Source organism: Neoarius graeffei, chromosome 20, assembly GCF_027579695.1.
Source record: "Neoarius graeffei isolate fNeoGra1 chromosome 20, fNeoGra1.pri, whole genome shotgun sequence".
Lineage (NCBI taxonomy): Eukaryota > Metazoa > Chordata > Actinopteri > Siluriformes > Ariidae > Neoarius > Neoarius graeffei.
Genome location: NC_083588.1, coordinates 61,857,000 through 61,929,088, shown reverse-complemented (window position 1 = coordinate 61,929,088; position 72,089 = coordinate 61,857,000). Strand labels below are relative to the sequence as shown.

The following is a 72,089-nucleotide window of genomic DNA, read 5'->3' as shown; positions in this document are numbered from 1 at the left end:
GGCTCCTTATCCACCTGAGCCACGACGCCATACCCATGACATGGGTTTTAAAAATTTTTGTAATTGTGTAGAACAATGAAAAAAGGCATGTATAGTTTAATGATAAATTGTGAAAACCTCGGGGGCGTCGTGGCTCAGGTGGATAAGGCGCCATACCATAAATCCGGGGACCCGGGTTCGGTTCCGACCCGAGGTCATTTCCCTCCCGCTCATTTCCTGTCTCTACGCTGTCCTATCCAAATAGAGGTGAAAAAAGCCCCAAAAAAATCTAAAAAAAAAAAATTGTGATAACCTCAATTGCCTTTTTGCACTACTGTGAATGCCACTGTTCAGCAAAAAGAGAAATCTATGTTGGCAGAATGAGGAATTGAAAATTGACTTAATTAAGAATTCTTAATAAAGATAACAGTTTTATCATAGTTTGGATTATCATGGGCACATCGTTGGCAAAACATAAAATTCTTAATGCAGACTGTTGCCTTGAAATTTCAAGTATTCTCAACTATTTTTTTTTACAGTGTACTTGGCTGGTCGGCCAAAATAATATTTTAAAAAATCAACAGACCCCGCGGCTGCACCAGTAATAGCCTTCCTGACTCGCACCGAGTCAACGCTAACCACTTAATCCGCGATCCCAGTTAGGTGTGTAGGGGACAAAATAAACACTCTGAAGTGATGAATTTTCACCCCTGCTGCATGGGGGGTGACGTCAACGACACATATTCTTACACTATTTGCGCACAAAGCGGACCATATATGAACACATACACCAACATAAACGGAAATAAACTTAGCCTACAAAGAAAGAAAATGGATTCACAATATTGTGATTGAATTCGTTTAATTCGGAAGGGGAAAGACTACTCCCGTAAACTGACTGCATATTACAGGATATTGCAGAGACAGTGCACTTGTAAGTGTGCATGTAAAACCCCCGCCCGCCCGCACGACCCCGCCCCTTGTCCTTATCACAGGTCTGTGTGTGCGCGGCTGTGTCAGCATTTCACACATACACCCACAATAACTAGTCCCCAGTAGTTAGGATTGATACATATGTCTAAACAGGGTTAATATTAAATTCAGGCTTTTTGAAATAATCCTACCTTAATACAGTTGAATTCTACGATTGCAACGTAAGAATCATAACAACCAATCAGATTTGTTCTACCGTGCCAGTTTTAGTAGTGATTTATGTGAAATGTATTTTTGTGCAATGCTCAACCACTTAATATTTCGTATTTGAAAATGCAAATTATTAATACGTCTATAATACATTATATTTTCATAAGAAAACAAGTGATCTGAGTCTCCGTTGAGGGGGCGGGGCTGTAGCCACGAGGGGGCGATGCCCCCTTTCGCCCCCCCATGGTGCCGGGCCTGGAGGGGCAAGGAGGGGCTGAGGAGGGGAGTGGGGCGGGGAGTGTGTGGGGGCGTGGATGTGTGAGGGAGGAGTTGCTCAGAGAGTCGTGATCAGGATATATTTGAAAATAAGCGCAGTTTTACAGATTTCCACTCAAGGGCGTTGGCTTGGGAAAGTGGGACGGCCAACCACCTCTGATTAGACGGTGTGAACATTGTTTATTTATATATATATATATATATATATATATATATATATATATATATATATATATATATTTCATGAAGTCGATATGTCCCAAATGGTTGACTTTACGTCAGCATGGGCCTTACAAGTTTGAGAATGACTTAAAACCAGTAGATGGCGCTTTGAGCCAATTTCAATCCATAAAATCCAGGTCATTTTGTCAGTATTAACCCAGTACAATCAGATCATTCAGTTTAAAGCTTTAATAAAAACCACATGTAATTATGCAGTACCTCATTAAGCTTTATCGTCTGTTAAAAAAGTTGGACCGGTGTTGAACTTTTCACAGACTGTACGCTGACACACTATTTATGCATCAACGACTATTAAATAACTTTAATGAGAATTTTGTCATTTCCACTGGTTTTGAGGAAGATGAAGCAGAATCTATTTTTCTTTTCTTTGCTTCATTCAAAGCAGTACGTAATCCAGTGCTAAAAATCTCAAAGTGCCTCAGCGCTGCATTATCAGTGTGTACTGACTGGATTATGGCACATAATATGAGGAGAGCAGGGAGACTTGGGACAGGAAGACTTGGGACCGTTTGTATTCCCAGAAATGAATTTCAACCACTCAGGTTTTGATTCCATCAGAAGTTAGATGTTGGCTCTGAGAGTAACCGACTTGCTTCGGAGCCATGAAGCTGGACGCTGCAGTAAGGTTTGTGCAGTTCGATATTTTAGTCAGCCAAAAACTTGTATTTTCTACGTCGCCTCCTCCTCCTCCTCCTCTATTCTATGGTGTAATGTACGCTGGTGAATTGAGGATTTGTGAGGAATTAAAGGATGGAAATCTAGAGCTACCAGATAGAGTATTATTTATTAAAGCGAGGGGGCCTTTCGATTTCATAAAATCTGTGAAATTGAGTTCCCTTTGAAATGTGGTTATTGCGATATATGTTTATTTCTGTAATATCTCACAAAATATCAGGCCATTCTGTGGCTGGGAAGTTATTTAATTTGAGGGGATTAAAGCAAATAATGTGCATGAAATGAAATCGCTCGCTTCGTGCAGTCAAGCAGACAGAGGAAGTCCATGTGTGTGCGCATGCGCAGGTTTACCTTTGAGCGTGCACTGACAGTTCCATCATTCTGTCGCTAAACGAACAGCTGATCACAACGAGGTGCTCGCTGAGCGCCCATATTTATTAGTTTGGTCCTGCGTTTCCTTTCCTTCGTATATAACATAACGTCTTTTATTCTCACTTTCTTTCCGTTACTGTAGTCGGTCTTTCACGTTTCATTCGCACACTCACGCCCTCCATTTTTCTCTCCTTTTTCAAATTTGTATCCCACAATGCCTTGCGTGAACGGGGAAAGCCCACCACGTGATGCATGACTTAGGGCGTATTCACACCTACGTTGTTTGGTCCGGACCAAACGACTAAATGAACCAAATTTCCCTTGGTCCGGACCTTTTGGGTTGGTCTGAATACAAACCACTGAACTCTGGTCCGGACCAAACAAGCGGACCGAGACCGAGCTGCAAGGTCGGACTCGGTCCGGACCAAAGGAACTCTGGTGCGGATATTTTGGAGGTGTGAAAGCAGACCGGACCTAATCTGACAGTTTTGCTTTTTTGTACCTCGGGAGCTTCCGTCGTTTGTCGAGCATTATGGGAAACAGAGTCTTGACACTCCACCGCAAAGTGCAAACACTGTTTCGGTTGTCAAGGGAACCTTACAACAGTCGTTCAGTCATTCAGACCAGTGGTAGGCTAGACTACAGAGTACAAAAAATGAGTAGGGGCAAACGTGGGCCGAGGAAGAAACGCGTACCCTTGTGGATATATGGGCAGATGTCCACATATCTGAGCTTTTGGAGAGAACACACAAAAATGGCGACGTGTTTGCTGTATTCAGTGAGAAAATGAAGGAGAAGGGGTTCACGCGCTCCCCAGAACAATGTCGGCTAAAAGTGAAGAAACTCCGTCAGACCTACATTAAAATCAGGGACGTTCTTTCAAAAAGTGGCGGTACTAGCGACGCAAAAAAGAAATTCATCTATTACGATGGATAAGGCGAATATCCCTCCGTCTTGCATGAAGAGCCAGAACTGTCACAACATGATGTGCGCTCATCAGCGCGATCCTCCGTAGCTGCCTTGCCCTTTGTCGTCGTCGTTGATAAATTACTTGTACAACAGCATAGTAATCGCACAATTGTGAAAACAGTAAAAACTGGAAAAAACATATAGCTTTGATGACATTAAAAAGAATAACAGCACGGAAAGCCTCCATGACTACTTTTGAACTTAACGCTTTGTGCGCGTGTCGTCTCTGACCAATAGCTGAACGACCTCAGGGCGCGTGGCTTTGTTGACAGATTTTGATCCGCTTACTAAAACGTACAGTGTGAAAGCGAACCGCACCAAAATGAAAAAATAAAAAAAACATTTGGTTCGGACCAAAGCAAGTGAACTATCGAACTATCCTGGTCTGAATACACCCTTAGTATCTTGAATTGGGTCATGGTGAAGCAGGAAAAAATAGCGGAGAATTTAGGGCCATGTGGAGATAAATTCATTCATTGTTTTATTTAAAAAATAATAAAATAAAATTGGAAGTCTGTGATTCAAATTAGCGAAGTAGCTTTCGGTCCACTAAACAAAAATAATTGGGTGTCGGGAAAATTCTTTTTATGACCAAGACTTGAAAAATCTGAAAGGCAGCCTAGCTTTAAATTTAAATTCTGGGGGAAAAAAACATTTAAGGATTTTTTCTTTTTTCAAAATGTTCAGATAGGGAGAGTTGGGACAGTTCATCACGTTCCGGGTTTTTTCTTGTGGTTTACAAATATAAAATTGTTTAAATTTTTTTAAAATGTGGGCGTGTCCCTGCATGAGGATTACTCTTATGTCATTCTTTCTTGAGAATGGAACTGTTTTGTCGAGTCAGGTTTTGGGTAAACTGATATTTTTCTATCGCTGTACCAGCACTGTGTGTTCATACAGTTCATATGGTACAAGTTTACAAGCTCATCTCATTCTCATTATCTCTAGCCGCTTTATCCTTCTACAGGGTCGCAGGCAAGCTGGAGCCTATCCCAGCTGACTACGGGCAAAAGGCGGGGTACACCCTGGACAAGTCGCCAGGTCATCGCAGGGCTGACACATAGACACAGACAACCATTCACACTCACATTCACACCTACGCTCAATTTAGAGTCACCAGTTAACCTAACCTGCATGTCTTTGGACTGTGGGGGAAACCGGAGCACCCGGAGGAAACCCACGCGGACACGGGGAGAACATGCAAACTCCACACAGAAAGGCCCTCGCCGGCCACGGGGCTCAAACCCGGACCTTCTTGCTGTGAGGCGACAGCGCTAACCACTACACCACCGTGCCGCCAAGTTTACAAGCTAATGAATAAAAATTCAACATGTAGGATTAAGCTAGGTATTTTATTTTTGGTCCATGTCTCCTCATTATGTCCCAAGTCTCCCAACATAATGTCCCATGTCTCCCCCAAATGTCCCATGTCTCCCTGCAAAAAAAAGACAGAAAAAATGAATCCTGAAAGCCATTATATGTGACAAGCTGAGAAACCCATGTTGTGCTAAGAGGGTATAAGAGGTAAATCCTCTCTAATGCAATATGAAGTGACGCTCAGGGCTCGACATTAACGGTTGTCCGCTTGTCCGGGACAAGTGATACTTAATCTCGGACAAGTTCATCGTCTCAGTTACTTGTCCGATCGGACAAGTGCCAAAATACGCTGATATTCGGGTTACATATCAAATTTATCAGTTTATTAACATGATTTCCGAAGCATCTCACTCGCCATATTGTTTTGATGAATCGCCGGATGTTTCTATTCAGAAAGAGCGATGTGCGCATGCGCAATATTCCACTTGCGAAACCGGCCAATTGAGGTATTTCACCTGACGTCACAGGGTCACGTGACGCCCCGGTGTCCGCCATTTTGAACGTCAAGCTACATACTAACGCTGCAGACAGAGAGGGAGAACCAGCTTGAAAAAAAACGTGTTAGACACCTAGAATAGATTAATTTGTCAGTAAGCACTCTATAAATAACCATGGTGTTTGCTTGTTGTGCTGTGGGCTGCCACAACAGACAGGGACAGCGTGCAGGACGCTCCTTTTACCCGTTTCTAGTGATGGGAATTTCGGCTCTTTTTCGGGAGCCGGCTCTTTTGGCTCTTCTTACTATAAGGAGCCGGCTCTTTTGGCTCCCAAACGGCTCCCGAGATTTTATTTTTGATTTAATTTCTGCAATTAACTAGTTAATTAATTACATTATTATTTCTATTTTATCAATAGGATGTTTTCCATTTTATTTTTTAGTTTTTGTAGCCATTGTAAAGCTTTGTAAAGTATAGCAGTGTAACAATGTTCTAGCTATAGAAATAAAACTTACTTACCAATTAATAAATTATTTTCTCACAAACATAATGCAAAACTGTGTTATATTACCAATATAAAATACACAGCTGATTTTCCGGGCGGCACAGTGGTGTAGTGGTTAGCGCTGTCGCCTCACAGCAAGAAGGTCCTGGGTTCGAGCCCCGGGGCTGGCGAGGGCCTTTCTGCGTGGAGTTTGCATGTTCTCCCCGTGTCCGCGTGGGTTTCCTCCGGGTGCTCCGGTTTCCCCCACAGTCCAAAGACATGCAGGTTAGGTTAACTGGTGACTCTAAATTGAGCGTAGGTGTGAGTGTGAATGGTTGTCTGTGTCTATGTGTCAGCCCTGTGATGACCTGGCGACTTGTCCAGGGTGTACCCCGCCTTTCGCCCGTAGTCAGCTGGGATAGGCTCCAGCTTGCCTGCGACCCTGTAGAAGGATAAAGCGGCTAGAGATAATGAGATGAGATGAGCTGATTTTCCCCCCCTCAGGTGCCTCACAGACTCCTCTCCCCTGCGCTCCACAGCTTTAAGCATTACACCAATTTTCGTATTTTCGCAGCTGTGAATGACATCAACCCGCCCAACCAAAAAAAGTAGGCGTACACCATGCTACTTTTTTCCTTTGAATGGTAATAGACAACACAAAGACGCAATCGGACAGCAACTTTTTTTGTGAAAGTCTCTCTCTCTGAGGCACCTAAGGACAAAAAACTAATTCGGCTCCGCAACTCGGCTCCCACCGAAGAGCCGGCTCCCGTCGTTCACTTCAAAGAGCCGGCTCTTTGAACCGGATCGTTCGCGACCGACACATCACTACCGGTTTCCTACTGACCCAGACAAGAGGGCCAAATGGATTGCAGCTGTGAAGAGACAGGATTGGGAGCCAACAGAGTACTCCAGACTTTGCAGCGATCATTTCATTTCAGGTTAGTTTATCAGTTAACGCAATTTTGATAAAATATCTAGCAAAAAGTAAATGGGTCAGTGTTTGTTAACCCATCTGAGCAGTGAAACAAGGCAGTGTTAATTTGTCTAGGGTTGCATGTAGCAGACAGACATAAAACGCAATAACAGAGGCTAGAAAGAAACGGGACACAGAAATAAATAAACAGGGCTCCATACCAAGGCTGGGTACAGTGTTTGTGATAAAAGACAGATCCAATTTAACACGAATCACAGCTTACTTTCTTGTTAAAATGTGCAAAGGTCTCCACCATCTCATACCGCCTTGCACTGAAGGACTTAAGCGTGCCGTCCAAAATGGCTGCGTCACGTGACTTGGTCACGTTGGTGAAATACCTCAATACCGCTTCGTGTATTTGAGCTGAAAAGTAAACGGTCGTTTATGATTGGTTTTAATCGTGTCATACACGTGGATTTGTTGACATTTCTGTTGGCGGGATCATTATTCAACTGTATATTTACGCTGAGTGTGTGGTAATTTCCAAATCTTTGAATTGTTGTTGATGGTGTTCATTATATAGCCGAGCGCGTGCTGGCGGGGAATGTGCGCCTGCATGCGTGTGGATTGACAGGGAGTGAGGCAGGAGTGGGGAAAGTTATCTATGAAATACCAAGCTGTCAAATGCCTGCTAATTAGGTTACCGGCTGTATTAATGAACTAATTAGTAATGGGAGTTTAGGAATTTGAAACAGGGCTCTATAATTTAGATATAATTATGGATTATTTGAAATTATCTTTTTTTTTGACCATTAAATACCATACAGGAGCCACACCGAATAATTAGACAACAATTAATCAGTGGAGGATATATATTCAAAATTAATCATTTAAAAATGAAAATATATCTCATCTCATTATCTCTAGCCGCTTTATCCTTCTACAGGGTCGCAGGCAAGCTGGAGCCTATCCTGGCTGACTACGGGCGAAAGGCGGGGTACACCCTGGACAAGTCGCCAGGTCATCACAGGGCTGACACATAGACACAGACAACCATTCACACTCACATTCACACCTACGCTCAATTTAGAGTCACCAGTTAACCTAACCTGCATGTCTTTGGACTGTGGGGGAAACCGGAGCACCCGGAGGAAACCCACGCGGACACGGGGAGAACATGCAAACTCCACACAGAAAGGCCCTCGCCGGCCCCGGGGCTCGAACCCAGGACCTTCTTGCTGTGAGGCGACAGCGCTAACCACTACACCACCGTGCCGCCCCATGAAAATATATATCATTTTAATTTTCTGGTTTTCAATTTCTCATAAATAAATGAATGATTGATGGAGTCCAATTGATGGAGCAGAACTCAAGGGCTGATAGATGAAGATGAATAGAAACTTTATTTATATCCATTCATCTGTGAGTCAATAGAGGTGTGGAGGTTTTCATAACAAGATATATTATCTTGTCATTTGATACACTGAAATCTAGTTATAATAATCAGTGATTTACAGTATTAATCAGTCAATTTTGTTATCAGTTGTTTTTATTTGTAGCATTGTTGTTATTTGTTTCTCTTGTCCAAACTAGTGATATCTCATCAAGTCATAAATTTTATGATAATGTTAGTTTTTGTGATATTTGTTACTGAACTGCAGAGTACTGATCTGTGTGTATATAATGATTAGTGTTTCTGGATCTCATAGTATAGTTATTTTGTTCTTAACATTTTATGTTCATAATTTCTACTCTGGGCGGCACGGTGGTGTAGTGGTTAGCGCTGTCGCCTCACAGCAAGAAGGTCCGGGTTCGAGCCCCGTGGCCGGCGAGGGCCTTTCTGTGCGGAGTTTGCATGTTCTCCCCGTGTCCGTGTGGGTTTCCTCCGGGTGCTCCGGTTTCCCCCACAGTCCAAAGACATGCAGGTTAGGTTAACTGGTGACTCTAAATTGACCGTAAGTGTGAATGGTTGTCTGTGTCTATGTGTCGGCCCTGTGATGACCTGGCGACTTGTCCAGGGTGTACCCCGCCTTTCGCCCGTAGTCAGCTGGGATAGGCTCCAGCTTGCCTGCGACTCTGTAGAACAGGATAAAGCGGCTAGAGATAATGAGATGAGATGAGATTTCTACTCTATTGGAATATATTGCTTCTGAACTTCAGCATAATAATTGGTGAATTATTGTATCAATCAGTCTCTTTTACTATATTTTTGAACTTTTGCCTCAGTATATCAAGTATTGATTACTTTTGATTCATAGATATTATGCATATGTTGTGAATTCGGAAACAAATGCCATAAAGATTGTTGGGTTACAAATACTTTATTTCTGTTTTTTTTTCTCTTCGGACAAGTCAACTTCACATTCGGACAAGTAAATTTCTTTTCAACTTGCCCGACAGGACAAGTGGTTTCAAAAGTTAATGTAGAGCCCTGACGCTACCTGCAAAGCATTTCACGCAATCTACAAAAGCTGAAAACTTGTCCCAAGTCTCCCCGCTCTCCCCTACTGTACATATTCTACATAATATCAATCAATACGCTGATGAAAAACCAGAATTAGAGTACTTGAATTCATTTTCTGAGTGATTTTTCTTTCATTATTTCATCCTTTTAAAGTCTTTATCCTTCTTGTTGTACTGGAACTTTATGGTTTCTTGGTTTTATTCGCTCAGTTCCTGAACTTCGTGTTGATGCCGCTGTACTTGCGCACCGTCTTCATGGGCTGCTCGGCGTTCCTGTGGGCCGCGTTCTTGTGTTTTTCACAGCAGAGTGGTGACGGCACCGCGGCCACGGCTCTCCACTGGATAACCACCTCCGAGAAACGGATCATGCGCCGCAGCACTAACGAGGAGAAGTGATGAACGTGAAGGCACACAGGAACAGCGACCCTGGTGCCTTCACTCACGCTACAGACGTGGACTGACACGTTGGACAAACCCTTATTTATTTATATATTTATATATGTGCGTAAAGGAATTGTCATGTGACTTGAAATATTTTTCCACTGAATGGGGATACCTCATATGTCCAGGCGTGTGCTGATAATCGGTTCAATGACACACATTCGCAATATTGTGAGATCAGCACTACATCTTCGTGCCTTTCACAAGGCTAACACTTTAAGTACAGCTCTAACTGGTATTCATAATGTTGTTTTTAGATCTCTAGCTATTCTTCTGATGTTGTTTAGCTCGCTAAGATAACACCAACTCACATGCAGCACAATCAGCTCTTTGCTAAACAAACTGTCTGTGTTTCTAAGATTGTATTATAATTATTTTATTTTATTTTATTTTATACCACAGCACTGTTAAATTCTCAAACCTGATTGGTTGGAAGGTGTTGATGAGTTTTCTGTAATAGCATCTCTGACAGTAGTGCAGCTCCAAATCACAGGTTTACGTATATTAATGCATCCGCTTTGATATTTCATCGTTTCTTTAGTAACATCATACCCAGTGATTTGTACATCAGATGCTCGACATATTTTAAATCGACAGTATTTGAAGAGTTTGGTTCCAAAACGTGATATATCCAATTCCATTGTTTCGAGTAAAATCACTTTTTCTGATTACAAGAAGGGCAGCACGGTGGTGTAGTGGTTAGCGCTGTCGCCTCACAGCAAGAAGGTCCGGGTTCAAGCCCCGTGGCCGGCGAGGGCCTTTCTGTGTGGAGTTTGCATGTTCTCCCCGTGTCCGCGTGGGTTTCCTCCGGGTGCTCCGGTTTCCCCCACAGTCCAAAGACATGCAGGTTAGGTTAACTGGTGACTCTAAATTGAGCGTAGGTGTGAATGTGAGTGTGAATGGTTGTCTGTGTCTATGTGTCAGCCCTGTGATGACCTGGCGACTTGTCCAGGGTGTACCCCGCCTTTCGCCCGTAGTCAGCTGGGATAGGATCCTGCGACCCTGTAGAAGGATAAAGTGACTAGAGATAATGAGATGAGATGAGATGAACTCCTTAATGATAATAAACTTCAAAATGACATCCCGAACTAATTAACAGCTTTTAACTGAACCAAGTAATTATTTTTTGTCAAGTCGCTACATATCCACGCCACGGCATTTCCCCCCAAAATGCTACATATCCCTTTCTATTTAAAGTGCATTTAACCGTGTTCTTTCATGACAGATTATTTTATTTTACAGATTATTTTATTTTTTTAGATTATTTTATTAAAATCATTCATAATTCAGCGTTAAATTGTCCAATAAATGCGAGAAGTGCCAAAGCGATTTCCTACTTCATGGGCACAGCCATCTTAGAAGACTTCACGCCAATGGCGGCCTCTGATTGGCCAAATGGTTATGTCTGGTTTTGAGAAAAATCGGTGATGGTGCTTGTTGCATTTTGGAATGAAAGGCCGTAATGCAGTGTGTAAATCAATGGCAGACATCGTGTTTTGGCGAAAACTGAATACGGTACGAGTAAGATATGATAATTGCTGATGGTTTGGTGGCGGGAGTTTAAATTTTTCAAATTTGGCGTTTATTGTGTTTTGGAACCAAACTCTTCATTTGTAAAAATGTGTGTAGTTGTTGATATGATGTGAAATCTTCTGTAAGGAGATGTTTATTTCACATTTATGGAAGGAGTCTCCAGTGTCAATGCTTTGTAGCAGTCAGAGGTAAAGCTGTAACTTTATGTTTTGGTTGTTTTTTAATTGAATTAAACAAGTTCATGTATTTTGTGGATGTTTCACAACAACAATAACACTCAAAACAGACAAAAAATATGACAACAACACTCCATCCATCCATCCATCCATCCGTAACCGCTTATCCTGTACAAGGTCGTAGCTGACTACGGGCGAAAGGCGGGGTTCACCCTGGACAAGACACCAGATCATCACAGGGCTGACACATAGACACAGACAACCATTCACACTCACACCTACGGTCAATTTAGAGTCACCAGTTAACCTAACCTGCATGTCTTTGGACTGTGGGGGAAACCAGAGCACCCGGAGGAAACCCACGCGGACACGGGGAGAACATGCAAACTCCACACAGAAAGGCCCTCGCCGGCCACGGGGCTCAAACCCGGACCTTCTTGCTGTGAGGCGACAGCGCTAACCACTACACCACCGTGCTGCCTTGTTCACGTTCTACAGCCAATACAAATGTTATCCAAAAAACAATACAACTAATCCAAAACACTCCATTCTCATACATGAAGGTGCCGGAACCTTCAAGAGTCCATCTTTTAATTTAGTTTGTATATCTTACTTAAAAAATGTGAACGTGCTTCAGGGACACAGTTATAACGTAAACCTACACCACATGCACTTTGTTTGGGAGAAGATTCACACTAAAGGTCTAGAGCATGTCCCTGCTTTGGTACCACCCCAGCAACAAGAAAAAGTTCTGTTTAGTAGCCCGTTGTAGGCGACACTTATAATCAGTGTTAATTATAGCCTATAAAATTAAAACTAGACGGCCTTTCAGATTTTTCAAGCGTAGGTCATAAAAAGAATTTTCCCCGACACCTAATTATTTTTGTTTAGTGACCGAAAGCTACTGAATTCAAATCGCAGACTTCCAATTTTATTTGTTCTTTAAAAAATAGAACAATTAATGAATTTATCTCCACGCGGCCCTAAATTCTCCACTATTTTTTCCTGCTTCACCATGACCCAATTCAAGATACTATATCAGGCATCACATGGTGGGCTTTCCCCGTTCACGCAAGACATTGTGGGATACAAATTTAAAACAGGAGAGAAAAATGGAGGACGTGAGTGTGCGAATGAAACGTAAAAGACTGACTACAGTAACGGAAAGAAAGTGAAAATACATACATGTTATTTACCAGCTGGGAGGTCCGTATGGTGAAATACCGTGACCGAGGTCTTGAAAGTACTGAGCGAGGCCCTCTGGGCCGAGGTCAGTATTCAAGGCTGAGGTCACGGTATTTCGCCATACGGACCGACCTTAAGCTGGTAAATAATATATTAATTTTTTTCTTTACCAAATTCTAACAGAACTCAAGAGCACCCGAAAGGGAAAACTGAGCCGAGCCGCCATTTTGAATCCTCATTCACGGCTGTAATGCAAATGGCTTCCTCCTCGGTATACAAGTGCACTTCCATGGCAGGAAAAAAAAACTACATTTTGCCGCCTATGTAGTCCCCTATTTATACAAATAGGAGTCATTCAGGATTCAGGCATGTTTTTGCTCGGCATTAGCAAGTTAGAGGTTTTTAGCTTTCTCCTGAAATGTTTTCTTTAATTTCTTCTTCCTCAGGGTAGTAAAACTCGCTTTCGCTGTGAACACTGTCGTTATCGCTATCCATGATGTCAAATTAATGCTATTCTCCTGAGAAATGCTGGCAAACATTTACAAGATTGTTGATAATCTTATAAATAAATCTTATTAAAAAAAAGATAAATGTTGACAAAAAATGTTACTATGTTTGTTGTTGTTGTGAACGAGCGAGTCGCTAGAGGTCTGTAACCGGGGTCCGTACCATAGGATATGGACCCGCTCGCCAACCAATCAGAACGCAGGATTTGGACCGCAAAAAAAATAAAAGACGTTATGTTATATATGAAGGAAAGGAAATGCAGGAAATATCAAACTAATAAATATAATAAATGTTTGTTTAGCAACACAATGATGGTCAAAGGTAAACCAGTGCATGCGCACACACACACACACACGGATTTCCTCTGTCTGCTTGACTGCACGAAGCGAGCGATTTCATTTCATGCACATTATTTGCTCAGGAATCCCCTTCAATTAAATAACTTCCCAGCCACAGAATGGCCTGATATTTTGTGAGATATTACAGAAAAGAAAGAAAGCACAACTTTATTCATTACATGCTTGTGAAATTCCTCTCTGCATTTAACCCATCTGAAGCAGTGAACACACATGTGAGCAATAAGCGCACACACACACACACACACACACACACACACACCCAGAGCAGTGGGCAGCTATGCTAACAGCGCCTGGGAAGCAGTTGGGAGATAAATAAACATATATTACAACGACCACATTTCAGAAGGAGCTAAATTTCACTGATTTTATGAAATCGAAAGGCCGTCTAGCTTTAATATTGCTTGAATAACTGGAAATGGCTGAACCATTACCAGTTATTCAGATCTGGAGCGCCACCTGCTGGTTCTTTGGTTCTACACGATTAGATTAGATTAGATTAGATTAGAACTTTATTGATCCCTTTGGGAGGGTTCCCTCAGGGAAATTAAAATTCCAGCAGCATCATTACAGGATAAACAGAGAATAGAAAATAAACACTTCTAGATAAATTAAATTAAATTAAATTAAATTAAGTATTTACATATACAAATACAAAAAGAATAAGATATGGGGAAGAGAGGAAAGGGGGTAAGGGGGCCAGCAGGAGAGATATTGCACATTATATTGCACATTGTAGGGCGGCACGGTGGTGTAGTGGTTAGCGCTGTCGCCTCACAGCAAGAAGGTCCGGGTTCGAGCCCCGTGGCCGGCGAGGGCCTTTCTGTGCGGAGTTTGCATGTTCTCCCTGTGTCCGTGTGGGTTTCCTCCGGGTGCTCTGGTTTCCCCCACAGTCCAAAGACATGCAGGTTAGGTTAACTGGTGACTTAAATTGAGCGTAGGTGTGAATGTGAGTGTGAATGGTTGTCTGTGTCTATGTGTCAGCCCTGTGATGACCTGGCGACTTGTCCAGGGTGTATCCCGCCTTTCACCCGTAGTCAGCTGGGATAGGCTCCAGCTCGCCTGCGACCCTGTAGAACAGGATAAAGCGGCTACAGATAATGAGATGAGATGAGATGAGATGAGATTGCACATTGTCCAGTATTGCTTATTGTTAGGCTAGGCTACTGCTCCTTCCTGTCCTCCTGTTCCCCCTCCTCCCCCCCCCAGAGAGGAGGAAATTAGGACTCCTTATAGCCTGTTGATTTCAAGCTGTGATTAAAAAAACAAACAAACAATTATTAAAATCTATTTTTAAGTAATTCATGACAGTACAAAATAGTAGACAAAGTAAAAAAAAAAGTTGGCTATTATTGAAGTATAAAAAGGAAACACAAGGTTTATAAGGTGTAATAAAGAGAACAAATGAGAGGTATAGAAAGAAAAGTAGTATACATTGAAAACAAACAAACAGGAAAACAAAACAAACGCCTCAAATGTACACTACCGTTCAAAAGTTTGGGGTCACCCGGACAATTTAGTGTTTTCCATGAAAAGTCACACTTTTATTTCCCACCATAAGTTGTAAAATGAATAGAAAATATAGTCGAGACATTTTTCTGGCCATTTTGAGCGTTTAATCGACCCCACAAATGTGATGCTCCAGAAACTCAGTCTGCTCAAAGGAAGGTCAGTTTTATAGCTTCTCTAAAGAGCTCAACTGTTTTCAGCTGTGCTAACATGATTGTACAAGGGTTTTCTAATCATCCATTAGCCTTCTGAGGCAATGAGCAAACACATTGTACCATTAGAACACTGGAGTGAGAGTTGCTGGAAATGGGCCTCTATACACCTATGGAGATATTGCACCAAAAACCAGACATTTGCAGCTAGAATAGTCATTTAGCACATTAGCAATGTATAGAGTGGATTTCTGATTAGTTTAAAGTCATCTTCGTTGAAAAGAACAGTGCTTTTCTTTCAAAAATAAGGACATTTCAAAGTGACCCCAAACTTTTGAACGGTAGTGTATGAGTTTTGAGACTATTTCTGTTACTTCCGGGTGCTGGAGGTGTGGCCCCGCCCACTTACCGTTTACAGGTAACGGTGCGGCTCACCTGGGTCACTTTTCTTTCCCTGCGGAGTCGCGGATTGTTTACTTCCGGAGAAATGGATTTATGTTAAGATAACGATTTAATTCGAGTTAATGACTGTTTAAAACCAAGTGTGGTTTATATTTTGATTTGTGTGTGTGTGTGTGTACTGGGCCAGCCTGATGGAGGAGCCGGTTCTGGGCGGTTTGGGTCGGTGCTCGTGCGCGTTCTGGCTGGCCGTGGCGTTTGATGTGTGCGGCCTGCTCGTGCTCCTGGCCGGAGTTTTCGCCGACGTCTTCTTCTACGACTTCCTCATCTACGCAGGCGCCATCATCATCTTCCTCAGCCTGATCTGGTGGGTTTTCTGGTACACAGGGAACATCGAGGTGCCTCCAGGGGAGCTCGAGGACGACGTGGGTCTGCTGAAGAAGAAAGAGAAAGGCTTCACCGGCGTCCTGAGGAGGTTCTCCAGCCGAATCAGGAGCTCGGTTCGGAGAACCGCCATGTCGGGTCGGGCTCAGGCCTCACAGAGCCAACATGGCAGCCAGGTCCACCTGCCCATGACTCCTCCTCCTCCTCCTCCTCCTCAACACCTGAGCACTGTGTCAGCCACTGTGGCTACAGAAACATCACCCATATGAGCCTTAAATCACAGGTTATTATCATACTCATATTTATTACCGTATAATAACTAAATACACACTGTTCATTCCACAGGTGAGTCCTAAGCATACCTGTCAACTTTGAGGTTTGAAAAAAAAAAAAAAAGGGATATTTCCCAGATTTTTAACTCAAAATAAGGGAAAATTTCGGAAAGTCGTACCCTTCACCAAAAGTGGGTGCGTAGTTGAAGAAGAAGAGAGGGTCCCATATACGATTCGTACATTGGGGGAGTGCCTGTTAGAGAGCGCACTTGTCCTGGGCCGTCGGCATAGTGAGGTAGGGTGGCCAGTTCCTTTCCTCGCCGCCTTACTTCCCCCAGTGTTTCCACCAGGTCCCCATTCACTGCTGAGTGGACAGGGAGCGAGCCCCAGATCCCCGTCGAGCCGAGGCTCGAACCGGGGACCGTTCGCTTAGTGGTCAAGCGCTCTAACCACTTGGCCACTTCGCCTCCTGTAGTTGAATGGGGGGCAATTTTCTATCTAGTATTTGTGATTTCCTGTACTCTGGTGCATGTTGGTGATAGCCAAGACCCAAACTCAATATGCTTATGCTTTATAGAGTGCATTTGTGAATAAACTATACATTTATTTTTATTTGCTTTCAGTGGTACCAGTTATTTCCCAAATTAAGGGCTAAAATACGTATCTTACGTTAAAATAAGAAAGGTCATTATATAACCAGTCAAATTCAATTCCATTGCAATTTATTATGGTTTTACCATAGTCATGGCCTCGGAACACTAGATAGATAGATAGATAGATAGATAGATAGATAGATAGATAGATAGATAAAGAGTAATATAAGATATTAAACCAAGAGTGATTTAAAATGAGTAAGTTTCAGATAGAAAATAAAATAGACAGCGAGTGGATAAAACAGTTAATACACCAATTAGTTTACACTAGGCTATTTATGAGGTAGCCAGGACATACTTAATGTAAACATGTGTAGCTTACCTTTGATTATTTGAGAGGCTTTCATTTTCCCCATGGAAAGTTTCTTTGCGATGGAAGAGTCTGGGAACATTCCAGCCACGCACTTGTTGAAATCATCAAAGAAAGAGAGGCTAATGTTTTTCTTAGCTATTAGCATCACCATCTTCACCTCAGACCTAATCAGTGTTGCCAGATACTGCTGACGTTTTCCAGCCCAAAATATGTTCAAAACCCGCCAAAATGCACTTGAAACCGCCCAACTTGGGCGGGAAACCACCCAATCTGGCAACACTGGACCTAATCACTTGTTCAGCCTCGCCTCCGGACGTAGTTATGTAATTACTGATGCCTGAGAGGGCGGGGACGTGAATTCATGGCCCGACTTCCTGCTGTAAACTCCTGTCAGAGGCGCGTCATGAATTCTGGACCTACCGACTTTTTTATATTGTGAAAATATGGGATATTTTCAGGAAAATAAAAAAACAGGAAGACAGCGGGAAATAAGTCAAAATAAGGGATTTCCCAGGAAAAACGGGAGGGTTGACAGGTATGGTCCTAAGGCCAGTGTCTCACTGGGCTGCAACAGCCCGCGACTAGTTGGAGACAACAATTGCGATAAAATATGCGAATTAGCGACAATTTTCACTTGGAATCACACTGAATCGATATTCGCATATTTTACCGCAATTGTTGTGTCTCCAACTAGTCGCAGCCCGGCTTTCCCTCGGCAGGCAGGGAAGTAGAGGAAGCCTCATGGAAACTGACTTGAGAAGGGTTCGCGACACATTTTGAGAGAAATTTTGTCGCACAAATTTTTTGAACGTGTTCAAAATTTCAGCGACGAAGGAACGACACTTTGCAAGGAAATTGAGAAGCCCCGTGAATGTTTCAAGACACTTTTGAAACTCTCGCGAATGACATTCGCAATTTGTCACAACCCAGTGAGATACTAGCTTAACAGTCCTACCCATTCCCTTACAGATCTTCTTCTTCTTTTGGCTGCTCCCGATTAGGGGTCGCCACAGTGGATCTTTCGTCTCCATTGCTCCCTGTGTTCTGCATCCACTTTCATGTCCTCTCTCACCACATCCATGTATCTCCTCTTTGGCCTTCGTCGTTTTCGTGTGCCTGGCAGCTCCATCCTCAACATTCTCCTTCCAACATGCTCTGCATCTCTTCTCAGGATGTGCCCATACCATCTCAGTCTCATCTCTCTTAGCTTCATTCCCAACCTCTCCTCTGATGTGCTCGTTCCTTATCCTGTCCAACCTCCCATCGCAAACCTTAACATCCTCAACTCCACCACCTCCAACTTTGCCTCCTGTCTCTTCGTTAAGGGTGCGGTCTCCAATCCATACATCACAGCTGGTCTCACTACTGTCTTATACATCTTGCCTTTCACTTTTGCTGAGACTTTCCAATAATAATAATAATAATAATTTATTTCTATGTGCATTACATAAGAATCTCAATGCCCTTACAATAATATATGTAAAATAACAATAACAAATAATTAAATATCTAATGTCCATGAAAACTCATTTACATAAAAATATTATCAAAGAGGAAAAAAAAATCAAGACTTAAAAGTTCAAAAATCAAAACTAAAAGGATGAGATATGTAAATCGAAAAGATAAGTCTTAAGTCCTTTTTTAAAGTCATTAATGCCAGTTGATTCTTTTAAGGCCTTTGGAAGTTGATTCCACAATGAAGCGAACGCACGCTTTCCATAAGTATCGGTTCTGTAACGTGGCGTAGAAAGAACGATGATGTTATTACTGTTAGAGCGTAGCGACCGTAGTGGCTTCTTCACCACCAGTAGATCACTGAGATATGATGGCGCCAATCCATTGAGTACTTTGAAGGTCATCAACAAGACCTTGAATATTATTCTCTTCTTCACTGTCAGTCAATGAAGTGAGCGTAAGACAGGTGTGATGTGGTCATATTTCTTCTTCAATGTGACCATCCTTGCAGCTGCATTTTGGATGCGCTGCAATTTCGACAAGTCCTTGTCGGGGAGACCAGACAACAAACTGTTGCAATAGTCCAACTTGGATGTTATGAATGCATGTGCAATCACAAATGACTCCCGAAATCCTTCTCCACCCTGCCTGCACTCTGTTTCTCACCTCACTATCGCAGCCCCCATTTTCCTGCACAGCTGACCCCGGGTACGTGAATTCACAACTCTTTTCAATCCGCATGTTAGATTTGGCACAGTTTTACGCCGGATGCCCTTCCTGACACGACCCTCTCCAGTTTATCCGGGCTTGGGACCAGCACCAAGAGTACGCTTATGCAGACACTGAAAATACATTTTAATCTACTTTTAAAGTCTAAAACAGTTTATCCTGATTTCATGCAAACTCTCCATCAAGTGATGCACCAAGTTCAAAAAAATAAATCAGCAAAATGTTTACATATTAATCATTATATAGATCCTTCACTGACGTCTGTAGTCGTTTTAGTTTACGTCCCTGTGCAAAAGTCTGAGACGTGCAAAGAAATAGAAATGCTGTAGAGCAAAGACCCTTTCAGAAATAATGAAATAAAATGTTTCAACATTTTAAAAATACTATAATCAGTAATCAGTAAGCCGTAAGAAATCAATATAACAAAATCAGTATTTGGTGTGAGACGACGCTTTGCTTTAGTCTCAGGTACAATGAGTGCAGTTTTGTAAGGAAATGAGCTGTAGGTTTTAATGAACATCTTACAGAACCAGCCACAGTAAGTGGTTAGCACTGTCGCCTCACAGCAAGAAGGTCCGGGTTCGAGCCCAGCAGCCGGCGAGGGCCTTTCTGTGTGGAGTTTGCATGTTCTCCCCGTGTCCGCGTGGGTTTCCTCTGGGTGCTCCAGTTTCTCCCACAGCACTGTAAAAAAAGAATAGTTGAGAATACTTGAAATTTCAAGGCAACAGTCTGCATTAAGAATTTTATGTTTTGCCAATGATGTGCCCATGATAATCCAAACTATGATAAAACTGTTATCTTTATTAAGAATTCTTAATTAAGTCAATTTTCAATTCCTCATTCTGCCAACATAGATTTCTCTTTTTGCTGAACAGTGGCATTCACAGTAGTGCAAAAAGGCAATTGAGGTTATGAGACTTTTTTTAGGGGCTTTTTTCACCTTTATTTGGATAGGACAGTGTAGAGACAGGAAATGATCTTGGGTCGGAATCAAACCTGGGTCCCCGGATTTATGGTATGGCGCCTTATCCACCTGAGCCACGACGCCACACCCAGGCTGTGGGTTTTAAAAATTTTTGTAATTGTGTAGAACAATGAAAAAAGGCATGTATAGTTTAATGATAAATTGTGATAACCTCGGGGGCGTTGTGGCTCAGGTGGATAAGGCGCCATGCCATAAATCCGGGGACCTGGGTTTGGTTCCGACCCAAGGTCATTTCCCGGTCCCTCCCCGTGTCTCTCTGTCTCTACGCTGTCCTATCCAAATAGAGGTGAAAAAAGCCCCAAAAAAATCTAAAAAAAAAAATTGTGATAACCTCAATTGCCTTTTTGCACTACTGTGAATGCCACTGTTCAGCAAAAAGAGAAATCTATGTTGGCAGAATGAGGAATTGAAAATTGACTTAATTAAGAATTCTTAATAAAGATAACAGTTTTATCATAGTTTGGATTATCATGGGCACATCATTGGCAAAACATAAAATTCTTAATGCAGACGGTTGCCTTGAAATTTCAAGTATTCTCAACTATTTTTTTTTACAGTGAGTCCAAAGCCATGCGGTTAGGTTAATATGGGACGGCCTTGGGCTGAGTTGCCCTTGAGTGAGGCACCGAACTCCCAACTGCTCCCCGGACGCTGTTACCATGGCTGCCCACTGCTCTGGGTATGTGTGTGTGCTCATTGCTCACATGTGTGTGTTCACTGCTTCAGATGGGTTAAATACAGAGAGGAATTTCACAAGTGTGTGATGAATGAAGTTGTGCTTTCTTTCTTTGACTGTCATACTCGCGTCATAATTTTGCCCCAAAACCCAGTAGCCTTCATTATGTTTTCTTTTTTAATCTGAAAAGTGCTCTCTTATGGAATATGCCAATCAGATCTCAGATACAAACATTTTTTTTCTGTAACATTTAATTTTGTGCTGGAAAAAAAACCCTGAACGTTTGGAACTCTAAAATGATGTTTTTGTCCTGACTTGATAATGTAGAAGTCTCATCTCATCTCATTATCTGTAGCCGCTTTATCCTGTTCTACAGGGTCGCAGGCGAGCTGGAGCCTATCCCAGCTGACTACGGGCGAAAGGCGGGGTACACCCTGGACAAGTCGCCAGGTCATCACAGGGCTGACACATAGACACAGACAACCATTCACACTCACATTCACACCTACGGTCAATTCAGGCCAAGTTTACATTAGACCGTATCTGTCTCGTTTTCTTCGCGGATGCACTGTCCGTTTACATTAAACCGCCTGGAAACGCCGGGAAACGGGAATCCGCCAGGGTCCACGTATTCAATCCAGATCGTGTCTGGTCCGGTGCTGTGTAAACATTGAGAATACGCGGATACGCTGTGCTGAGCTCTAGCTGGCGTCGTCATTGGACAACGTCACTGTGACATCCACCTTCCTGATTCGCTGGCATTGGTCATGTGACGCGACTGCTGAAAAACGGCGCGGACTTCCGCCTTGTATCACCTTTCATTAAAGAGTATAAAAGTATGAAAATACTGATGCAAATACTGCCCATTGTGTAGTTATTATTGTCTTTAGGCTTGCCATCCTTCCACTTGCAAGTAGTAAGTGATATGCGCTGGGATCACACACACAGCGGCTCAGTCCCGAATCACAGCTTGTGCACTCCACTCGCGTGCTCTGTGAGCTGCGCAAGGCCGGAGTGCGCACCCTCCAGAGGGCACTCGCTGTTCAGGGCGGAGTGATTTGGAGCGCAGGATGCCTGCGGAGCCGAGCGTATCCGTGTATTGGTGTTGCTGTGTGCACGCTAATCGTTTTAAAAACGTTAATCTGATGATCCGCTGATACGGTCTAATGTAAACATGGGCTTAGTCACCAGTTAACCTAACCTGCATGTCTTTGGACTGTGGGGGAAACCGGAGCACCCGGAGGAAACCCACGCGGACACGGGGAGAACATGCAAACTCCACACAGAAAGGCCCTCGCCGGCCACGGGGCTCGAACCCGGACCTTCTTGCTGTGAGGCGACAGTGCTAACAGTGTTAATACCACCCTGCCGCTATACTTCATTTCAGTATACTGTATTTTCCAGTTCAGTCCATTTTACAGCTCGAAAACAGAAAAATAAAAACACACCTGTTTTAACCTCGTGAAGGTTCTTCTGAACTTTGAGCTCGACTCAGCATTGATGAACTTAAATGTAAGCGCTTTGTTATAAACGTCGCTAAAACAAATTGAAATTAAATAACTTTCTCACTTCTTATCATTCTAATGGTGGGCTACAGATATTATTACTGTAGGCTGAGTTTGACCAAGGTCCTGATTTACATGTGTAAAAGGTAATGAACAGGACCTGCAAAGTATTACATCCTTCAAGTGAACAGAAAAACAAAAAAACACGTCTGTTTTGTGAGCTTAACTTCATGAATATGCAATGTAGGGAGTTATGGGTCGACTGAAGGACAAGTTGGAAGCTACGGAAGCCGGTCTGCTCACTGACAAGACTAAAGTAGTGGCAAAGTCTTCATAAAAAGAGCACTTTTTAAAATTATGACTTGGTATCGCCAAATAATTAACGGTTAAGGCCTCTGCATGCTCTTGCGACAAGGCTTTCGCAGATAGCTTTTCGCAGACAGTTGTAATTTATCATTGAGCGGGGAGTAATAGGCGTGCGCGATGTTATTCACCACCACAACGCAAGGGGGCGCGAAGTTGCGAAATCACTAGGAATAGTTGGTGGGTGTGGTTAGTGGAGTGTTTATCCTCTGGTTACTTATAATGACTAGAACTGGAGTCGTATAGATGTACGTACTTCCTCACTTCCTCGATCAACCGCTCTTGGTGCTGCTCCAGCTTTGCTCGTGTTTTTAAAAATGGCGGTCGTGAAAACAAAACAAACCGGGAAAGTAGGGAAGCGGAAGTGCGTGTACAGCGGATGGAGAGTGGACCAATCAGAGCCCTCTTGTCTGCGACGCTGTCCGTGAGGCTTCTGCGGTGGTCACAATTTTTGGGAGGTGCGCGCAGAGCGTCTGCAAAGGGGGGGGGCTACGCAGACACTGTCTGCGACGCTATCTGTGAGGACTGGGTTGTCAGCATAAATTGGCCTTTATTCCACGAAATCAAGTCGTACATGAGTCGATAGTCGGCTGTAAGCCGTGTGCGACGAGATTGAGTGGAATAACTGTTTTATTTGATCCACATTCACTGGATTTTGAAAAACGGAGCGTTTTCATTTTGATTTTTTGCAAATTCGATAAATATAAACTTTATACAAAACGTCCGACAAAATAATTTCCGCTTAGAATGTCAACAAACCGGCGAAATGCAGGAGCAATTTGTGAAAAATGTGATAATTCTTGAAAAAAAATTAAAAGACACATTCTTACCATGAAATACTTTCATTCCATATTTTGTTGCTTTTTATTTTTTGGGGTTTTGTTTTCGAGTAGTTTTTATTTCGTCCTCGGTTGGTTCAGCAACTCGCTCCGCCATTTTGTTTTTCTCTACTCACGGTATATGAGCCGATATGCTAGTAGTAGTGTAGCCAATCAGAGCACACGATTGCTCATATCCAGTGAATGTGGAAAGAATAATAAGGATTATATGGGGAAAAACAGATTTTTATCTTTTCCACTGACAGTTTGTATAGGTAATCGCATGGGGCCGAGTAAAATTAAGGATGAATTTCACAAGTGATTTTGAAGTTTTGAAGCAATGAGGGCAATTTCAAAACTTTGAAACCACGAGTGAAATTGATCCTTAATTTTACGAGGAACCATACGATTACTTGTTTATAATATACAGGGCCACATTCATACTTCGGAAGCCGTTCAACTTCACAACATTTGTCATTCACGTTTTCTGAACCAATCAGGGCGCGAGACTATCTTGCACGTTTGAATCCGTTTCTGAAGCGTCTTTCATCATGACACGGCGACACGACACGAGGATTTACATCTTTCAGGACTGATCCCGGATATTTCTCTCGTCTCAGATGCCGATCCAGTGCTGCCTGCGTTACTTTAAGAGAGTGGTTCGTAGTTTTCCCCATTTTCTTTCCTCACTTCTGCATAAAACTGCGATAGCACCTTGTCTAACTCGCAGCATTCATACGCCACTAGAGAGTCGTTTATTTGTCTTTCTGTGGCCCATTTCTTCAACACGGAAAGCCAAAAATTCGTACTTTTTTTGGTATTTTCATTTTCGCTTGCAGCTTTCAACTGGTTTATCATTTCTTCGTCAAATATAGCGAAACGCGGCATTGCAGAGTCAGCCATTTTGTTGACAAAATTTGCTCATTTTTGTAACCGTAACCAAGCAACGAACTAGCCAATAGCATTTCAGAAATACGGCCCTGTGTAAAGGAAAAAAAGCCCTCCTTGATTGACCAATCAGAATTGAGTAATTTGGCCCTATGTATTATAATGATAGAAAAAGCCCTGTTTGTATTGTAGATTGTCTCGACTTGAATACTAAAGGCATTAACTAATTAATACAACACTAATGGCCCTTTTCCACTACCCTTTTTCAGCTCACTTCAGCCCGACACGGCTCGCGTTTCGACTACCTCATTGCAGCACGACTCAGCTCGCTTCAGCCCTACTCAGCACCCAAAACTCGCACGGTTGGATTCAGCCGTGCACTCATGGGATTCCATTCAAAAGCAATTTCTTTTCTCTTTATCTGTGGGTGGTAGAAACCTGGAACGGCCATCACTGAACAGAGGTGGGGGTCTAAGACATCATTTATCAACCACCTACAATGCGGTCTTGGGCACTCTTCCCAGACGGCTGGGTGTACGCCAAGACCCAGCTGTTTTCGGGGACTCACAGGAGGACAGAGAGAGTCAGCTTTCCATTGATCACCCTAACGGGCAATCCTTTGATCACCCTAATGACTCGCTGTTCACACCCAGCCTCCAGTGACCCACACCAACATGATGCCTCAACGACACCATATGGCCCTTTTCCACTACCCTTTTTCAGCTCACTTCAGCCCAACACGGCTCGCGTTTCGACTACCTCAGAACAGCATGACTCAGCTCGCTTCAGCCCTGCTCAGCACCCAAAACTCGCACAGTTTTGGAGTGGGGCTGAAGCGAGCCAAACCGAGCCGAGTGGGGCTAGGGGCGTGAGGAGACACTCCCCTGTGCACTGATTGGTGAGGAGGAGTGTCCTCACATGCCCACACACGCCCCGCGAGCACGCTGGGATCTGTAAACCCAGAAGAAGAATAATTACGAATTACGAGAATTTCTGAAGCCTTATGCGCCTCGCCTCATCTATACGCTCTTGCCAGTATCTGTTGGCGTTGTCGGTGACAACAAGCCACAGCACCAAGACCAGCAACACTAACGACTCCATGTCCTCCATGTTTATTGTTTACTATCCGGGTCGTGAGACTACCGCTTAAAAGATCACTGATGTCACTGTTTGCGCCGCCTAATGACATCACGTGACGTCCACCCACTTTCGCTAACTCCACCCAATGTGTCCACCCACTTCCAGCCAGCACGGTTCAGCGCGGTTGTAGTCGAAATGCAACTCCAACAGCCCCACTCAGCTCGACTCAGCCCAACTCAGCACGGCACGGCTCAGCCCAACTCAGCCGCGTTGGTAGTGGAAAAGCGGCATTAGATGAGCTTGTCATCAGAATTCTGATTCTGATCCAGGAGAGGATAAATATCTGATACTCCTTATTAGTCAGACAGAACTGAGGAAGCCTTTCGGATGAGAGGTGAAACGTTTTCAAGAATCTTCAAGCAAGTCCAGTTGCCCTTTTCTACCACCCACAGTTTACTACGACCTGGATGACTGAGAATCTTCACAGACATGTTTTCTCTTTATCCCAGTCGAGTCACTGCGGCGCTGTTGGTCTATACACTGACCGGCCACTTTAATAGGAACTTGTTGTTGATTCTAAGATCCCTGTTCTTGACTGCAGGAGTGGAACCCAATGTGGTCGTCCATTTTCTGTTGCACGCCGAGATGCTTTTCTGCTCACCACGGTTGTAAAGAGTGCTTATATGAGTTACTATATCCTTCCTGGCAAAAACAAAAACCTCAAACCAATCTGTCCATTTTCCTCTGACCTCTCTGATCAGCAAGGCGTTTGTTTACTTTCCACCCGCAGAACTCTTGCTCGCTCGCTCAGTCGACGTTTTTTGTTTTCCGCACCATTTTTTCTGTGTAAAGACTGTTGTGCGTGAAAACCCCAACAGATCAACAGTTTGAACATTAACTGAAGCTCTTGGTTTGTATCTGCGTCGTGCTGCTGTCAAGCGGTCGGCTGATGAGAGAACCGCATCAAACAGCAGGTGGACGTATGTATGGGTGTTCCTAATAAAGTGGCTGGCGAGTGTAACAGACGTGCGTTTTGCGAGGAAGTAAAATGTTCAGAAAAGAAAGAGCTGCTTATCATTCTGTTAATCATTAACACTGTTGAACCACACACTAAACCTCTTACACACACACACACCTGTATTGTTTGACACACGGTGAAACACTCCTGCAACCTTTCTTCCTTTCTTACTTCACCTCCAGCTTGTTCATGGAAAAACATTATGGTTCACACTCGTGGGCCGTGTTCTGTCGTGTTTATGGTGTATGAGCAGATGTTTGTGTGGACATCGTGATTTTAAAATGTTTTGTATTTCTTTTCCCTCCACAGTGACCCGAAGAGGAAAAAATTCAAACGGGAGCTGAAGTCACAACTACTGTACACTGACTGTTTTGTAGTTTATTTTGTTAATTTGTTTACATGTGATTTTTAAATTTGTATTACTGATTAGTAACTACTGCATGAAAGTCTCATCTCATCTCATTATCTCTAGCCGCTTTATCCTGTTCTACAGGGTCGCAGGCAAGCTGGAGCCTATCCCAGCTGACTACGGGTGAAAGGCGGGGTACACCCTGGACAAGTCGCCAGGTCATCGCAGGGCTGACACATAGACACAGACAACCATTCACACTCACATTCACACCTACGGTCAATTTAGAGTCACCAGTTAACCTAACCTGCATGTCTTTGGACTGTGGGGGAAACCGGAGCACCCGGAGGAAACCCACGCGGACACGGGGAGAACATGCAAACTCCGCACAGAAAGGCCCTCGCCAGCCCCGGGGCTCGAACCCAGGACCTTCTTGCTGTGAGGCGACAGCGCTAACCACTACACCACCGTGCCGCCCTGCATGAAAGTCTGTGATTTTTTATTATTATTATTATTATTATGATATTTTTGCCGAGTTTTCTCTTTAGATTTAGTCACTGCCACTTCCCACACCATCCTTCAGGTCGCCCTGTTTCACAGCAGGGATCGATGTTCTCTTTCTTGGGCATTATAATGTTACTCATGAATTTTGTGTAACTCATATCTTCAATCACTCTGTAGTGGTCTTATAAACCAGACTGAAAAATAAACAGCAGTATTTTTGTAGCCGTGTTGTTCCTGTCCAGTTCCTCGTGTTGTTTTAACTTCCGCCTCCAGTCTGTTCTCTATAAAATGTCACCTTTGAACGGTGAGAAGTATCTGACTTCCTCTTGTCTGTTTGCGCTCATGAGGCTACATTCACAGAAAGATGCAGATGATGATGAGAGAGGAAGTGTTCAAGGTTTAATTATCTGTTCGTTTGGGCTTTTTTTTAACTGGAAAGTACAGCAGTTACTCAACAAAATGACCTTTGACCTCGAGGCTGAGTAATAACACACTGATTCTGGTTATTTAGGAGACATTCATCGGTTTGATAAAGAGTGGCGAGAATACATGAGGACACACCCGCACAACACACACCCACACACACAAAGATTCTTGGTTATTTATTAGTCATGTATAAACAGTGATATGCCTCGTGATTTGAATGAGCCTTCCAGAGGTGTCTAACGAGATAAAATAATCCACCCGTCTTCACATTGTTAAGCCTTGTTTAAAGCGAGACGGCCTTTCAATTTCATAAAATCGATGAAATTTAGTTCCTTCTGAAATCTAGTCATTGTGATATCTGTTTATTTCTGTAATATCTCACAAAATATCAGACCATTCTGTGGCTGGGAAGTTATTTAATTTGAGGGGATTAAAGCAAATAATGTGCATGAAATTGCTTGCTTTGCGCAGTCAAGCAGACAGAGGAAGTCCGTGTGCACATGCGCAGGTTTATCTTTGAGCGTGCACTGACCGTTCCATCATTCTGTCACTAAACGAACAGCTGATCACACCAAGGTGCTCGCTGAGCGCCGATATTTATTAGTTTGGTCCTGCGTTTCCTTTCCTTCGTATAGAACATAACGTCTTTTCTTCTTGCTTTCTTTCCGTTACTGTAGTCGGTCTTTCACGTTTCATTCGCACACTCGCGTCCTCCGTTTTTCTCTCCTGTTTCAAATTTGTATCCCACAATGCCTTGCGTGAACGGGGAAAGCCCACCATGTGATGCATGACACAGTATCTTGAATTGGGTCATGGTGAAGCAGGAAAAAATAGCAGAGAATTTCTGGCCACGTGGAGAGAAATTCATTAATTGTTCTCATCTCATCTCATTATCTCTAGCTGCTCTATCCTTCTACAGGGTCGCAGGCAAGCTGGAGCCTATCCCAGCTGACTACGGGTGAAAGGCGGGGTACACCCTGGACAAGTCGCCAGGTCATCACAGGGCTGACACATAGACACAGACAACCATTCACACTCACATTCACACCTACGCTCAATTTAGAGTCACCAGTTAACCTAACCTGCATGTCTTTGGACTGTGGGGGAAACCGGAGCACCCGGAGGAAACCCACGCGGGCACGGGGAGAACATGCAAACTCCACACAGAAAGGCCCTCGCCGGCCCCGGGGCTCGAACCCAGGACCTTCTTGCTGTGAGGCGACAGCGCTAACCACCACACCACCGTGCCGCCCGTTAATTGTTCTATTTTTTAAAAAACTAATAAAATTAGAAGTCTGTGATTCGAATTCAGTAGCTTTCAGTCCACTAAACAAAAATAATTGGATGTTGGGGAAAATTCTTTTTATGACCTACAGTTGAAAAATCTGAAAGGCCGTCTAGCTTTAAAGGAAAACTCCACTCTGAATGATTTACATGTTAATATTTATAACTAACACGTAATTCTTAACAGTGTCTTAACAATTCTTAACATTTTAGAATAAAGTCCTGTTGACGGTTTTTTTTACTTCAAACTTTTATTAAGACGTTCGTCTGTCTTCAGCTTGGTTAATAGTTTCCTATGTTACCCACAATGCTTCTAGATTATAGCTTATAGTCACTGGAAAATGGTCAGTGAGAAAAGAAGCTGTTTTGGTTCAAGAAGCGAGCAGCAAAACCTGATTGTTACCACTTATGTATAAGGTTACAGTCACACTACAGCTCGTGGTGGGTTTGCAAATACTTGGCGATGAAAATTTGGTAGCATCGTCATTAATTGTGCAATGCACAGCGAATATTCTCCGAGCTTTGCAAATTCCCACACAGTTCAAAGACATGCGATTAAGTTAACATGGGGAGGCCTTGGGATGGGGTGCCCTTGAGCAAGGCACCTACCCGGGCACTGTTAGCATAGCTGCCCACTGCTCTGGGTATGTATGTGTGCTCATTGCTCACGTGAGTGTGTGCATGTGTGCGTTCAGTGCTTTAGATGGGTTAAATGCAGAGAGGAATTTCACTATGCTTAAGTGTATGTGTACATGTAAAGTTGTTGTTATTTTTGTTGTTGTTGTTCTTCTTCTTCTTGTTTTTTTGGGAATGTCTCCACCTCATGAGTGGCCAAAATGTCATGAAAATTTCAATGCATACATTGAAATTTGGTGGCGATGTTTTAGTCGGTAAACTAAGCAGTGAACGCTTGCAGGTGGGTTTGGGAATACTTCCCAAAGCTCGGAAAAGCGTCGCCACCAAATGCCTCATTTTTTATCGATAACACATTGCAGAGTATTGCGAGCTGTAGTGTGACTGTAGCCTAAGAGTGTTGATTTTTCCCCTCCTATTAAACACCAAACTGGTTTGTCCAAATGTAGTTAGTTAAAAGTGTACACATGACGAGACTAAAGCGCCGCTGCATCGTTCTCTTCAGGTAGAGATGAAACGAGGACTAAATCTTACTGCACCACTATATGCAGGTAGATGAATGGCATTGTGGGTAATGTAGGAAAACGTTAACAAAAGTGAAAATAGACAATAAAACGGCGGCACGGTGGTGTAGTGGTTAGCGCTGTCGCCTCACAGCAAGAAGGTCTGGGTTCGAGCCCTGTGGCCGGCGAGGGCCTTTCTGTGCGGAGTTTGCATGTTCTCCCCGTGTCCGCGTGGGTTTCCTCCGGGTGCTCCGGTTTCCCCCACAGTCCAAAGACATGCAGGTTAGGTTAACTGGTGACTAAATTGAGCGTAGGTGTGAGTGTGAATGGTTGTCTGTGTCTATGTGTCAGCCCTGTGATGACCTGGTGACTTGTCCAGGGTGTAGGGGAGAGTGGGGAGGAGTGAGCCATGGGGAGAAGTGAACCACTTAAAATTTTTCTAAATTTAGCCAGGGTTTATCCCAGTTAACTTGTCATATGAAGTCACCAGGGAATTCCCCTGACTTCAACCCACAGTGGATGGAAGCCTGGCACCCTGCTCACAATAGGAGAACAAAAGTCTAAAATTCAAGGTAGTAAGTAAATATTTCACTTAACATGTTTTTTCATCCTATTGTCTAATAAACCAAGATAACAATCACATTGTTGTTGTTGTTTATTAGGCATGTACTATGGTATTGTGTGATGACATAACCTGGGCCACATCCTTCCGTTCAAATGTAGGTCGACATCAGAAGCAATGGCGGGTCGTTTTGGGAGGAGTGAGCCACACAGTGCATGGGAGGAGTGAGCCTAGGCTCACTCCTCCCTTCAGTGGCCCACTCCTCCCTTAATTAATCTTGTGTCATGGTGATACATTACCGTACTAATACTTTTACATGTAATTAAGGTATGGGGCTATAATCCACAGATTACCAATAATCCTACCAACCAGTCGTTGGTATCAAACGTACTTTAGACCAGTTCATGTTTGATGTGGTCTTTTAACACGTTCATTTTTGTATGCTGGGATGGCATACGAGGTACCTATACTTCTGTTGTAGGCTTTAAGAAGCCTTGAGTTCCAATTTCAGGTTAGTTGGTTATTTGGCTAAGCGTGCCCATTACTAGTATCTCATTTCAGATTATTTTGGTGTTTCGGCTAAAGACAGGCCTCAGGTTTAATTATGTTTTATAGACTGTAATGCTGCTGTGCAAACACGTGTTCCTACAAAAAAAACTTATAATAGCTGGACTTTTTTTGTTAAGATTTTAGATTTTTTTGATATCTTTACTGTTTTACAGTCTGATTTGTTTTTTTAATACGTTTCATTTGTTACAGTTCAAATAAAAGTTTGTATTTCATGACAAATGTCATTTGCTCATGATTTCAAGCCAGTGGTCCAGTCCTCCCCATGGGGTGGTTCACACCTCCCTTAGATCAGGAGGAGTGAGCCATAAAATTAACAGGCTTTTTCTCCCATCTGTAGAACTGATGGTTGCACGATTAGTTGTACAACTTGGTTCGTGTTGCAACTACTCTGAATACCTTTCATTTGCATAGGATCATTTTAACTTCAGCCCTTTTATTTTGGCTAGGGGTCCAAAAATGAAAAAAAGCGGCTCACTCCTCCCCACTCTCCCCTACCCCGCCTTTCGCCCGTAGTCAGCTGGGATAGGCTCCAGCTTGCCTGCGACCCTGTAGAACAGGATAAAGCGGCTACAGATAATGAGATGAGATGAGACAATAAAACATTGTTTGTAATTTTGACAAAATAAATATGTTTATTATTGAACATTGTCATTCAGTGTGGAGTTTTCATTTCAGCTTTTCAGTATTCCAGTTTGTCATTTAAAATAAAATCAAATCGCTTTTTTTCGAGAAAAGGTATAATACCACAATTGGCAACATAATCATTTTTATTTTAATCTTTAAATATTTCCACAGTTCATCATTCTGAAATAATTTTGAAGACTTTCAATGTTTACACTCCGCTCCGACAGGAAGCGCTAGCGTTATACTGTAATCACTTCCGGTATATAGGTAACATTTCCGGGTCGTAAATGCATCCTTATATTTTATAGTTTCTTGTATCGTATAGTCAATTATTTTATTCACCGTACAGTTATTAACCCTATCTTATTTTAATGTACTTTCTAATACAGAGATAAAAAAAACTATAAAATTTTTTTGCAATGTAATTAATGTTCCACTTTCTCTTCATTTGTTTTTCCGACCTGTATTCTGTCAAGCCCCGCCTTTTATGCTGTGATTCGGCAAGCTCGTGTCCGTAAAATAACTATCCAATCCTGGAAGAGGTTGCGCATCGATGCAAGCCAATCCCTGCGCACGTGGGCGGGGCTTGTCGGAATACGGGTGAGGATGGTCAAAAAGAGTCCGCATATCAGCGTGCTGTGTTTATTTACAGCGTTAAATGAGCGCTGTTTATTGTTTTGTGGTATGTAGCTGTGTTGTGTTGGAGTTGTGAGGACATGTCTCGACTTGTCCTCGGATTATAACTCGAAATCAATAGAATTGGGTTTGGTGTTAGCACGTGCGCAGTGTGAGCTCAGTGAATAACAGAGTTTGGTGTGGTTTAGTGTTTAGAAATCCAGCATGGAGGTGGAGAGAGAGTTCATCAGCACTCCTCCACCCAAAACTGTCCGGTTTGGGGATAGTGTTGTCAACACTTTGGCCAAACTCAAGCAGGTGAGATGTTTTCACTCTTGACTTTAGCTCCATTAAGGATCTATTTCTGTAATAAAGCAACAACAAACAGTGAGTTATTTGTATTGTTTCTGTCTTTTTTTTGTCTTTAAGGGAGACACAAGTGACTATGAGATGATAAAGCATCAACTTTCAGACCCTGATATTAAGGTAGGTCTTTTCTGAAGGAGTTCATGAACAATAATTGGACCAGAGATTCTCAGAATGAGGCTCTGTGATTTCTTTATTTGGTTAGAGAGAAGACAAAGAAGAAGAAGGCTTTATTTTTGTCACAAAGTGCATATTCTGGACCTTTTTTGTTTTTAATGTTTTATATGAAAGTATGTCCCTTTACACACTCATCCAGAAGGGTAATTTTGCACAAGTCCATCTGTCTACAGCAGAAAAAAATAAAACAACAAAACACATCTGGAAAAATCCCAACGGAGTCTGGAGCCAGATTCGTGACATCACCTGCGGAAGCGCCAGCAGGTTGTGAGAGCTTGGACGGTTTCAGTGCACAGCCTGTGTAGACCAAGCGCTCCCATTTCTCTCTCATTGTCCGGTCTTTTGGGAAACGATGAGTACTAATTCCATCATGATTGGTGTTGCTACACCCTCGTATGATACACCTGTTAACCATTTTAATAATTACGCAATAACGTTGAAGAAATTTGCAGAAAACCACCAGGTCGTTTTTTCATAAACAAACCAGCGCTGACGTAGGATTCAGAGGGAGGCGTCCCGCACGTACGCGACGTCACGAAAATCAATGTTTGCCGGGAAATCCAAACGGCAAGTTTTTTCAGAGGCGGACCAATTCGCCTCAAATGGCTTGATTTCAACTGAATTTTTCTGGTATTGCGCAAGGTAAAACAATTGCACAAAATGTGACAGACATTTGAACAAAGTTTAATATAAAATTGGAGAATTACATTGATCTTGCTCCTGAATTTACCCGTGATGCGCACTTTAAGCACGGTGAAATTCCTCCTCCATCTGAAGCAGTGAACACATGCACGTACCCAGAGCAGTAGGCAGCTATGCTGCAGCGCCCGGGGAGCAGTTGGGGGTTAGGTGCCTTGTTCAAGGGCACTTCAGCCATGATACAGACAGAGGGAGGGGAAAGTGCTGTTCATTCACTCAACTCTCCTCATGTTTTTCCTGCCGGTCCTGAGAATTGAACCGGTGACCCTTTGGGCCCATGTTTGCCTCCAAACTATGGAACCTCCCTATCAGGGAGATTAAGGCTTTTTATTATTACAGAGGTGAAAATCACATTCTCCTGAGAGCAAGTTTTAATCAGTAGCCAGAAGATTATTGTACACAATTGAATAGTAATTAATAATTGAACAATTGAATACAATTATCATTTGAGATCTTAGTCTGTACATGTCAGTATTCGAGGCTCTAGGACACCCTTCCGACATAAATCGAATGTTTCACAGGATGATTTTAGTTTAAACTCACTCCCATGCTGCAGGAGTTTCTTTGAAAAAATATTTTATTGTTTATCTTATTTTTATATAATAGTTTTTAATTGAGCTTCAACTGTGTCATTGATGTACATCCAAGTAAGAAGAAGTAAAAGCTATGGTTTAGCATGGGGGGGGGATGAATAATAAAAATAACAACAACCACCATCACTTGTGGACACACCTAATTCTGTGGGTTTTTGTTGTTTTTATAAATTAAGACACTTCATGTCTTTCAGTAATGGTGGAGTGGAGTGTTGTAGAACTCGAGTCCGGACTTAGGACCACTTTTTGAAGGTCTCGTCTTGGAATCGACCGCATTTTGACCCGGTCTTGTCTCAGTCTCGGACATTGAAGACTCAGGATTTTATTTCATGACCGGTCAAGACCACAACTGTGGGGATTTCACTAAACTGCCTGTGTATTGTGCAATTTATTTTTTAATGTCTTTACTGTGATCAGACGTAAAACTTCCTGCTTCAAATGCGACCAATAACGTGACTCATTGCGAATTTGAAAATTTTCTTCCTGTTAAACGGCCGTCACCCCTCCCCCAACCCTCTTCACACATACTGGTCTGGTCCTGGTCTTGACTCGGTCTCGTCCTGCTTTGGTCTTGATTTGATGTCAAGCCTTCAAAGTCTTGGTCTTGATGCACTCTGCAGACCCTCCAGGATTTCGCGATGTTGCGATTTGCAACTTCAATGCAAATTCAACCAATCCCTGTGAATTCAGGGCGGTGTTGCAATTATATCCAATCACCGCAAATTTGACCAATCATTGGCGTCGTCTTGAGGTGACGTCGACAAACTACCTTCCGCCTTACTTCCAGTGTTGCCAGATTGGGCGGTTTTAAGTGCATTTTGGCGGGTTTTGACATATTTTGGGCTGGAAAACGTCAGCAGTATCTGGCAACACTGCATGTGCGAGTCAGTGTTTATGTAGGCTTAAATTCTGTTACTGAAAGTGTGTTATGTTTACAGTGAAGCACCGTGTGCATTTTACATTATTTTTTTACTTAATACAAGAAGTTAATGGATGCCAACATTTTTGCCAAAATGGTATTTTATTTTCCATTGTTTAGGCAGCTTCAGCATCATACTGTGAGATTCTGTTCAAATTGTTTTTTTCTTCTATGAAGCCTGAGCCATTTATTTTATTAGTTTATAATTATTGTTTAATTTAGTCTTCAGGAGAGACTGCCTGCACACAGTACTAGTATTAATAGTTTTTTTTTTTTCCTTACATGAAAGCTGAGGCATTTATATTATATTTTAAGGTAACTTCATGTTGTGCTGTGAGGTTCTCTGCACTTTAACTTTTGAACCAACAGGTGCATTTGGATAAGTAAAGCCTATTTTTCTGCATTTTTGTAGTCCTGGTAATCTTTTATATTGGTAAAGTTGTTTATAGGACCATTTCTTAGTGTCTTTTTTTGTTTTTTTTAATCAATAGTTTTTCAGTAATAACTTAATATTTAACATATCACTCAATTTTAATCACTAAAAGAGAAAATCGCAACAATTTCTCGCAACTTTCACTTCCTCCCGCAATGTAATCGCAACAAAAACCTAAAAAACACCGCAACTTTCATTGCAATTTTTTGGAAACCCCCCCCGCAACATCAGACATTTTAGCCCACAACAATCACAAAAAAGGCCCACGGAATCCTGGGGGGACTGACACTGGTCTCGGTCATGACCTGGTCTCGGTTCAGGTGGTCTTGACTTCAACAATAATGGCCTGACATTTCTCTTTACTTAGGTAAATGGTAAATAATAAAAATACAGTAAATAGCCCTATTTGATAACTGTAGTAATCCATATTAAATCAAGAACCACTTAACTCAGGAAAGAGAAACGATGTTCATCATCATCGTTATATCAGTCAGTATATAGTGAATGTTATCTAAGTTCTCTCAGATCACATGAACAAAATTATATCAGGAATAAAACACTCCAGAACGTGCTGTTATAGAAAAATAAATCACCGATGGAGTTTAGCTCGGAGTTACTATCATCACCCAGAAGTTGATTTAATTTCTTATAAATCTTGAAGTGTTTTATTTCTCTTATTCTGCATCTGCAACAATTTACTAATTTTACTTTATTCATGAATGACACTTCACACTTTTTATCTATTTATCGTAAATGTAATGTTGTTCGATTTAATCTCTGAAGCAAGTTCATAACCTTCATGTGACTGAGGACTTTCCTGTGACGGAAACTGTGCTGACTGTTCCAAAGCACCGACACTGGAGACTCCTTCCATTAATGTTAAATAAACATCATCTTCATACAGAAACGTCACCAGATCAATGCTTATATATTTGTTTTTGTTCAATAAGTGCACTTTAAAATTAGTTTATTATCAGTCTGTGTCTCTGTGAACGAACGGTTACTATGGAAACGATATCATATTAGAACAAGTACATTGAGATAAACCTGTGATTCGCAGCTGCATTCGCGTCGGAGAAAATGAATCGACACCTTCTGACCAATCAGAATCGAGGATTCAATAGCACTGTGGTGTACACACACACACACACACACACCAGTAAAAAAGCGGTGCCTGACTCCTCTGTGTGTGCTGTTTGTGTTCCCGACAGGACGCTCAGATCATCAGCTGGCTGCAGGAGTTCAGGTTGTGCATCACGCAACTCGGCAAAGAACACGAACAGCTGATCTACATGGTTCTGGTAAGGAGCGTCACGACACCGGGTTAAAGGATCAGAACAAAACAATGTTATGTTGTACACTTAATGTACATGTCTAAATCATTGCATGCTAACTCTTAGGAGGTGTTGGTTAGTTCTTACCAGGCTTGTAGTCCTCGAGTCCAGGACTCGGACCCTAATTCTAAGGACTCATGACTCGACTTGGACTTGAGCACTGATGACTCGGACATGGACTCGGACTCGTGCGTTAACTGCATTCGGACTCATAAATTGGAGACGAGGACTCGGATTTTTTTCTTTATTTTTTGTAATGTGCCATAATACTTTGGCATAAGATATTTATATCTACATGAATTTTTGTACGAGTGTCACACCTGGGCGCCTTGGTGCGTGCATCAGATACACTACCGTTCGAAAGTTTGGGGTCACCCAGACAATTTTGTGTTTTCCATGAAAAGTCACACTTTTATTTCCCACCATAAGTTGTAAAATGAATAGAAAATATAGTCAAGACATTTTTCTGGCCATTTTGAGCATTTAATCGACCCCACAAATGCGATGCTCCAGAAACTCAATCTGCTCAAAGGAAGGTCAGTTTTATAGCTTCTCTAAAGAGCTCAACTGTTTTCAGCTGTGCTAACATGATTGTACAAGGGTTTTCTAATCATCCATTAGCCTTCTGAGGCAATGAGCAAACACATTGTACCATTAGAACACTGGAGTGAGAGTTGCTGGAAATGGGCCTCTATACACCTATGGAGATATTGCACCAAAAACCAGACATTTGCAGCTAGAATAGTCATTTACCACATTAGCAATGTATAGAGTGGATTTCTGATTAGTTTAAAGTGATCTTCATTGAAAAGAACAGTGCTTTTCTTTCAAAAATAAGGACATTTCAAAGTGACCCCAAACTTTTGAACTTTTAGGTTCATTCTGTCTCCAATGACAAACAAGTCAAAGTACATTTAGAAATCACTGCTTTCTTTTTTAAATTTGTATTTTCTATCCTGTCCCAACTTTTTCTGATTTGGGGTTGGAAATCTCATCTCATTATCTGTAGCCGCTTTATCCTTCTACAGGGTCGCAGGCAAGCTGGAGCCTATCCCAGCTGACTATGGGTGAAAGGCGGGGTTCACCCTGGACAAGTCGCCAGGTCATCACAGGGCTGACACATAGACACAGACAACCATTCACACTCACATTCACACCTACGCTCAATTTAGAGTCACCAGTTAACCTAACCTGCATGTCTTTGGACTGTGGGGGAAACCGGAGCACCCGGAGGAAACCCACGCGGACACGGGGAGAACATGCAAACTCCGCACAGAAAGGCCCTCGCCGGCCACGGGGCTCAAACCCGGACCTTCTTGCTGTGAGGCGACAGCGCTAACCACTACACCACCGTGCCGCCGGGGTTGGAAATGATTTTATTTTAAATATTTATTTATTTTATTTAAATGTTTGTTTGCTTCTTATTGTTTAGTATAATTTTGCTGTAAGCTGTATTCACTTTAAAGTTATGATTTGATATGATTTTGTATATAGTATTTTAAAATTTGTTTTTTTGTTTCATTTTTTTAACCGCTTAGTTTTAATAGTATTCAATTTTATATGTGAAATAAAATACCTGTAACATTTTATACCCAGTTATAGTTGTTGATGTTCTCCTTCCTTCTTTCCTTTATTTAATTTTAATTTTATTTTTAACTCCCTGTCAGAGGCTGCCGTGGCTCGGGCGGAGTCTTGCCGTGGTGGATGAATACCTGGCGTTCCTCAGCAACCTCATCTCCGCTCAGACTGTGTACCTGAGGTCATGTCTCAAAATGCTCGTCTCTAATTTTACACCCAGTGAGTTTCGTTCCACTCCTCCGTTTCGAACACCGTGTCCTTCTGGTCAGATAAAAACCTGGTGTGAGCTGAAGTGCTGACGTTTCATCCTCTCTTACAGGAAGAGTGAAAATCCAGGAAGGGAACGTGGACATATCGGATTCGGATGATGACGATGAGAGTGAGTGTGTTTTGCGTCTCTCTCTCTCTCTCTCTCTCTCTCTCTCTCTCTCTCTCATACACACACACACACACACACACACACACACACACACACACACACACACACACAGGGCTCTCAGTTTATTAGACCATGCAGAAGCACTAATGACAGCTCAGTATCTGTCAGGGCTCGAAATTCATATATTTTTTCACCAGCCAGCCGGACTAGTTCCCTTCCAAAGTAACTCGCCACACAGAAAATCAACTCGCCAAAATTTGTTCATGTATGAATTTTACTTCTGTCAAAAATAACAGAGTAGTTACCATTGTTCATGACTAATGTGCATTTATTTCAAGAACTGGAGTATTTTGATCAGGGGTGAAAGTAACTTTTATTTCTTGCCGGTACTATTATTTTGAGTGCGCGCCGAAAAATCTCATCTCATTATCTCTAGCCGCTTTATCCTTCTACAGGGTCGCAGGCAAGCTGGAGCCTATCCCAGCTGACTACGGGCGAAAGGCGGGGTACACCCTGGACAAGTCGCCAGGTCATCACAGGGCTGACACATAGACACAGACAACCATTCACACTCACATTCACACCTACGCTCAATTTAGAGTCACCAGTTAACCTAACCTGCATGTCTTTGGACTGTGGGGGAAACCGGAGCACCCAGAGGAAACCCACGCGGACACGGGGAGAACATGCAAACTCCACACAGAAAGGCCCTCGCCGGCCACGGGGCTCGAACCTGGAACCTTCTTGCTGTGAGGCGACAGCGCTAACCACTACACCACCGTGCCGCAAAATACACCTAATTATTTATTATTGTCTAACAGGCACACACGCAGTCTCTCTCTCGCGCTCCCTCGCGCGCTCCGTCGTACGTGCGATGCAGACATTAATGTCTCGTGTGCACGCTCTTGCTCGCTTGCTCTAGATTTCGGGAGATATTCTCCAATTTGCGGGCATCAGGGAGCCACTATCAATATGCGGGAGACTCCTGGAACTTGCGGGAGACTTGGGATGTCTGTTATATGCGTACGCAGTAGTGAAAAAAACAACAGCCTGACCGTCCTGCCGATAAACACATCGATGAACACAGACACGGCACGCGCTTAATATGTGGCGGCTTTAGTTGATGGTGTGTCTGAATCTTCGCTTCATATATCTTTTTTTTTTTTTTTTTTTCAACTAGCCAGCCGGGCTGGCTAGTGACAGGAATTACTCGCCAAATGACAAATTAAGTCGCCTCGGGCGACCGGACCACCGCGAATTTCGAGCCCTGTATGTGTACCATCTGCTTCAAAATTATTGGCACCCTTCATGAGCCAGAATGAATAACGCACATAAAAAGTGACCCCTCCCCCTCTCCACCCCCAAACTTTATTTTTAACACAATCCTTTTTAAACTACTTTAAAAAAAAAAAATTATACCAACTCATTCACATTTTGTAAAATGATATTTTGTGAAGACTCCCTTGGTCTGAATAACAACACTGAGCCTTTTTTTCCATGATATTTGAACACATACAGCTTGATTATGGTGTGTATAAAAGCACAAAGTCTTATAAAAGACACAAATATCCCAGGAAAAAAAAAGATAATGAAGTCAAAAAGTGTGTTTTTTGCTCTTAGTGTCCATGTTCTCTGGATGTGGAATTCACATCTTTAACTCTTTACCCCTTAAAGCAGTTGCTACAGCCACCCTTGTATACAGTGGGGCAAAAAAGTAGTCAGTCAGTCGCCAACTGTGCAAGTTCTCCCACTTAAAAAGATGAGAGAGGCCTGTAATTTTCATCATAGGTACACTTCAACTATGAGAGACAGAATGAGAAAAAAAAAATCCAGAAAATCACATTGTCTGATTTTTAAAGAATTTATTTGCAAATTATGGTGGAAAATAAGTATTTGGTCAATAACAAAAGTTCATCTCAATACTTTGTTATATACCCTTTGTTGGCAATGACAGAGGTCAAATGTTTTCTGTAAGTCTTTACAAGGTTTTCACACACTGTTGCTGGTATTTTGGCCCGTTCCTCCATGCAGACCTCCTCTAGAGCAGTGATGTTTTGGGGCTGTCGCTGGGCAACACGGACTTTCAACTCCCTCCAAAGATTTTCTATGGGGTTGAGATCTGGAGACTGGCTAGGCCACTCCAGGACCTTGAAATGCTTCTTACGAAGCCACTCCTTCGTTGCCCAGGCAGTGTGTTTGGGATCATTGTCATGCTGAAAGACCCAGCCGCATTTCATCTTCAATGCCCTTGCTGATGGAAGGAGGTTTTCACTCAAAATCTCACGATACATGGCCCCATTCATTCTTTCCTTTACACGGATCAGTCGTCCTGGTCCCTTTGCAGAAAAACAGCCCCAAAGCATGATGTTTCCACCCCCATGCTTCACAGTAGGTATGGTGTTCTTTGGATGCAACTCAGCATTCTTTCTCCTCCAAACACGACAAGTTGAGTTTTTACCAAAAAGTTCTATTTTGGTTTCATCTGACCATATGACCTTCTCCCAATCCTCTTCTGGATCATCCAAATGCTCTCTAGCAAACTTCAGATGGGCCTGGACATGTACCGGCTTAAGCAGGGGGACACGTCTGGCACTGCAGGATTTGAGTCCCTGGCAGCGTAGTGTGTTACTGATGGTAGCCTTTGTTACTTTGGTCCCAGCTCTCTGCAGGTCATTCACTAGGTCCCCCCGTGTGGTTCTGGGATTTTTGCTCACCGTTCTTGTGATCATTTTGACCCCACGGGGTGAGATCTTGCGTGGAGCCCCAGATCGAGGGAGATTATCAGTGGTCTTGTATGTCTTCCATTTTCTAATAATTGCTCCCACAGTTGATTTCTTCACACCAAGCTGCTTACCTATTGCAGATTCAGTCTTCCCAGCCTGGTGCAGGTCTACAATTTTGTTTCTGGTGTCCTTTGACAGCTCTTTGGTCTTGGCCATAGTGGAGTTTGGAGTGTGACTGTTTGAGGTTGTGGACAGGTGTCTTTTATACTGATAAGTTCAAACAGGTGCCATTAATACAGGTAACGAGTGGAGGACAGAGGAGCCTCTTAAAGAAGTTGTTACAGGTCTGTGAGAGCCAGAAATCTTGCTTGTTTGTAGGTGACCAAATACTTATTTTACTGAGGAATTTACCAATTAATTCATTAAAAATCCTACAATGTGATTTCCTGGATTCTTTTCCCCCATTCTGTCTCTCATAGTTGAAGTGTACCTATGATGAAAATTACAGGCCTCTCTCATCTTTTTAAGTGGGAGAACTTGCACAATTGGTGGCTGACTAAATACTTTTTTGCCCCACTGTATGTATATACTGTTCACCCTTAGAACATATTTACAAGAAAAAAAAAAGTCGTCAGATGTCGTTATTATGGTGCATACACACCGGCGTCATTATGGAATATACACGGGATTGTCATATGTCGTCATTAAGGGGTAAAGAGTTAAAAACATATTCATTTAATGTGGCTTTTTCAAATTTAGATTTTATTGCTCATTTCTGTTTTTTATTTATTACCTTTTAATCTTTGTCAACGTTAATATTTTCTCTTATTAAAAAAAAATTTTTTTTTCCTCTCATTTTATGGTTTCTGGCATAAAAATGTTTTTCTCCTTACCGTTTTTATCTTTTTTCAGGTTGACTGGTGTTCTAGAATGTAATGAGTTTTATCTGTTTTAATTGGGAAGCACTTTGAGCTGCGTTTTATGTATGAAAGGTGCTGGATACAGTAAAAAGTCATCGTCCTCTTCTTCTTCGTACTCTTTACATTTAACGATGAAAATCCTGTCAGATAAGTTTCCCGCATTAATAATTTCCTGTCTGTTGTTTCCATTCAGTGTTTATTTTTGAAAGAAGTTTCAGTTCGACACTGAACCAGTTCAGGAAAACGTTAACGCAGGTAGCACATCTCTAATTTTGTCTGTGTTCATATTTATTCAGACCTGCCCAGGATATTCAATCACTGTCACCAAGCCCTGGAGATGATCACAAGATACGTTCCATCGTAAGTTGTTGTTGTTATTATTATTTGAGTCATTGAGGTGTAGGTGGAAAGTCTCATAACGCACTTTGGGTTGTGCTGCTGTAGGAAAATAATCAACACCAGGGCTATGTGATGGAGCAGGTTTACTGTTGCATCCTCGACACAAATCGACACCTCGCGCTCTCCGTTCTGCAGTGATGGATTTTCTCATAAAAATTTTTTTTTTTATGTGCATTTATTCGTGTGTGTGTGTGTGTGTGTGTGAAAGACACTCACACCAACGATAGCTACGTGTCATTGCGCAGAACATCAGAATTAAATGAAATATGGAACGTGAGAGAAGCTTATTTAGATACGTTTGTGTTGATTAATTTTCTTAAAGGAATAATCCGGAGTGAACTGCATTGTGAAATGCACAATTTCGTAGCATCACATGACCTCCCATTCAAAATTCCAACCCGCTTGGACTATAATGTTGTTGCATGCAGTTTCCTTTTAATTTCGAACTGAACACTAGACTGTGTTTCTCCATAAAATGCTACGAAATTGTGCATTTCCAGAGGATTTAGCTCTGCACTCGACTTTTACGGACTGTCCCCTGAAGATGGCGTCTGGAGAACAGCTACTTTCGGGAAGGTACATGTTTTGTATTCAGTCTTCTAGACGATCTGTCCGTACGCTTCTAGAGCCAGGGACACTTCGGTTTGTGTGTAGGAACCCTGTACTCACTTCCACTGAACTGTAATGTTGTTTGGACCTTGGCAATGGTTTTAAAAACAGCGTTTTGTATCGGCGAAATGACATGCCCCTCGCACTGCCGTGTTAGCGCTTTCGGTTTAAATCTCAAAAAAACAACGTTCTCAAAACACAACCGATTGACGTGATTGTGCTACCAACTCAACGTATGCACTCCCAATCATGCGAAAATAGCCCTAAAGAGAATTTCACTCCGGATTATTCCTTTAAGTGTCTAGTTTTGTTTTGTTTTTCTCCTCCATAGGACCAGCCGGTTCCTGATGCCCATCCTCAGCGATCACTTCCCTTTTGTTCAGAAATCATCCAGAACACTGGTACGGTACATCCTGATTTTATTTTATTTATTTTTTTAATTTTTATTTTTTTAAATCTCTTACCAAAGAATCAGCAGCTCTGGTTTGATTTGACGGGGCTTTAGGAAGAGGAGGGAATATAGTTTATTCTCGAGTTGAACTGAATTTGACTTTAGTTCGAGTTAAACCTAAAATTGAGTTTATCTGAATTTAGAGTTGTTCCAAACTGATGCTTATCAGAATTTAACTTTAGCTTGAGTCAAACCTAAATTAAGTGAATCTGAGTTTGGGTTTATCCTACATCTGAGTGCATCTTAATTGAATCTTAAGAGTTTATTCAAAATGTTTATCTAAATTTGACTTTATTTTGAGTTTATCCTAAATTCAAACTGATCTTAAGCTTGCGTTTATGAGAAATTAAGTTGATCTGAGTTTGACTTTTTAGTTTTTGACTTCTGCTTAATTAGGTAAATTTTTCAAAACATTGTATCCCTTAATTAATTAATTGAAGAAAATTTTTTGGTTGTTTCATTAATAGATTGGATACCTAACTGATTCATATGCCGTTTTCTTGCGTAGCTACGTTTTTAGCGTATGTCAGGATGAACTACTACATCCCCCATCATTTATAGCGCCCTCCACAATTATTGGCACCCCTGGTTAAGATGTGTTAAAAGCCTTAAAATAAATTCAATTTTTATTGCAGAAGCATAATCTCACACTGAAAATTGTAGAAAAATGTAACCCTTAACTCCTGTGAATTTAAAAAAATTTTTTTTAAATCCCTGACTAAGAAATAATTATTTTTCATAAAATCACCTGTTCCACAATTATTGGCACCCATAATTCCTAGAAAATAAATGTAATTGAAGCATTTCTGTCATTTCTACTGTAGTTTATAAAGTTGATCAGAGTATCTAGGAGCCTTTAATTAGTAATTCATCACATCCTGTTTCCCTGGGGTATAAATATGATGTGACACAGAGGCCTATTTCTCTTATCCACTCTTCAACATGGGAAAGACAAGAGAACACACCATTCAAGTAAGGCAGATGTGTGTCGACCTTCATAAGTCAGGCAACGGCTACAAGAAAACAGCCGCTCGCCTACACCGGCCCGTATCTACAGTCAGAGGAATCATCAAGAAGTTTAAAACAACTGGAACAGTGGCAAACAAGCCTGGACGAGGATGCAAGTTTATCTTGCCACCACACACAGTGAGGAGGATGGGAAGAGAAGTAAAAAGTTCTCCAAAGCTCACCGTTAGAGAATTGCATCAAAGAGTAGCATCTTGGGGTCACAAAGTCTCCATAACAACCATCAGGCGTCATCTACATGCCAACAAGCTGTTTGGGAGGCATGCACGGAAAAAGCCTTTTCTCACTTACAAGCATAAATGTAAACGTCTGGAGTTCGCAAAGCGGTACTGGGACTTCAACTGGGACCGTGTGCTTTGGTCAGATGAGACCAAGATAGAGCTTTTTGGCAACAAACATTCTAAGTGGGTCTGGCGTAACACAAAAGACAAGTATGTGGAAAAGCACCTCATGCCCACTGTGAAGTATGGAGGAGGATCGGTGATGCTGTGGGCCTGTTTCTCTTCCAAAGGCCCCGGGAACCTTGTTAGGGTGCATGCCATTATGAACTCTTTGAAATACCAGGACATTTTAAATCAAAATCTGGTGGCCTCTGCCTGAAAGCTGAAGACGGGTCGTCACTGGGTCTTTCACCAAGATAATGACCCTAAACATGTGGCCAAATCTACACAAAAATGGTTCACTAGACACAAAATCAAGCTCCTCCCATGGCCATCTCAGTCCCCAGACCTCAACCCAATTGAAAACCTGTGGGGTGAGCTGAAGAGGAGAGTGCATCGGAGAGGACCCAGGACTCTGGATGATTTAGAGAGATTGTGCAAAGAGGAATGGTCGAAGATCCCGCTCTCTGTATTCTGCCATCTTATGAAACGTTAAAGGAGAAGATTAAGTGCTGTCTTGTTGGCAAAAGGGGGTTGTACAAAGTATTAACATCAGGGGTGCCAATAATTGTGGCACACATGATTTTATGTAAAATAATTATTTCTTAATGTGGGATTTTTTTTTTCCTACTGAATAAATGCACTTGAATTAAAGGTTGTATTTTTCTCTTTTTTTTTGCATTGTTGTCCTATATTATTAAAAAAAAAATAATAATAATTTAATAGAAGCCTAAGAACATATGTTAATGAGGGGTGCCAATAATTGTGGAGGGCGCTGTAAGCTCACAATTGTCCTGATCACTATAATACTGCTGTATTTAGTATAAATATGCAAGCGATTATAGAAAATCGTGTGCTGATCGTTCAAGAAATTCGGACTATTTCTCAATAATCACCTCAAGCAACTCGGTAAAATGGCGTTCAATCACTTCGTCACCGTAAGTGAGGAAGAATTACAAATGATGAAAGAAAATGCTGCTCCTGAAAGCACTAAAGATGCTACGAAGTTTTAAAACTATTCAAAGGGAAGTTGGGATTGTGATTTATTTTATCGATTTCAAAACAAAGTGTTTATGTGACTCGGTGTAGATCAGTGACGCAAGTCTGCGCCGCAGAGTTCTTCCATTTACATGAAGCTTTTGAAGTTTGAAATAAATCATTTTTTAAAAAATAATCACCTGTGTATTCACGCTAAAACAATTCTCCGCTTCAACTTCGTCTCGGATGTTACTCACCAATATTCACTTCACCTTCAGTGAATAGTTGTTAAGTATAAAATGTGTTTTTTTGCAGGAGTGTTATGTTCATAACCTGCTGCGGATCGCGGTCTATATTCCGGATCTGAGGCGGGACGTGCTGGAGCTCATCATCAGCAAGATGCTCACTCTGGATGTAGGGCGCGAGTGTTCTCGTACTTTCTGCTCAAAGAACAAACATGTTATATGAGGGGACAGAACCTGCCTGACACTGACACTGCTGTTCCTTTCTGTTTATTCTAAGTGTACCTGTTGTCTGTAGATTTAGTTGAGTTTATCACAAGTTTAAGTTTGATTTTGAAGTGGGGTTGGAACGCACGTTGGGGTTAATATTTAAGTGTAAACTTGTTAATAATGATGCTGTTGTGGTGGTGGTTGTTTGGGTGTGGTAGGTGAGCGCCCCCCGCAGTGAGATTGAGGAGATGGAGAGTTTGAGAGAGCAGAACCACGGCGCAGGAACACAGGACGACTTCCTGTTCAACATGGTGAGCTTCTGTACGACAGAGAAAATCATTTATAAAGTTGTAAACCTGGACATGTATTTCATTAATTAATGCAAAAAGACTTTTTTCCGTTCTTTATTCATCAGGGTTTCTTTTGGCTGTTTCTCGTTCTCTTCATTTTCTGCTGTATACACACTTTTTCTTCTGTCTATCCATTAAAACTCTCTGCCTCTTTTTCTCTCTTTCTGCCTCTTTTTGTCTCTCTCTCTGCCTTCTCTGTCTCTCTCTTGCTCTCTGCCTCTTTCTCTCTCTGTCTGTCTGTCTCTCTTGCTCTCTCCCTCTTTTTCTCTCTGTCTCTCTCTCTTGCTCTCTGCCTCTTTTTCTCTCTGTCTGTCTCGGTCTCTTGCTCTCTCCCTCTTTTTCTCGGTCTCTTGCTCTCTCCCTCTTTTTCTCGGTCTCTTGCTCTCTCCCTCTTGGTCTCTCCCTCTTTTTCTCTCTCTCTTGCTCTCTCCCTCTTTTTCTCTCTCTCTTGCTCTCTCCCTCTTTTTCTCTCTTGCTCTCTGCCTCTTTTTCTCTCTCTCTTGCTCTCTGCCTCTTTTTCTCTCTCTCTTGCTCTCTGCCTCTTTTTCTCTCTCTCTTGCTCTCTGCCTCTTGCTCTCTCCCTCTTGCTCTCTCCCTCTTTTTCTCTCTCTCTCGCTCATAAGCATAACATTCACACACTCTTCTGTCCATAAGGCTGATGATCTGTTGCCATGGCGTCATGTCCGTCGTCCACAATTCAGTTAAATTGTATCTCATCCGTCAGTTCTCCACGGATTTCCGTTCCGATTGTTTTGTTTGAAAGAACTCATCACTCCACACACAACTTGGTTGTCGTTTTGCTATTTTTTTGCTAACGAGTTTGTAATTAGGCCAAATTAACGAATTTTCCAGACCTCTGACTAGAATCGTATCTCCTCTCTCATCCGATTCCAGTTCTGATCGATGTTTTGGGTCGATCTTCCCTCGAGGAGCAAAATTTAGTCCTTTGTTGATGTTCCTGTTGTAAACAGTTTGTTGTGGAGGTTGGTCCTCTCTCACATCGTTGTCTCAGTTCTGTTTGATGCTTTGGTTGTTTTGATGGCAGGCCAGATGAGCGACTACGGCCTTGACGTCCTGTTTTTATCCCCTGCTGGCCAAAAGGCCCGAAAGGGGATTATGTCATGGCGATTTCCGTCTGTCCGTCCATCCCAGGAAGGGTGCTCACCTTCTGAAATCACAATTTTTGGAGGAATTTCATGAAACGTGTCAGGATTCTTTGTTATATGTTGGTAATACACATACTGTAATATCGTTAAATTGGGTCACATTTTACCGGAGTTACAGCGTAGTTGCCAGCGGGGGATATTGTGCTCTCCGAGCACTCTTGTTGCTTTGAGATGTTCACCCTGATATTTTCCCTTTCCATGTGTTAACATTCATGCACTCTTAAAGGTTTTTTTTTTTTTTTTGGGCTTTTTCCACCTTTATTAGATAGGACAGTGTAGAGACAGGAACCGAGCAGGAGAGAGACAGGGAGGGATCGGGAAATGACCTCGGGTCGGAATCGAACCCGGGTCCCAGGATTTATGGTATGGCGCCTTATCCACCTGAGCCACAACGCCCCACATTCATGCACTTTTTCTCAGAAATGATTGACTCTCCGAATCGCATTTCTCTTCTGTGTTAGTGTTAAAGTTAGTGTTTGTTTTTTCTTTTTTATTTAATCCGTTTTGCATCCTTTTCTCATCTGTACATTTAACCTACACACTCTGAAGCTTTCTTTTCTGTTCACACGTCTATTCTTTCTTGTGCAACCCTTTCCATTCTGTCAGTATTAACCCTTTTTCTCGAAGCGCCAACCCTGTTCACTTCACCGTATTTTCGTTTTCTTCTCTCCGAGGATGAGGATGAGGATAAGGACTCTGCCCATGATGGCGGTCTGGTGATGTTTCACTCTGTCGCTGACAGACTGGACATGCTGATGTTGGTGCTGCTCACCTTCATTAAGGACATGAGCCACGTTGATGGTGAGTCTCACGTGACAACAGACTGATCGTTTTCTCCTTATTCAGATTAACTCGTAATCTATTCTGCATTCAGCAACACGTAACAGAAGACGCGTGTTTCGTGGGAGTTTAATGATTCACTTCTCTATTGTCCTGTACATGACATGGCTGTTTAATATAATTTCCCTTTACTGCTTGTGTATCCTGATTTTGTGGACTAGTTTACAGTAAATAAGGCCAGACCCCGAACGTTACAGTCTCCGTGTTTTTTCCTGTACAGAGGTGTTGGACGTGGAGAGAGTCAAAATTCTCTACAGAGATCTCGTGTGTGTGTTCGATAAGCTGGTGCTGCCCACACACGATTCCTGTCACGTGCAGTTCTGCATGTTTTATCTGTGCAGCTTCCGCCTGGTGAGTGGCCCATGTTCAACGCACACGTTTTTGGATATGTACAGTATGCTGCATACTGGATATTTACACTGTGACTGTGTGTCTGATGTGGTCAGGGTTTAGCTGAAGCCTTCCTGGACCACCTGTGGAAGGTGCTACAGAGTCCGTCTCGGCCCCCTGTCCTCCGCCAGGCCGCCGCTGCCTACATGGGCAGCTTCCTCGCCAGAGCCAAGTTCGTTCCTATTGCGTACGTATCCATCTCTCATCTCTCAGTCTGTTCCTCACTGTGCTCTGTTTCCAACAAATGCTCATGTATATGATAATTCTAGGAAGCTCTGCTTCCAGCTTCCTTATATGGACTCGGACACACCCACTTAGAGCTGCTTTAATTTTTTAAATATATGGACTCGGGCACGCCCACATAATTGTTTATGCCCACTTAGAGGAGCTATTCCACTTGTTATATATGGACTCGGACACGCCCGCATAGAGCTGCTTTAATTTTTTTATATATGGACTTAGACGTACCCACATTAGAGCTGCTTTAATGTTTTGTTTTTAAATATGTGGACTCGGACATGCCCACATAGAGCTGGTTTAATTTTTTTTTATATATGGACTCAGACATGTCCACATAAAACTGCTTTAATTTTTTTTTAAATATATGGACTCGGGCACGCCCACATAATTGTCCATGCCCACTGAGAGGAGCTATTCCACTTGTTAGATATGGACTCGGACATGCCCACATAGAGCTGCTTTAATTTTAAAAAAATATATATGGACTTGGACACGCCCACATAGAGCTGCTTTTAAAAAAATGTGTGGACTTGGACACGCCCACATAGAGCTGCTTTAATTTTTTTTAATATATGGACTTGGACACACCTTTACTATTATCCACGCCCATGCAGAGCTGCTTTACTTTTTATATATGAACTCAGACACGCCCACATAGAGGAGCAGCTGTACTTTATATTATATATGGACTTGGACACGCCCACATAAAGCTGCTTTAATTATTTTTATATAGGGACTTGGACACACCTCCATTAGCATCCACGCTCACATAAAGCTGCTTTACGTTTTATATATGGACTCAGACACACCTACATAATTGTCCTGCTCTCATTTTTATATATGGACTGGAACACGCCCACATTATCCTCCATACCCATATACAGCTGCTTTATTTTTTTTTTAATATATGGACTTGGACATGCCCACATAAAGCTGCTTTAAAAATTTATATATATATATATATATATATATATATATATATATATATATATATATATGAATGAACTTGGACACACCATTATTATCCACACCCACACAGAGCTGCTTTATTTTTTATATATGAGCTCGGACACGCCCACATAATTGTCCATGCCCACACAGAGGAGAAACTCTACTTTTTATTATATATGGACTCAGATGCACCCACATAAAGCTGCTTTAATTTTTTTATTTAGGGACTTGGACACACTTCCATTAGCATCCACGCCCACATAAAGCTGCTTTACTTTTTATATATGGACTCGGACACACCTACATAATTGTCCCCACCCACTTAGAGGAGCTGCTGTCATTTTTATATATGGACTGGAACACGCCCACATTATCCTCCATACCCATATACAGTTGCTTTAATATATATATATATATATATATATATATATATATATATATATATATATATATATACACTCAGACACACCCACACCCACATAATTGTCCATGCCCACACAGAAGAGCAACTCTACTTTTTATATATGGGCTTGGACACACCCACATAGAGCTGCTTTAATTTTTTTATGTATGGACTCAGACACGCCCACATTATCATCCACACCCACAAAGAGCTGGTTTAATTTTTTTTATATATAATATATGGACTCGGACACCCACATAATTGTCCCCACACACTTTGAGCTGCTTTAGTTTTTATATATGAACCCAAACATGCCCATGTTTCTACCACACGCCTTCTGTCGACCCTATGTTAGATTAACGTAGTGTGTGTGCGCGCATGTGCGTGCAGGACAGTGAGGGCGTGTCTGGACCTGCTGGTTTCTTGGATTCATCTGTACATAGACAGCCAAGATTCGGGTTCCAAAGCATTCTGCGACGTTTCTCTGCACGGGCCGTTCTACGCCTCCTGCCAGGCCGTGTTTTACACACTCCTCTTCAGACACAAGGCCATCCTGGAGGGCAACATGAAGAAAGGTGTGTCTTCATCTTCCTCACTGATAACTTTATCAATTAGTTGGTTCCATCACAAATATCACTTGGAGATCAGTTATTCCTAACAACCTGTTTCCATCACATCATCTCATTATCCATCTCTTTTATACCACAGATCGATCAGTGCTCGATTCTGATTGGTAATTTTCTATAACAGGTGCTCTGACTGTAGTGCAGCTTCATGTTACAAGTTGATGCAGTCATTATAATATGCATAATTATCGTTTCTATAGTAACAGATTAAACCAAGGCTTACGTGGTGGACGCATTTAAAAATGTCTTTAATCATTGTTTGTTTTTTAATTAGACGTTTCTAATTTATTTAACATTGATGGAAGGTGTCAATACTTTGTAACATTCTGAGATAAGAAAAGAGAAGCTGGTGAGGGACTGAGTGTTTATAGCTACTATAATGTAAGTTATAACAGGAACTATCTTGTAAGTCGAAAACCGAAAAAAAAAATTATGACATCATTCTTTAGTTAATGAATAGTCGTTTTTGACAAATTTAAAGGAATAAAACACTTCAGGATATGATGTAGGAAAATAATCAACGTTTTTTTGGTCGTATGTGTAGGCTTGGCCTATTTACAGAGCTTGAATCTGGAGCGGATCGTCATGAGTCAGCTGAACCCGCTGAAAGTGTGTTTGCCAGCCGTCACCAACATGTTCGCCGCCATCATGAGGTAAAGCATCGCACCAGTCGTATATATTTATAAACACGCTTTAGAGCTGCATTAGCTAGCTAGTTGTCAAGGCAGGCAGTAATCATGCTATCTAGCTTGTGCGCACGTGCAAATATACACTTTATTTTCCAGGTTATTTTAAATATACTCCTTGAATATAGCAAGTAATTTAATCAGTAACATGTAACCAAGGGTTTGGGTTTTTTTTTTTTTTGAAAGGACTGGTTCCTAAGTATTTCTTGCTTTTATGCTTGACATGATAAAGTTCTACATTCTACACCGCACTACACAGTGTAGTGTGATTTTATTATCTTGTGTGATTGCCTATATTTTTTACAAGACAAGTTTTAAGAAAAAAATCTGTTCTAGTTTTTATGTCTCGTGTGTGGTGTTCTCTTGACAGCAATATCAATAAAGTTGTTTTTCCATTTCTGTTATTTTTCCTTCCCGATAGGAAATATCAGCTGGTGTTCTGCTACACGATCATCGAACGAAACAATCGCTGCATGTTGCCTGTAGTGAGGAGCTCAGTGGGCGGAGACTCTCTCGCTACCAATACCAATCCTCTGGACACGTTTTTCCCCTTTGACCCGTACCTGTTAAAGAGGTCTGTGCTAAACAAATAAGTAATAATACACTCCCTACCCACTTTAAAGTGCACATCCTGGACCACATTAGGTTTTTTTTTAAAATATGAAAGTATGTCCCTTTACACTCTCATCCAGAAGGGTAATTTTGCACAAGGCCATCTGTCTACAGCAGAAAAATAAAATAAAAGCGTCTGGAAAAATCCTAACGGAGTCTGGAGCCAGATTCGTGACGTCACCTGCGGAAGCGCCAGCAGGCTGCGAGAGCTTTGCATGGTTTCAGTGCACAGCCTGTGTAGACCAAGTTTAGCAGCTAGCGATTTTGCATTGAAATATGGACTTGTCGCCTGAGCGCAATGTTACTTCACCTTTGGATGAAGAATATAATGTTGCTCCACCCTCCTACGATACATCTGTTAACCATTTTAATAATTACGCGATAACGTTGAAGAAATTTGTAGAAAACCACCAGGTCGTTTTCTCATAAACAAACCAGCGCTGACGTAGGATTCAGAAGGAGGCGTCCCGCACATACGCGACGTCACGAAAACCAATGTTTGCCGGGAAATCCAAATGCCAAGTTTTTTCAGAGGTGGACCAATTCGCCTCAAATGGCTTGATTTCTACTGAATTTTTCTGGTATTACGCAAGGTAAAAAAAAAATTGCACAAAATGTGACCGATATTTGACCAAAGTTTAAAGGGGTACCAAATATAATATATACAGTTGCTGATGTGACAAAGTAACGTATTCTATCAAATTTATATACTAGAAAACAACGAAATATTTTGGTAATTGTAAATATAATAGTCGGTACGCTAAACGGCACAAGAGTCGCCATTTTTAAAAGACCGTGACGTCAGCCCTACCCACTGCACTAGGAGAGAAGCGTGTAATCATGGCGTCGGGCGCATCAAGTGAAAGCGACAGCTCTGTCGAATCATACGAAGAGATCCCGCAAGACACACTGCAAGCAGGCTATGGCTTAGAAGGGTACCAGTTTGAACCTAGGAGAGGTACTCTCGACTCTGGTGATGACGAAAGAAGAGAAGAAAGCTCGAACTCGCTTGGTGTTTTTCAGCGGAAACGAGTGAAAAGACACGTCTGGAGGATCGTTACGCTTTCCATCGGTCCTGTTATTACACCCGAAAGCAACACACTGTGGCATTGTGTAGCCGATCACTTACAGTTCATCCTACTTTCCGATTCACACGTGCTATTCCCAACCTCAATGAGCCAACACAACTGGGCACATACATACGTCATGAGTGTTACGCAGAGAAAATGAACGTGCATTCTGATTGGATAAAATTAATATCATGGCGGGCTGTTCAAACTGCGGAAATAGTTTGCTCGAGCTACTTTCAAAACACTATAACTTTCCAACCTTAGAACAAAAAACTTTTGTAAGTCTTGAATAAGGTTCATTAATGTGTGTTTTATTGTTATATTTACTCTATATATTGCCCTCTGTTCCCCTTTAATGTAAAATAGAATTACATTGATCTTGCTCCTGAATTTACCCATGATATGCACTTTAATAGAAACATGTAATTGATTCTAAGACTCCTGTTCTTGGCTGCAGGAGTGGAACCCAGTGTGGTCTTCTGTTTTCTGCTGCATGCTGAGATGCTTTTCTGCTCACCACGGCTGTAAAGAGAGATTTATATGAGTTACTATGAGTTCCTTCCTGGCAAAAAAAAGCTCGAACTGCTCAATCTGTCCATTTTCCTCTGACCTCTTTTTTTTTTTTTATCAATAAGCCGTCCACCCCCCACCCACCCACCCACCCACCCACAGAAATGTCGCTCACTCACTCGATGTTTTTTACACCATTCTTTTGTCTAAACTCTAGAGACTGTTGTGTGTGAAAACCCCAGGAGTTTCTGAAATACTCAAACCAACACCCATGCCACAGTGAAAGAAAGTCACACTTTGAAATCATAATTTTTCCCATTCTTGAACAACGTTTGAACATGAATTAACTGAAGCTCTTGATTTGCATCTGCATGATTTTATGCATCAAGTGATCGGCTGATTAGAGAACTGCATAAAACAGCAGGTGCATGTAGGGGTGTTCCTAATAAAGTGGCCAGTGAGTGTAAAGGCCTCTGCATGCTCTTGCGACAAGGCTTTTGCAGATAGCTTTTTACAGACAGTTGTAATTTATCGTTGAGCGGGGAGTAATAGGCGTGCGCGATGTTATTCACCGCCACAACGCAAGGGGGCGCGAAGTCGCGAAATCGCTAGGAGTAGTTGGTGGGTGTGGTTAGTGGAGTGTTTATCCTCCGGTTACTTATAATGACTAGAACTGGAGTCGTATAGATGTACGTACTTCCTCACTTCCTCGATCAACCGCTCTTCGTGCTGCTCCATCTTCGCTCGTGTTTTTAAAAATGGCGGTCGTAAAAACAAACCAAACCGGGAAAGTAGGGAAGCGGAAGTGCGTGTACAGCGGATGTAGAGTGGACCAATCAGAGCCCTCTTGTCTGCGACGCTATCTGCGAGGCTTCTGCGGTGGTCACAATTTTTGGGAGGTGCGCGCAGAGCGTCTGCGAAGGTGGGGGGGCTACGCAGACACTGTCTGCGACGCCATCTGCGAGGACTGGGTTGTCAGCATAAATTGGCCTTAAGTCCGAAGTAATTTTTCAACGAATTAAGAATATTTTCTTTTGAAAATTTTATAACGGAAGCGTAGCTGTTCATGTAAGAAACAAAATCCTTTAAGACAGGCATTTTCAAAGTGTGGGAGAGTCAGCCCTCCCTCAGAGAGCAAATAAACAGCGCCCCCCTTACAATTTTTGTTGTTGCTGTACTTAATGTTCCATTCGTATTTTTAAAAAATGGTTGTTGTACACATTTTTTCTTTTTTTCTTTTACACATTTTAAACATCTGTGCTTTTTAAAACATCTTTTTTTACACATTTTAAACATCTCATAGCATCGTTAGCTAGCGCCTCTTGGCAGACAACACACTGTGGCAGTGGAGCATCTTCAGATCCAGTCCATGAAAATCCAAACTTTAAATAATCATGGTCATACTTCCTTCTTTTTTCAGTCCCCCCAGGATTTCGTGGGCCTTTTTTGTGATTGTTGCAGGGGTCTTTCCAAAAAATTGCAATGAAAGTTGCGATTACATTGCGGGAGGAAGTGAAAGTTGCGAGAAATTGTTGCGATTTTCTCTTTTTGTGATTAAAATTGAGTGATATGTTAAATATTAAGTTATTACTGAAAAACTGTTGATTTAAAAAACAGACACTGAGAAATGGTCCTATAAACAACTTTACCAATATAAAAGATTACCAGGACTACAAAAATGCAGAAAAATAGGCTTTACTTATCCAAATGCACCTGTTGGTTCAAAAGTTAAAGTGCAGAGAACCTCACAGCACAACATGAAGTTACCTTAAAATATAATATAAATGCCTCAGCTTTCATGTAAGAAAAAAACTATTAATACTAGTACTGTGTGCAGGCAGTCTCTCCTGAAGACTAAATTAAACAATAATTATAAACTAATAAAATAAATGGCTCAGGCTTCATAGAAGAAAAAAAACAATTTGAACAGAATCTCACAGTATGATGCTGAAGCTGCCTAAACAATGGAAAATAAAATACCATTTTGGCAAAAATGTTGGCATCCATTAATTTCTTGTATTAAGTAAAAAAATAATGTAAAGTGCACACAGTCCTTCACTGTAAACATAACACACTTTCAGTAACAGAATTTAAGCCTACATAAACACTGACTCGCACACAGTGTTGCCAGATACTGCTGACGTTTTCCAGCCCAAAATATGTTCAAAACCTGCCAAAATGCACTTAAAACTGCCCAATTGGGCGGGAAACCACCCAATCTGGCAACACTGCTCGCACATGCTGCTGCTCTTGAACGTATACACGGAAGTAAGGCGGAAGGTAGTTTGCCAATGTCACCTCAAGACGACGCCAACGATTGGTCAAATTTGCAGTGATTGGATATAATTGCAACACCGCCCTGAATTCGCGGGGATTGGTTGAATTTGCAAATCGCAACATCGCGACATCCTGGAGGGTCTGGTTTTTTGCTTGGCCCAGACTCTGTCTCCTCACTCACTGTAGCTTTAGGTACTAAAAATCGGTCCATTTAGTCTCTGAAAAGCCCTGCTTTAAGATATGCTGTTATAGAAAAATAATCACTGATATGGTGGTGTGTTGAAGCAGAGTTACCGTTACTACCCCGAGGTATTGAACATATAACAGGCAACATCCAGGAATCCGTTACCTGGCACTGTGATGCCCTCGATTACTCACTCACTCACTCACTCGCTGTACAGCCGCACCTCAACAAATAATTGGTTTAAACTTGTGAACCGCACATTAGAGTACCCTTTTAGGGTTGATTTTATTAAGATTTGTCTTGTTTTTGTTCTCAGGTCTGGAAAGTATTTCGAATCGATCTATCAAGTGTGGGAAGAACCGAGCGACTGCATGGCAACTCCGAAGAAAGAAGTCACAAAAGTAGATTTTATACTCTGTTTTCAAAGTGTTTTATGGTACATTCAGTGTTCGTGCTCATCGACAGGAGTTGTTTGTAATTTGTAAACAATAACACATGACAGACTGTCTGGTTATGTGAAAATAATCCATGCTGGTGTGGTGTGATTCGGGCCTTATTTATCAATCTTTTAGTCGGCATATCGGGTGAAAATTCAATCCATGTTGCATGAAACTGGTCTCACTGAATTCAGAACAACATACTTTTTACAGAATTAAAATATGTTTATCCGTTCTTGAGATATTACAAATCAAAGATAGAAAAAAAAAAAAGGCTTAATTTTTCGAAAACTGCCGTAATATTCTGTATGAGGGTCACATGGTCCAAAATGGGTCTCATTAACCAATGAGATCAAATGTTGTTTTTTCTTAACTTTTTTTTTTGGTCAAGATATTTCCATGGAAATTAGCAGCACATAGATGGTCGTATACTGAATACAAAGTTTGAAAAATGAGTAAAAACGATTATGCAAATTAGTATAAATTATGCTAATTAGGTAAAACCGGTACACACTCTTCAAAGTTTCACCAACTGGCTTTATTTGTGCAATCTGATCTTAACTGTCATTTATACGTCACACAGAAGGAGACGTCAATGTTAATTATAAAATAAGCATAAACAAGCATTGAATGTCATTCACATCTACCATTCTCTGTCAAAATCTCATCTCATTATCTCTAGCCGCTTTATCCTTCTACAGGGTCGCAGGCAAGCTGGAGCCTATCCCAGCTGACTACGGGCGAAAGGCAGGGTACACCCTGGACAAGTCGCCAGGTCATCACAGGGCTGACACATAGACACAGACAACCATTCACACTCACATTCACACCTACGCTCAATTTAGAGTCACCAGTTAACCTAACCTGCATGTCTTTGGACTGTGGGGGAAACCGGAGCACCCGGAGGAAACCCACGCGGACACGGGGAGAACATGCAAACTCCACACAGAAAGGCCCTCGCCGACCCCGGGGCTCGAACCCAGGACCTTCTTGCTGTGAGGCGACAGCGCTAACCACTACACCACCGTGCCGCCCTCTCTGTCAAAATAAAAAAAGTAATAAAATATTTCCAATACCCTCTTTGTGCTCTGTAGGGCCTACTAGTGTTTATATGACGATGTAATGTGGATTTTTATTGATTTGGTTATTTATTAATAAATCAAACGCACATACACGCACCAGTAATATAAGAACTACATTGTGCGTAAAATGGTTCCAAGTTTTCAGGTAGGATGAAGTTAGAAGAAACAAAAATGCAAGTGTTCTGTACAGTGTATAAGTAGTATTATTTAATTATCTTTTAGCCTTTTTTCAAATCATCACATATTTTTTTTTCTTTCCCAGCATTCTACAGAAGAAGAGGACGATTTCCTACATGGTGAAACTCCTCAGGCGGACATGGTGATGGGGTCGTATGAGTCGCACCTCCGTAGCCCGAGCAGTGTTGGCTCTCCTCCCATTGCCTTCCTCCAACGGCCCTTCTGAAATACACACACACACTGATGGACTGAGATGATCTGCTTTCTTTATACCCCCATAAAGGGAATCTTCTGTAGCATTCTCCTACTTTACACACAACCTCACAATACATGTCCTTCAAGAGGACTCGGGGGAATTTCTGTACGTTTTTATAACTTATTAAACAAGAGGTTGGATGGCACAGGAATCAAAAAGTGTAAATGATGAGGCTTCATTTTTTATAAAAACGCAAATCTTGTCTGAGAGCTGAATTATGTTGGTTGCCTAATCGGCTGTATGAGATGTTTTTGTTTGTTTGTTTGTTTGTTTGGTTGGTTGGGTTTTTTTTGACCCCCAAATAAATAAAATGCATTTAAAACGTTCATAATTTTCAGTGCTAACAATAGCCAGCTGGCTAACTTGCGCTAACCTGACTGGATTTCTGAGAGAATTTTTGTTTTAAATCATTATTCACTGTTTGCCATATTTGTCCATTACCTTAACAGCTAATGGTAGCTAGCTGGTCTCAGAAGCTAACCTGAAAGGATTTCAGAGAGGACTTTTCAATTCGCATTCATAAATGTCAATAATATTCAAGAATACTTATAGCCAGATAGCTAATCGAAGCTAACCTGACACGAATTCTCAGGTTATACTAAAATGTTCGCAATCCCGTAGCGTTAAACCGTACAAACGATCCTCATGTTACTCTGCTAACTCATGTTAGCTAAATTGACATCTTTTCCAAGAGTCTTTATAAATATCCATAACATTAACTGTTAGCCATGTTCAGTGTTCATGATTTTAAAAGCTACTGCTATTTAAGTGGCTAACAGGACCAAACGTGAGAGGATCTTTTCAAATCCATACATTTTCATAATCTTCAGGGCTGCCGAAAGCCAGCTAGCTAACATGATCTAACCTGACAGGATTTCTCAGTTTATATTTGTAAATGTTATTAATCCTCACAGAACTAGTGCTGGTCAGCTTGTTCACATGAGAGAACGTGCTATATGATTTCTGAAAGGATTTTTATAAATCATATTTATAAATGTGATAAAATAACATTGACAGTTTGCCATATTTGACGTTCATAGTCGTGCTAGTTTGCTGGCTAAGCACATGAGTTAATCTGATATGATTTATGACAGGGTTTTCAAGATATATGGATAAATGTGAATCATCCTTACAGATAATGCTAGTCATGTAACATGGAAGGTTCATGGACACACTGCTAGGTTGCTCTGTATCTTGTACTTTGTCATTCTTTTTTAACGTAATGAAATAAGATCTTGTCTATAGCATGTAGTGGTGTGTGACTAAACTGGTAGTTAATAAAACTTTTGACATTTGAATCAAATGAGGCAAGTAGCTTTTGGTCATCATGTAATTGTTTTATTTTACATATATATATATATATATATATATATATATATATATATAACATACACACACACACAAGTGTTTTACTGGGAAATAAGCCACTTGTATATTTTTCATCTGAACTACATCCAGGACATTGAGTAACATATTTTCCAATATCTTCACTCATGAGAAAATCGATGAATTGTTTTGATTAACTTGCGTGGTTTTTTTTTTGTGTGAATGTGTCTATATCATCTCATCTCATTATCTCTAGCCGCTTTATCCTGTTCTACAGGGTTGCAGGCAAGCCGGAGCCTATCCCAGCTGACTACGGGCAAAAGGCGGGGTACACCCTGGACAAGTCGCCAGGTCATCACAGGGCTGACACATAGACACAGACAACCATTCACACTCACATTCACACCTACGCTCAATTTAGAGTCACCAGTTAACCTAACCTGCATGTCTTTGGACTGTGGGGGAAACCGGAGCACCCGGAGGAAACCCACGCGGACACAGGGAGAACATGCAAACTCCACACAGAAAGGCCCTCGCCGGCCACGGGGCTCGAACCTAGGACCTTCTTGCTGTGAGGCGACAGCGCTAACCACTACACCACCATGCCGCCCAATGTGTCTATATATTAAGAAGAAAATTACACGGCTTGAAGATATGAAGTTTATCTTCTCGTGTTCAAAAACTCCTATTTTTCATATGAATTACATCCCGGAACTGAGTGACATAATTAAATATTGGCTGGCTTTTTTTTCGTGGTATATCAGATATATTCCATTCAGCTAGCATGATACTGAACGAGTCAAAGACAAGTAGCTGAATGGATAGGGTGACCAGATTCCCCTAGTCTGAAACCAGGACACTTTTGCGCACGGCCATTCTCGTGCACGCACACCTTTTTTTTACGTAAACGTGACACTCAGAGAGGTGCTCTTATCATTTTGTTGAAGCTCACATTTATCAACATCTCACATGAAATAAAACAAACAGGCATTTTGTTATCTAGTAGCATAGTGGTATACAGATCAGTGAAATTATGGTCAGACAACAGATTTTGTAATGGCTGAGAATAGGCCAGGCTATGTCCATAGGCCAAATTTAAACTGATTTATTTCACCTGTTTGTGAGAACACCAAGAAGAATGCATATGCACATGTAGGCTATATCTCTAAAATTGTACGCACTATAGCATGAACTTAAAAAGTAGATATGTGACCTCAACATAGCCTCGGTCAGAATCAACCTTACTAACCATTCCCCACAACTGAATGAATAAAGCAAGAAGATGTGTACAAAAGTGAACACTTTAATGGAAGGTGCAACAAGCTGTTCAACACAGCAATATGGCCAAACTGTCAGAATGGTATGTTAAACAGAAACAAAAAAGAGACAAGTGATTTGAGAATATACACTCAAACAAAACAGCAGTAAAGGAGGAGAGGGGCGACAGCCCGAGGAAAGCCCCCACAGGAGCGCACAGCATTTGCAACATAGGCTACCCAACTCAGTACAAGAACAAAGCACAGGAACAAAGCTAAGGCGACTGTCAATCCACCCACCCTAAACAAAATGCATTAGCCTACGTATATTTACATGAAGAGTGAAACTTTTCCAGTAGGGTTTTATTGGCCGAGAGTCGACTGTGAAATTGTGCGCACGTGTCGTCGAAATTCACACGGATGATCAGTAAGGCTTTCAGTGTTGGCACGGTCATGCGATTCCTCTCATTGGTCCACGTATTGCTCATGAGAGAAAAAATTCTCTCAACGGGCGCATTGGTGCTAGGGAGGCACATTGCAAATTCGCAAAGCTGCCTAACATTGCGATGAGGAATCTCCCTATTTTTGAAATGCCCTAACATGTCAACCCAGCGCTTATCTGCTGCCTTGCCCTCAGCATTCCACTGATCCACCCTCCCAGTTACAAACGCCCGCACCGATGAGGTCTCATCAAACAGCTCCATCTCACTGATGTTGCACTCTCGCAATCTTGATGTGACGAACTGGAAGGATGACTCAACCTCATCCCATTGCGGGACAGTGGAGAGGAGAGTCCAGGAGAAAACTTCTGTCTCCTTCAACGGAGCTCCCCATTCCTCCAAGTATGACATGCAACAACATGTAAAAGGAACAGACGATGTCCCAAAATGCCTCTGCCTTCCGTGGATCATCAAGGGCACTCAGGAGATTCTAATAATAATAATAATAATAATAATAAGCATAATAAGAATAATAATGAAAAAACATTTTGGGAGGGTTCAATTGTTTTTATTTCATGGTTACAATTAGTTGTAGGATAGCTGTTTTTAGTTCATATTCCATGAGAAAGTGTGGCGAAGGCGGCACGGTGGTGTAGTGGTTAGCGCTGTCGCCTCACAGCAAGAAGGTCCGGGTTCGAGCCCCGTGGCCGCCGAGGGCCTTTCTGTGCGGAGTTTGCACGTTCTCCCCGTGTCCGCGTGGGTTTCCTCCGGGTGCTCCGGTTTCCCCCACAGTCCAAAGACATGCAGGTTAGGTTAACTGGTGACTCTAAATTGAGCGTAGGTGTGAGTGTGAATGGTTGTCTGTGTCTATGTGTCAGCCCTGTGATGACCTGGCGACTTGTCCAGGGTGTACCCCGCCTTTCGCCTGTAGTCAGCTGGGATAGGATCCAGCTTGCCTGCGACCCTGTAGAACAGGATAAAGCGGCTAGAGATAATGAGATGAGATGAGATGAGAAGTCTGGCGAAATAACACAAGCGTATTAAAACGCAATGCCTGCGCGTCTGTGCGCCTCAAGGTTTTAGGATGTTCAGTAAGTTTTAATCAGAGCTGAGGAGATGTGATGGAGAGATGTGTGGACATAATGTGAGTAGGCTATAATTACTGTGTTTAGTGCTATAACGTTGTTGTTGTTTTCAATAGGGAACCCTCTGTGCGCACTGCATTGAAGTTATAGGGGGAAAAAGAGAGCTGTCTGGCGAATAGGCTAAATGTCATGTACTATATCAATACATTACCTTAAGACCTGTGAAGACAGCCAACTTCCTTTCCTGCAGTTTCTCTTGCAAGGTGCGCAAGTGAAGAGCTGAATGCGCGGCCGTGTTTTTCTGCCTCTCCAGCGCCTTCACGGTGCACGGACATGTCATTGAACAAGGACAGCTGGTTATGCAGGAACCACATCCAAGCTTCATGCAGCGGATTCTGGAGGAATTGCACGATTGTGATCTGTTGTCTGGAATAATGTGGCTAAATAAACACCCATGCCACAGGGCCAGGGAGCAGTAACCAGGAAAGTTTGCGATTCCTGTCAATTCATCAAAATAGTAAATGCAGACATTTCTCTGCTAATGATTCCCACGCTGCTCAGTCGCAAACGTCGCGAGTGGCGAAAACCGGGACATATCCGTGTCCCGACAGACTTTTGTCGGGACTCGGGACACACAACCCCAAACCGGGACTGTCCCGGTAAAACCGGGACGTCTGGTCACCCTATGAATGGAATATATCTGATATACCACGAAAAAAAGCCAGCCAATATTATTATTATTATACATACACTACTGTTCAAAAGTTTGGGGTCACTTTGAAATGTCCTTATTTTTGAAAGAAAAGCACTGTTCTTTTCAATGAAGATCACTTTAAACTAATCAGAAATCCACTCTATACATTGCTAATGTGGTAAATGACTATTCTAGCTGCAAATGTCTGGTTTTTGGTGCAATATCTCCATAGGTGTATAGAGGCCCATTTCCAGCAACTCTCACTCCAGTGTTCTAATGGTACAATGTGTTTGCTCATTGCCTCAGAAGGCTAATGGATGATTAGAAAACCCTTGTACAATCATGTTAGCACAGCTGAAAACAGTTGAGCTCTTTAGAGAAGCTATAAAACTGACCTTCCTTTGACCAGATTGAGTTTCTGGAGCATCACATTTGTGGGGTCGATTAAATGCTCAAAATGGCCAGAAAAATGTCTCGACTATATTTTCTATTCATTTTACAACTTATGGTGGGAAATAAAAGTGGGACTTTTCATGGAAAACACAAAATTGTCTGGGTGACCCCAAACTTTTGAACAGTAGTGTACACACCCTTTTAATATCAGCATTCTCAAAGGCCAATGTTAGCTTACCTGTGATTTGGTGCTGTTAGTGCAGCAGTCCAGTTACCTTCCAGCTGGTATATTGTTAGCGAAGGCCAATGCTAGCACAGTCAAGCTGAATATTATTATTTTCCCTGTGTAATTTACTTAGTTACTTCTAAAATCAACATTGACAGCTACACACAACAGAGCGACCTGGCAGCCAAAATTCTCTCAAAATCTTCCATATTTAATGAAGCAAACCTGGTGGGCATAGTTGTTTACAAATTGTCACTGTTGCTCGCTAATGTGGAAGTTTTACATCTCCGACGTGTGATATTGTGTTGTCTTGACAATGTGCAATATTATAACAATATTGCATGGTCATTCTCCACTGGGTAGAGTGACGTAATACACAGAGGATAAGCGATATGCTAACAATATTGCATGCTATCAATAAACCTACTAGAAGGGAATAGAATGCGTGTTTTTATTCCATGGAAAAAGTGGCCTGTATGTATAATATTTAAATAATATTGGCTGGCATTGAGTGGTATATCAGATATATTCCATTCAGCAAGCATGATATTAAATGAGTCAAAGACGAGTAGCTGAACGGAATATATCTGATCGACCATGAAAAAAAGCCAGCCAATATTATTATTATTATTATTATTATTATTATTATTAATTCCTTTCGGGTGTTCAACATGTCTTTCAAAATTCTCTCAAAATCTTCCGTATTTAACAAAGCAAACCTGGCATTATTTTAGACTAAAAATGATATCTCTACTCCATTTTTTAGACAATGTGTGAGTGCTTTTCTGCTTCTCTTCTTACCATCCGCCCATGTTGCAAATCCAAGCCAATAGCTTCGTCCTGAAGAAATGCAAACATGAATCCAGTATTTCTGATGACACTGTGGGCGAGTCAGCCAGCACCATCTGCTCAAGAAGGAAAGAACAATGTGATCATGGTGCAAATACACACACTCAGAGAACTACAGCACTATACTTTAGGCTAGTGTATCTTCAGGACCTTTACAGCCAGCCTTCCTACTGTGTAGAACAGCACAGCGATTCTTCCCCAATTGATCTGACCATCGCTGAAGATGCCCTCCACAAGCTTTTGAAAAATCTTCTTATCACCCAGACGTGCTAAACCATCGATCTGGCTGTTTCCTATTGCAAGGTAGAATTGGATCCAAAAGTCTTGAGATTACAACCTCCCCCCCCCCCATTAAACAATGTTTTCTTTACTGATCTTTATGACTGTAAAACTGTATTTCTTCACAGTGAGACAGATGAATAATGTTTGTGTGTGAGAAACCCTCATACTATATTGAAGTCTAAATCTCTTGTTCACTTATACACCATATATTTCATTGTAAAAGTAAAATGTTCCAAACACACAGCGCTCAAGTTCCCATGAAAAAAAAGCCCTTTTAGATATACTATAACTGTCTTTGAACTGTGGGGGAAACCGGAGCAAACACACACAGACATAGGGAGAACATGCAAACTCCACACAGAAAGGCCCCCGTTGGCTGCGAGGTTCAAACCCGGAACCTTCTTGCTGTGAGGCAACAGTGATAACCACTACACCACTGTGCCGCCCATACATATCATACCATAGTCCTATATACAACCCCGATTCCAAAAAAGTTGGGACAAAGTCTCATCTCATCTCATCTCATCTCATCTCGTTATCTGTAGCCGCTTTATCCTGTTCTACAGGGTCGCAGGCAAGCTGGAGCCTATCCCAGCTGACTACGGGCGAAAGGTGGGGTACACCCTGGACAAGTCGCCAGGTCATCACAGGGCTGACACCAGTGGCGGCTCTTGAATTTTTTTTCGGGGGGGGGCAATTTTCCCCCGTTATGTCTACACGGACCGTAAATGTCCACAGGACTGAAGTAAATTGACCTAGGTAGCAAATCAATTGGCAGAACTTGTTTTTGCCTGGTAAATTCAGATATCAATATAGACAATCTCTTCTCTCCACTAGGTGGCAACACTAAACAAGTTAAAGGTGGCAAACTAAGGTAGCCTAGTAAACTAGACCCACCCGCCTAGCGGCCAAAAATATTTTTGCCTACGAGTGGCAAATATTCACATTTAGTCTGGCTTGCCAGGCTAAAACTAAGGAAGATTCATTGTGAAGCCTTCAAAGCAAAACATTTGGCATCACAATCAATTAATATTACATTACTCATTTATTTTCTCATATTTTTCCAGTATTCTATAATAAGTAGACACAAATTCTTAATTATAAACATATTCTAATTTCTTCATTCTAAAGAATGCAATTAAAGTGGCAGGATATAAATCCAAAACAAGTGTTTATTTAAGTTTTGAAAAAGATGAAGAAAAGCATAACCATCAAACAAACACGTGCAGCTTAATTATGTGGGTTTTTTTTATATGGAATTGCACCATTTTAACAACAAATAATAATTCTAAATAAATTCTGCAGTTTTTTTTCCCAAGAATTCCTCCAGAAAGCCATGCCTTAAAATGAAATTTAAAGTATTACAAGCATGTCAATGAACACAAAAGGCTTTAGTTATTTAGCTATATACACACAAGGTTACACAAGGTTTTGTAGTCAGTGCAACTTGGCTTAACAAGTTGGAAAAAAGGTAAGGTGCTGCTGGCTCCAGTGAACACATATATATAAAAACTGAAAATATGCTTCATTTACACCAAGTCAGAGAGAACTTGAGGCTACTGAAATATTCCAAGCATGGCAATGTTAAACTGCCATTGGTAAAACAAAAACATGGCAATGTTAAACTGCCATTGGTAAAACACACACACACACACACACACACACAAAAACAACTTTTGCCTAGTAAATTCAAATATCAGATATCACTGTACCGTCTGCTGTGCTACTTCCAGGGTGGAAGAGAACGCAAGGGTAGCAAAAAAGAGCATCGACTACATCACAGCCAGCTAGCCAAGTTTTCCGGTGGTACCAGTTCTTGTTAAAACCTCTTGAGTAGGTCTTCTCCCCCTTCGTAGACACTTGCTTGATGTTTAAATTCGGTCGAGGAGGTCCTAGCTGTTTGATTGCCGTTTTCTCCTCATTGGTACGACGACTAAAGGGAACTTCTTTCAGAGACGCTATCGTATTGTTGCACTCAACACTCGCCGCCATCTTCTTCATAGAATGTTCACACATTTCCCGCGCAAGTTGCATTTTCCAGCCCAAAATTATGTTCAAAGCCCGCTAAAATCCACTTAAAACCGCCCAATCTGGCAACACTTGCGCGGCGCAACAGGCGTATGACGTAAGCACGCTGCTTGTGCGAGCACATAAAACCCAATAGAAAATGCACTGGGAGCATGATTTTCGAAAAAAACATACGTACCATTAGTGTCAATGGGAGATTTTGGGGCAAATCTGAACCTGACAGAAATCGCCCCAAAAGGGCGTGGCTACACCAGGCGCGACCTTAGCCTGATTGGACAATGACATTACTGTTGCTGTGGTAGTAGGAGTAGATAAAAAAAAAATCTCCCTCCCTGTTTGGGAGTGCGTCGCCCAAATCGCCCCTATTAACGAGCCGCCAGTGGCTGACACATAGACAACCATTCACACTCACATTCACACCTACGGTCAATTTAGAGTCACCAGTTAACCTAACCTGCATGTCTTTGGACTGTGGGGGAAACCGGAGCACCCGGAGGAAACCCACGCGGACACGGGGAGAACATGCAAACTCCACACAGAAAGGCCCTCGCCAGCTATGAACCCGGACCTTCTTGCTGTGAGGCGACAGCGCTAACCACTACACCACCATGCCACCGTAATATATTTCTATAAAGTGTAATATAGTATAATTATTTTAAAGTGTGTTAAAAGTGTTAGCGTGAAAGCATGATGTTAGTATACTTTTTATATATTTACAAAAAGTACAATTTGTGTAAGTACATTTTCAATATACTATTGAAAATATGAATATACTTTAAATACAATAAAGTAATTTTTTTTTTCGCCAGCCTGGTAATGCCAAACCACATACTGCATCAATTACAGCATCATGGCTGCGTAGAAGAAGGGTCCGGGTACTGAACTGGCCAGCCTGCAGTCCAGATCTTTCACCCATAGAAAACATTTGGCGCATCATAAAACGGAAGATACGACAAAAAAGACCTAAGACAGTTGAGCAACTAGAATCCTACATTAGACAAGAATGGGTTAACATTCCTATCCCTAAACTTGAGCGACTTGTCTCCTCAGTCCCCAGACGTTTACAGACTGTTGTAAAGAGAAAAGGGGATGTCTCACAGTGGGAAACATGGCCTTGTCCCAACTTTTTTGAGATGTGTTGTTGTCATGAAATTTAAAATCACCTAATTTTTCTCTTTAAATGATACATTTTCTCAGTTTAAACATTTGATATGTCATCTATGTTCTATTCTGAATAAAATATGGAATTTTGAAACTTCCACATCATTGCATTCCGTTTTTATTTACAATTTGTACTTTGTCCCAACTTTTTTGGAATCGGGTTAAATCAAAATATAAAATCAACCATCTTTGAAAAGTTGACCATTTAATTGCCATTGAGATTTGACTAAATATGACAAATGTCATGTGATGGATGTATATTAGTGTTTCATTACTTGATGAAGGGAAAAATTTAACTTCTGGACATGACTGCAAATTGTAAATGTAGTCGTGCTGTTTCGCATTGAGCACCTTTACGGTTTCCTTTAAATACTCTTAGTAAATCATCCAGATCTGATCCAAACTGATGGGTTTAATTCAACAAAAGTTGACAATGTTAACAAGCAGGGTTTTAAAAAAAGAAAATTTCGACAAGCATTTCCCCAAAACTTTACTTTATAAACTGAACAAAATGAAGCAAAGAGGCATTATAACATAGTTTTAAAAATCCTCTTAATAACAATCCTTGTTGAATCTGAGAGGAAAAGCAGAATGTGCATTTCTTCCAGCTTGCTCTTTCATGTTTGCCATCAGTTAAATAGCAGGGATTTGTTGTACAGTAAATCCTCAGGATTTAGAGTCTTTCAATCCTTCTGCCTCATACTGGAAACATTCAACACACCATATTCAGGACACACACATCTCACGGTCTTATACTTACTTTAATAAAAACAATAAAACCAGCAAAAATACATTTTGGCCACATACTGTATAGACGTATGATTACATATTCACATTTTTAAAGCAATAAGTGCAATCAGTAATAAATAATAATTTTCAAACACAATTACACACACTGTACATTACACACGTGAACCATAATAATGACTGTTACATGATATCAGACGTTTAAACATCTTCCATGTGAAACATACTGATGATTTGGTGTTTTTTGGTAACATGTTGTGTAGCTAGATGTGCTGGCAAATGCTTGAAGTCGTGGAGTTACTTTTTCTTGATGGAATATCAGCCGTATGACCAAACAAATTTACAGTGGTGCTTGAAAGTTTGTGAACCCTTTAGAATTTTCTATATTTCTGCATAAATATGACCTAAAACATCATCAGATTTTCACACAAGTCCTAAAAGTAGATAAAGAGAACCCAGTTAAACAAATGAGACAAAAATATTATACTTGGTCATTTATTTATTGAGGAAAATGATCCAATATTACATATCTGTGAGTGGCAAAAGTATGTGAACCTCTAGGATTAGCAGTTCATTTGAAGGTGAAATTCGAGTCAGGTGTTTTCAATCAATGGGATGACAATCAGGTGTGAGTGGGCACCCTGTTTTATTTAAAGAACAGGGATCTATCAAAGTCTGATCTTCACAACACATGTTTGTGGAAGTGTCTCATGGCACGAACAAAGGAGATTTCTGAGGACCTCAGAAAAAGCGTTGTTGATGCTCATCAGGCTGGAAAAGGTTACAAAACCATCTCTAAAGAGTTTGGACTCCACCAATCCACAGTCAGACAGATTGTGTACAAATGGAGGAAATTCAAGACCATTGTTACCCTCCCCAAAAGTGGTCGACCAACAAAGATCACTCCAAGAGCAAGACGTTTAATAGTTAGCGAGGTCACAAAGGACCCCAGGGTAACTTCTAAGCAACTGAAGGTCTCTCTCACATTGGCGAATGTTAATGTTCATGAGTCCACCATCAGGAGAACACTAAACAACAATGGTGTGCATGGCAGGGTTGCAAGGAGAAAGCCACTGCTCTCCAAAGAGAACATTGCTGCTACTGCAGTTTGCTAAAGATCATGTGGACAAGCCAGAAGGCTATTGGAAAAATGTTTTGTGGACGGATGAGACCAAAACAGAACTTTTTGGTTTAAATGAGAAGCGTTATGTCTGGAGAAAGGAAAACACTGCATTCCAGCATAAGAACCTTATCCCATCTGTGAAACATGGTGGTGGTAGGATCATGGTTTGGGCCTGTTTTGCTGCATCTGGGCCAGGACGGCTTGCCATCATTGATAGAACAATGAATTCTGAATTATACCAGCAAATTCTAAAGGAAAATGTCAGAACATCTGTCCATGAACTGAATCTCAAGAGAAGGTGGGTCATGCAGCAAGACAACGACCCTAAGCACACAAGTCGTTCTACCAAAGAATGGTTAAAGAAGAATAAAGTGAATGTTTTGGAATGGCCAAGTCAAAGTCCTGACCTTAATCCAATCGAAATGTTGTGGAAGGACCTGAAGTGAGCAGTTCATATGAGGAAACCCACCAACATCCCAGAGTTGAAGCTGTTCTGTACGGAGGAACGGGCTAAAATTCCTCCAAGCCGGTGTGCAGGACTGATCAACAGTTACCGCAAACGTTTAGTTGCAGTTATTGCTGCACAAGGGGGTCACACCAGATACTGAAAGCAAAGGCTCACATACTTTTGCCACTCACAGATATGTAATATTGGATCATTTTCCTCAATAAATAAATAACCAAGTATAATATTTTTGTCTCATTTGTTTAACTGGGTTCTCTTTATCTACTTTTAGGACTTGTGTGAAAATCTGATGACGTTTTAGGTCATATTTATGCAGAAATATAAAAAATTCTAAAGGGTTCACAAACTTTCAAGCACCACTGTAGGTAACACTTTACATTAAGGTTCACTTCATGGATGGTGTCCAACACATTTCTTAACCTGAACAAACTAGAAACTTCAGCATTAACACAACATCAGGAACATTCACAGAGTCACTAACAAATGTATGAATTGATGGCTATTGTTTTTTTTTTTTTTAAATAATAAACCAGATAAGC

The 72,089-nt window shown here is 41.7% G+C and overlaps 3 protein-coding genes across 4 annotated transcripts in view; all 3 read left to right on the top strand.

Moving 5' to 3' along the window:
* mpv17l (MPV17 mitochondrial membrane protein like) overlaps window positions 1–10,496 on the top strand; it is a 23,536-nt gene extending 13,040 nt beyond the window's left edge. Inside the window, exon 4 of the mRNA XM_060902680.1 lies at window positions 9,545–10,496. Coding sequence (XP_060758663.1) covers window positions 9,545–9,730 — 186 coding nt within the window. The 3' untranslated portion in view covers window positions 9,731–10,496. The remainder of the gene's footprint in view (window positions 1–9,544) is intronic.
* A 5,089-nt stretch (window positions 10,497–15,585) lies between these two features.
* On the top strand, window positions 15,586–27,399 carry si:dkeyp-72e1.6 (transmembrane protein 238-like). The gene is made up of 2 exons (XM_060902142.1): window positions 15,586–16,259; window positions 27,041–27,399. Exon 1 carries the CDS (start codon window positions 15,787–15,789, stop codon window positions 16,243–16,245), a length of 459 nt encoding a protein of 152 aa, XP_060758125.1. The 5' UTR covers window positions 15,586–15,786; the 3' UTR covers window positions 16,246–16,259; window positions 27,041–27,399.
* A 5,386-nt stretch (window positions 27,400–32,785) lies between these two features.
* rrn3 (RRN3 homolog, RNA polymerase I transcription factor) lies at window positions 32,786–60,771 on the top strand. Of its 2 annotated transcripts, XM_060902141.1 has the most exons (18): window positions 32,786–32,868; window positions 33,011–33,119; window positions 33,231–33,287; window positions 37,200–37,289; window positions 38,990–39,119; window positions 39,220–39,279; window positions 43,219–43,282; window positions 44,262–44,331; window positions 47,081–47,179; window positions 47,436–47,528; window positions 49,408–49,534; window positions 49,794–49,924; window positions 50,020–50,150; window positions 51,948–52,132; window positions 52,728–52,836; window positions 53,291–53,443; window positions 57,839–57,923; window positions 59,304–60,771. In XM_060902141.1, the coding sequence occupies exons 2-18, from the start codon at window positions 33,027–33,029 to the stop codon at window positions 59,442–59,444; spliced, it is 1,818 nt and encodes a 605-aa protein (XP_060758124.1). In that variant the 5' UTR covers window positions 32,786–32,868; window positions 33,011–33,026; the 3' UTR covers window positions 59,445–60,771. The 2 variants fall into 2 exon arrangements, with proteins under 2 accessions (XP_060758124.1, XP_060758123.1); XM_060902140.1 differs by having other exon boundaries at window positions 32,794–33,119.
* Window positions 60,772–72,089: the final 11,318 nt, after the last annotated feature.

Excerpts from the sequence above, each read along its gene's own strand:
- si:dkeyp-72e1.6 (XM_060902142.1), top strand. The coding sequence starts at position 15,787 with ATGGAGGAGCCGGTTCTGGGCGGTTTGGGTCGGTGCTCGTGCGCGTTC.
- rrn3 (XM_060902141.1), top strand. The coding sequence starts at position 33,027 with ATGGAGGTGGAGAGAGAGTTCATCAGCACTCCTCCACCCAAAACTGTC. Across the intron at positions 39,280-43,218 it reads TTCGGATGATGACGATGAGA|ACCTGCCCAGGATATTCAAT; the intron begins GTGAGTGTGTTT and ends ATATTTATTCAG. Across the intron at positions 52,133-52,727 it reads GGAGGGCAACATGAAGAAAG|GCTTGGCCTATTTACAGAGC; the intron begins GTGTGTCTTCAT and ends TCGTATGTGTAG.